A 72,089-nucleotide genomic window follows, 5' to 3' on the forward strand; every position below is an offset into this window, starting at 1 on the left:
CAACGCTACACTGCTCACTCATCCTAGGTTCCTTATTAAATTCCTGCAATTGGTACACAACTCTGCTGCTCGTTGGCTGTTGGTCTGCCCAAATTTGATCATGTCTCCCCTGCCTGTTGCAGCCAGAATATCATTCAAGATCATGTCTCCTACTCCACTACTCCTATGATGGCTCTGGTGCACAGTACCTACTTGAGAATCTTATCAAACACACTCCCTCTGGAATCTCTGCTCTGCTTACCTTCTTCTTTTGGGGGTCTCTCGTTGGTCAGAGGGCGTGCCTTCTTGGTGGCATCCCTGGGCTTGTGGAACTCCATCCCCCTGACAATGTGGGCCATTAGTGAACATCTGCCCTTTTGGAAAGCACTAGAAATCTGTCTTTTCTAGCCGATTGTTCCTTGTCTCTGCCTCCCAGCTGACTTTGGGTCTGATAGCGCCAAGATGCCTTTGGGTCTTAGCCGAGCTCTATAAATAAATAAATGATAAATACAGTGTAAAACACTTCTCAAACCATTGTTGACCACGTTCAAACACCTTCAAACCATCATGACAAGCAGTACTGCCTTTTTCACTTTTCTGAACCACTGTTGCTCCTCCCCAAATCAGTTTGCACCATGCCAGTTGAGCTTACAGCTTGATCCAGCATGAACAAAAAGCGTGCCGCTGTGGATGTCTTTGAACTGCCACGTCTCAAATTGCACCTCAATTGGTCAGCATCTTCGTCATTGACACAAGCTTGACCGTTAAACCGACCCTCAATCAACCCTCTCGCACAACAAGAAGGCTTGTTGGACACTGTTGAATCAATACAATAATTGAGAAAGATACTATTGGGAAGCCAAAGCCCCCTCTGTCCACTTTTGGCACCCTAGAAACCCTAGAAACTGCTTCAACCTTTTTCAACCAAGACATATCCTTTTGGTAACATTGTTGCTGATATGTTGCCTTTCACCCCTGCTACATTACCCATAGTGCTTGCATCATTTGCATGCATATTCTGTGTTCTCTCCACAGGGGTGGGGTTTTCCTTGTGATTTCCTGGTATACTTATATTGCCTATGCTTATTTATTTAAAGGATATCAATTGTCATAGAAACGTGATTGACTATTCCTTTATTTTGGACAGTTGTACTATCACCGTTTGGGTTTCTACTGTCATCACATGCTCACCCATCTTAAGAGTACAGCCTGCCACCTGCACCATAGAAAGTGTATCCCTTTACTGGCCTGTTCCATCTTTGTGATTTGGATCACTGTTGTTTTTGGAGAAATGTGAGTGCTGAATAGACGGCTTAGCCACTAGTCATCCTTGTCTTTTGTGGTGCATTAGTAATTTTGTTTCAAAAGTGTAACTTTTTTTCTGTGATTTTTCTTTTTCTTTCTCAAACTAATTGAAAATCCAATGGGAACCCCACTTCTCCTCTGGGCATCAAATCCCACATATATCAGTTTTGTATAATGAAACAATGAAACTCTTCCAAATTAAACGATGTCCTTACTTTACGTTGAATTAAAATAAATAGCTAAGGCTCTTTCATGAGATTCTAATGGTTCCATGTAATAATGTCGCCACAAAAATCTCGCCATGCAAAAATATCGCCGAAATATGCCCGTTTTTTGTGGCGACATTATTGCATGGAACACCCCCGCAACCCCCACACTTTTTGTTTTCATTTATTTATTTTTTTAATTCTTTTTTTTTTTGCCCCTGTCCCCCTATATATGGTCACCCAAATAATATCGCCACGACATCTTCCCGGCGATATTATTCACAGCGACCATATATATGGGGATATTATTGCCTGATACCATTCTAATAACCTTAAACCCATCTCTCCCAATAGTTGCCTCTGCAAACACTGATACCCTGGCTCTTTGGCATGGACGGTTTTATGAGGGAGGAGAGAATGTTTCAGCAAATATTCTTCCATTCACATTGCTTCAATCATCAGGCTACGACAATTATGTTCTTTAGGGCCATTCGCCTTGAAATGTCTGGAGAGAGAGCAGGGGCAGCTACCTTAGGTTGGTCCACCAATGGCAGGTTTGGGAAGGCAGCATCATTCTTCAGGAGGGTCGCATAATTAGGGTCCTGGAGCAGTATCGTGATAACAAGGTCAATCTCCAGGCACAGATGCCCGAACAGACACCATTACAAATTGTCTTCACCTATTTTTCTGATTCATTCGGTATAGTGGCCGCTGGTGCCAACTGCACTTGTAGTTTATCAGTATTGGGGGGCTCAAACATCTTGGAAACAAGATTGCGTCCTATAACAGACATCACAGACTCAGCGAATTCAACCACCTAACCTTTTGCTAATAAACACCCTGAGCCATCTTATTGTAACCACATAAAATGCAGAAATGCAGGTCATTCTTCACCCACTGCTAAAACCTCTGCAGGGACTGCTTTGTTGACCCTGCCTAACCCCTGGGATAAGAGCCTCCATTACACATATGTATTTCACATGTCTATCTGTGTTTCAGATTTCAATTTTTTGTTTCATAGGTTCAGACTATCTGGGAAGACATAGAATGCTGTACAATAAATGAATAGATAACTATAGGATAAGTCAGTAAATACCACATTTTGATTGTGAACATAGCCACATAGTCATTGTGAGAAGGATTTCACAATCAGGTTTAATGATCAGTTGTGGAGGGTGACTACCAGGCCCTAATCCTAAAAAAGATACGACACATCCTCTCTTTCTCCTCCACCACTATTTCCACCTGTCTCATTCCAGTCTTATTCTGTGTCTCAATTTCATCCTCAGCCTAAGATGCTTGCTAATTTAAAACAATGATGTGTTCCCCCTCATTTGATGTTAGGGATGCTGGGAGTATCTTAATTGCAACCTCAATCAAATTGTTTGTGCTTGAAATGGTGATGAGGACCAATTTATTTACCAGCCTTTCAAAATTAATTGCAAAAGACCTAAAAACAGGGCCACATTGTAGAACGGCACAAATACTGAACACAAATAAATCAAGGCACGTAAAGGAAAGTGACATCTCCAACGAACAGTCCTTTTAAAGGCAGGCATCCTAAATACAAGTTGACAGTCCTTGGAAATGTTTCCAGCAGGAATACTGGAGTCCTGGAGAGACCCTAAGCAGGGAGGGTTGGTATACAGAGGGGTCAGAACAGGACCCCTTACATCAGTGTCGGTGCTATGGGAAGTGTGAGCAGCATGGGGAGAGTTATATTTGAAATATTAGAATATTTAATGAGAAGTCCACTCATGCTTGAGGCATGAGGTCGACATGAGTAGACGGGAAGAGATTTGGTTGAGAAGGAAGGTTTGGAGTTAAAACAGGAGAAAGTATAACATGGAACGACGACAGGGAAATACAGCGCGGGAGAGAGAGGCGAGGGGTAGTACAAGAGACGAAGAGGAGAAGACAGTAAAAACGGAGAGAATATTACAGCAGTAACTGAAGTCAATATTGTGGATAGAAAGATGGAAGGATATGACAGTTTGAAGAGAGTTATTGCTGAAATATTAGAGACCAGATCTGGAGGGCTAAATACCTAAGAGATAGAGAGTATTGATGAGATAAGAGGTGAGGAGATCCTCTGAAGAAAAGAATGTGGAGACATTAGAAGAGTGTATGGTTGTTATGAGGAAAAGGCACGTAACAGCTTGGAGTGGGCGAGTGGAGGTACTGTGGAGGAAATGACAGATAAAGACACTGGAAGAGAGAGAGAGAGAGAGAGAGACAGGGAGAGAGAGAGATAGAGAGAGAGAGAAAGAGAGAGAGAGAGAGAGAGAGGGAGAAAGAGAGAGAGAGAGAGAGAGAGATAGAGATACCAGTGAGTAGTTACTGAAGACACTATAGTGGAACGTTTTATTGGAGCGAACGAGAGCCAAAGGATCAGAAGAAGAGGGAAGTGTTGCAAGATGGAAAGAGATGACAGGCGGCTGGCAAATAGTTTGGATTTGGAAAATGGGCAAGCTCTAGAGATACTTCAGAGGGTTAAAAGCCTGAAGAGGGTCAATCAATGTAGACCCTGAAAACACACTACAGATGATCAACGTGACACTCTTTTTATTATAACCCATCACTAGCCTGACAATCTTTGCATGTATTTGTACACTGGAAGTGTCAGGGATAGGTATTAAAACACTACTTTTGTGACTGAGCCTCCCCTTTGACAACAACCATGCTCGTACTATAGTTGGTTTACAACACTCACCCAACCAACCTAGAGTAGACAATTATCTTACTGTCTCATAGAACACACTACACAACCATTTCTAATGTCCTCCCAAATCATTCCTTTGTTAAATAAAATGAGTGAAGATAGATCCCACAGTCCTTTTCTATGACTTTCATTTTCATGAGGGCTTATATTGGTATTTTTAGTAAACTTGTTTATGTAGTTCAAACTTGAGGAGGCTTTAGAGTACACATTCAGCATCATTCTGATGGTAAAGAAATCATGGCCTTGTCCACGTCTTGTCCAGGGACGTCATTTCACAAAAAATGCCTGGGGTAGCGGAAGTGAAATCACATGACCCTTGACCTCTGATGACATCACAGGAAGTGAGGGCATTTGACCCCACCCCAAAGTGACATCACGGGAAGCGATGGAACACAACCTTTTACCCCTTGCCAAATAGGAAGTGCCATCAAATAGCATTGTTCCTAAGTACACTATGATAAATATGGTTACAATATCACTGTAACGTGACAAACATTTCATACAAGAATAGATCGCCATATGTATCTGCAGAAAAAAACATGCTATAACTGCAACTTTCGAAAGGCAAAATACATAGTCTGAAATGGATGCTTATTCTACTCGTAATGCTTTTTATAGAATTTTGCCAGCATTGTGAATTTGAGGTGTTTAAGAACATACTAAAGCATTGACTCACCCCTGAAGTGTCCCTAAAATAAACCTTTAATGAGTCTAGCAATTATTGTATAGAATTCCAGAAAGACAAATGATTTATTATTCCTATTCTTTCCTTTTAGGGTCACTGCTCAAAGTGCTACACTTTTTTAACCCCCTGTTTTATTTTAAGAAGCCTGAACAAGAAAGCAGTCACTCCAGAAACAAAGAGGTACATGGCAAAGGCCACATCCCGGAGCTTCAATTTGTGTAAAAAAAAAAAGTTTTTATTTTTTTGATTTGTTTATGGGTAGCAAGTGAGACCTTAGGAGTCTAGGGGTCACAGTGGTGACCCCTGGCAGCCCCTAAATGACGTCCCTGGTCTTGTCCATTCACCAAGTGCTTTACGTGCTCTCTGGATATCAGGAGAGTAAACTCTGAGCCAGAGTTTTCCCTCTGACTCTTACACATAATAAAGGAAATCCTGTCGCCCCACTAGGGGATCAGCATGCAGATGCCTGCAGAAAGGCTCCATCCCTTGTAGTTCCCATCAGCATTTTCTGACACTACTAAAGAGCAGTTTTAGTGGATATGGATCTTGGCAACCTCCCTTGTTGACCTGCACCACATGTGCAATTTTGTGCATGGAGGAGAGTCATTCAGAACTGCCTACAGCTTCAACAGACACAGGGCCCCGGGGTTCCAGAAGGTTCCCACGCCGGAGACCGCTTTGTGCATACACTGGCTACCCACACCATGTACAGCGCTCCACTGCTCTCGAGAAAGGACCACACTTTAAGACACTAAAATAATAATACATGTAATAATGGAGGGTATCATGAGAATATGCCAGAAGAAATAACAGGTCCAATGAGTATTTTAATGGCTACCATGCCCCACTCCTATATCCAGTTAAATGCTATGCTGGCGGAACCAGTTACGTGTGAGGATATTTATTTATTTATTTGTGTTTGTTTATTGATTGTTTATTAGGATTCTTAAAGCGTGCAGCAGCCCTGAGGCTAAATATAATATTGCTGGAAGGGTCCCACCAACTGAGTTTAACGCCTGGTCTCTGGCATCATACTCAGAAGATACTCAGAAGACTTGTATTTAAGAAGATGATGGTAGCGCGTGCATTTCTCTACTCCTGCTGCTATTTGTTCTGCTGGCCTGTTCTGCCCACGCCACATCCACATGATGTTGTATTGCTGAAAGGCTGCCTCCATCACTGAGAGTTCAGCAACATGTCGGGAGGAGTCACACGCGGCAGCCGCTGATACATTCAGAGTGTTCACCGTATTTTGGGTCTTGGTTGTAATGTTCTTTTTGCCACTATCATTCAGCCGAACGGCAGCAGTGACACAAATCCAAGATCTCCCTAACCCCATTTTCTGAAATTTCACAGATACAATGTTTACTAATAAAGTAATGTTTCCTTTTAAAAAGCTTTGTAGTTAAATATAATTGTTTAAAAAAACAGCACTGGAAGGAACTGGGTACTGGACTGTACATTTGTCAGCACAAAGTGCACAACCATTAAACCACAAGTGTTTATTGATTACTGTCAGTGATCGAAGTGAGCGGGAACTGTCGGGAGCGGTGTGCCACTACTTGTATTTGTATTTGAGGACCATATTCCCCATTCTGTACAAAGGATTTCCTCATTCATGTCCTTGTGCAAGTCTAAAGTTGTAGTAGGTGCCTTAGTTACTAGTCACTTTGACTATTGCAATACCCCGGCCGCAGCACCTTGTTACATGGTCCGCTATGCTTCTGCCTACCCTCCCCCCTGCCGAGGCCACAGTTCCACTGCTTCGTTTGGCACACTTCTACTACTGGTTACTGTCTGTTAGACGTGCATATGCAGTAATATTGATTGTGTGGAGTTTCTCTGAAGCCGGACTGCACATCGGGGTCAAAGCATCAAAATCCGTTCTCCAATGAAATGCCCTCTCGTTTTACCACCAGCATCCCCCATTTCCACTGGCGGAGCCAGGTTTTGAAGGGGGGGGTGGGGGTGAAGTGCTCCTCATGTGGCACCTGCACCACACCGGTCGGGTCACTACCATGTCCTTACTTACAGGTATTCCTATGTACTGTTGATAGTGAGGAATATTTTTCTGTGCATGTGTGTACACTTCCGATGTTTGTGAAGCTCTTGGAGTGTACGGGTTGTAGTCGGGTAGGAAGATGTAGTGTAGGGGGGGCGCTAGGAAAAAAGGGATACTTAATGCTACCAACGTATCAATTGGACAGCATATAACAAAACACAGCTACCAACTGAGCCCATGCCAGAGAGTCCTGTTCACTCATCCCTGGCTACTTAGGCAGCAGCACTTTGCAAGCTTGGACTTGCAAGCCCGTACTGGAAAAATGGAATTCCAAGTCTCCATATGCTTAGTGTATTTGGTTAAAAATCCAGGACATCAAAATATAATCCGTGTTACATTTGGGCCAGCTGGCAATACCTCAAAATACAACTTGAAATGTAGGGCATAAGGCTCACAGAACACATTTCTACAATCTATGGCTTTGGGTGCAGGACCACAAGCCCACAGGCATTCATTCCTTGCTAATACATGTCGCGACCCACAGTTAATGCCTTTGGTGCATACCATTACCAGTGTGAGTCACCTTGGCAGTGACTAAAGTAAGCCTTCTGTTTTATATCTTCAGAGCTGCAGACAAGGACATAGAGGGCAATGGAGTCTGCCCAGCTGACCAATCTATGCACAGCCCATGTTGGAGAATGTTATGTTATGAAAATGTATAAAGCGCACAGTCACCCAAGTGTATCATGGCGCGGGAGAGGAAGGTATATGATCAACATGCCCATCTAAAACTAAAAGTCATCTAAAACAAATAGGTTTTTAAAGCCTTTCTAAACGCCAAATGATTTGACAGGTTTTTCAATGCCAATGGGAGGTCCTTCCATAGTTGAGCTGCAGCCACCGAAAAAGCCCGGCCTCCAATACGAGAGCGGCAGAAGGATGGTACATACAGCAGACCCGCTGAAGCTGATCGCAATGACCGATTAGGGAGATAACGGGTGAATTTAGCCCATAGATATTCTGCCCCTTGATTGTGCAATGCCTGATGAACAAGGCACAGCACCTCAAACCCAATGTGCTGAGCACAGGCAGCCAATGCAAGGAGCGCAAAACTGATGAGATATGAGCCCCATAAGGGGATCCCTTTGCCACCTGAGCAGCCACATTTTTCAGGCGCTGCAGCCACTGGACTATGCCCTTAGGCTGGCCCAGGTATAATGCGTTACAATAATCCAAGCGACTGAAAACCATGGCCGCTACCACGGGCGGCCGCATGTTCAAAGGGAAAAAGAGAAGCACCTGTCCAAGTATTTTGAGATGAAAATGGCCGGCTGGACAAACCGCCAATACTTTGGCATCCATAGAAAGAATAGCAGAAATTACCACTCCTAAATTCATTACTTTAGCGACTGCGACAGGAAGAGGGCCAGGAGAAGATGGCCAAAAAGATGACACCCAAAGTGAAGCATCAGGGGGAGAACCCACCACCAGCACCTCCGTCTTGTCTCCATTTAGCTTCAGCCAATTGTGGCTCATCCAGCCTCCGACGGCAGGCAGGAACTGATGCAAGCACAATGAAATCTCAAGATCGAAACGGATCAGAATCTGAGTGTCATCGGCATATGAATAGCACCTGATGCCGAAGGAGCGGATGAGACACACTAATATCCAAATATAGATGTGAAAAATAATGGGAGACAAGGCGGAGCCCTGCCGCACCCCACAACCAAGAGGGCAAGAACTAGAGAGGAAAGGAGGGAGTGAAAGGATTTGAGTTCTGTCTGCCAGGAAAGAAGTAAACCAGGTTAACACTGGACCTGAAATTACAGACTGAGACAGGCAGGCCAACATGGAAGGATGGTCCACGGTATCAAAAGCCCCCGAGAGGTCAAGTAAAAGCAGGACGCCAACCCTCCTGCATCGACCAGCCTGGCCATATTGTTCTGGACCGAAACCAAAACACTTTCTGTACCCCGGCAGGGACTAAACCTGACTGAACTGGGTTAAAAAGTTCAGAGGACGCCATAAAAAGAGGACACGAGTGAAGAAATCAAAGACTCCAAGTGCTTCATGAACAAGAGTAAGACTGAAATGGGGCAGAAATTAGAAGGAAGTGTAGGATCCAACGATGGCTTTTTTAAAAGGGGTATCACAGTTGCAACCATAAGCACTGGCGGAATGCAACCAGTCTGGCAGGAGGCATTAATAGCCGGTGTGATCTCCCTCAGTAACTCAGATGAGATATCCTCCATTACTACTAATGGGACCACATCAGATGGAGTCCCTGACTTAATTTGTTGGATGGCTGTGGATATCATGGACTCAGTAAATAGAGGACAAAAGAGACCAACCTCCAGATGCAGTCAAGCCACTCGGAGCTAATGGTCCAATCACAGGAGCAGATGGCATCGCTGCCACTGAGATACTGGCTCGAATGGTCTCAATTTTGGTGGTAAAAAACGGTGACAGTGAGTCAGGCAGTTCCTGGGATGGGCTCACTGTAGGCATAAGTTTAGCCGAAGATGACAATGATTTCACCACCGCAAAAAGAGCTGTAGGCTGACAAAGAGATAACTCAGGTACATTTTCTTCACAGCCACAATGGCCGTGGAGTAAACTGCTGAGTAAAAGTCCTGCCAATTTGAGCTATTCCGAGCATCACGGTTCAGACGGGAGCATCTGTGGGTGGATTAGCCGTAAGGGGGCCACCTTATCCGCTGCTTCTTGCAGTGAACGGGGAAAGCACTGAGTGGACGGCTGCTGAGGCTGCACTACATTTCACTCTAACTGGAGAAACAAGACCCTGAAGGTCAGCCGAGCGCCAGCAACGCTGCAACACTCTAGGAGGGACAGTCTTAGGCTGCGCCTGAGCTACTTTAAGAAGACAGGTCACCAGATAATGATCTGACCATAAGACAGGCTCAACTGAACGAATGGTTAATAATGCTTCATTAGCCAAAACCAAGTCAAGCGTATTCCCCACCTTATAGGTGGGTCCAAAAACAAACGGTTGAAGGCCCAAGTCGGCCATACTGTAAAAAAATAGATCAATCGCTGGGGCCCGAGGGCAATTAAATTTCAGATTAAAATCTCCCAGCACAATAAAATGTGCACATTTTGTTTGAAGGTTGGCAACAAGATCTAATAGGGGTTCAAGAAACCCCACATCAGAGTCAAATCAAACGTGTCCATCGGGCAAGTTTAACTTTAACAACTCCCCCGGCTCTTACACTTGTTTTTCTACTTCTAACTCAGATCTGACATCCAGCCTCCCGCGCCCCTGATTTTCAGTTAAAAATTAAGAGCTCACAAAAAATATCTAAACATAATGTTGAAACTATACGTGTGCATATTACATTATGCAATTACATGTGCAACGTTGTCATTTGCTGCACCTTTTATTCCATGTAATGGTTGTACACTGGACATTTGGCAACAAAAATCAATGCAATGCATACATTCTTTAGGCTTGAGAAATGCAGCCAACAACAATCGGTATTGAGAGGTGCGAGTCCACTTGATGGGCAAACAGTCAGCCTATCGAGTTGCTAGACGCAACAAGAGTAGCCCTGCTCTGGGCCTGGCCGTTTGATATGGCAGCTTGCTTCATTCGTACTGTCTGGTAGTAGAACTCACAACTCAACCCCAGAAAATGGGGGACAAAATGGGTCTCATAAATTGGAGTCCATACATCGAGATCAGGAAAGACAGAGCACGCCTCCAAGTCATAAGAATCAGGACTCGGCCCATAGGCCCCACACCTGTGGTAAGGAAAGCGTAAGCTGAGGTGAATAGAGTAAAAAGGTGCCGGCAGCACAGAGCAGCAGCAGCACACGCCCTACCAAAACACAACTACTTACTTTCTAAGTTTACTCCCAGGCAGTCAGTCCCACTCTGATTCCGATGCTGGGGCAGCAGAGCAGACAGCAGGCACAAGACGATTCACAAAGGCATGATGGTCCAGGGCAGGTAGGCAGGCCAGCAGCAGTCAGTCAATCACTATGTCTGAGCAAAGCACACCGGGCCACAGTCAGGAGGGGAGGAGCTTGACTGGCTAACTGAAGTGCGCGTGCGGGATTGTGGTCTACTAAGGCACGGCACGCCACTTGTTCCTGGCTGGGGCACGCGGATTTGCTACATTTATAGCAAATATTCCCTGACATGCGTTGGTCTCACGGCTCCAGATTGAGCAAATCAAAACTTCTTGAGCCGATCAACAGGCTGACAGCAGGCTACTTTGTCCACATTCTGTAATGGTTCCCTTTCCCCCACCCTCATCACCCTCCTCTTTCCTCTCCCCCAGGGAAGGTAAGGCTCTGATTGCTCATTCAGACTCAGTTATGGACTGTTAGGAGGTTTTTTTCCAGTACTGATTCGGCTCTCAGTCAGTGGTGCTGGAGCATTTTCAGCAGTGGGCGGGCTGGTCAGGCTGCTCAGATCACAAAGATAAGGAACACCAAGAACATGTGAGGTCATTCTTTCCTTCAGAAATGTCTGTTGGATTCTATTTTAAAAACATGGAAATGGGGCCTGGTTGTCCATTTGAAAACATATTGCTTTAGTTGTATGGAGAACCACATGCAATGTTAGTATATCGTTATTCACAGAATATTCTCTATATCAAATTGCCTTTCAGTGCTGACGAGGAATTGGAAATTACAACTAATGCTGACTGACAGTGTTTTTTTAGTACTGCTGACCCATGGGCCAATACTTTCAGCATCCACCACAATAGAAAACAAGATTAAAATTAATATAGACTGCCATGAATACATTGGAAAACATCAACAGACTTGTGAATATGTTTTAAGAGATCAGGTCTTTATTTGAAATTCACAGTAACTGGAGATGGGGATTGGACGAAAAAGAAGTTGGTTATTTTACAGGCAGTAGGGTAAGCAAACTAGAACAACTTGAGGGATATGTCTCCCTGTCGATTCTTCCATTCCTCAATAGATGGCTTTATAGGCCATGCCCTTTTAATAAATAAGTAAATATCCATTCAGAATTGTGTCTTATAAAATTCCCTCTTGGTAGCTACTTCCTGGATATTCTGCATCACACTTGTCAAGTTCTCGAAAGGTTTCTTAATGGCCTGTGTAAACCTTCCCTCCGGCTGTAGGATTCCTCTAGTCTTCTCTTTTAACCTTGATGATCGCCTGTTGTATAAGAGTGTATCCAAAGGTGAGCCAAATTCCTAAATAATTGTATCACTTTTTCCACCAAGTAATGTCTATGGTACAAATAATATCTGACTTAGCCCCCTTTTACCCGCTGGTTTCATTTAGGGTTTGTTATGGAACTTCTCCAATGAGTGAAGCCTGGTGGTGAGTGGCCTCTCTGGTTGGGTGGTTCAGTGTGGTATATTACAAAGGTTTCTCCTTGATATGAGCTCGGTCAAGAGAGTGTCTCAGTTCTGGGTGGGGTCCTGCTCTCCTCCCTGTATCAGTGTCCTGAGGATACTACCAAAACCCATACTAGATCCCTCCTCACCCTGAGTGAGGAGACATCTAAGTTTCCCTGGGATGCTCACTTGTACCTCTGGTCCTGGCAATTCACTACTAAAAATAGTGGATGCATATTATTACATATGTGTTTGCTTTGCCGCAAATGGCTCATGGTCTCCAGAACCTAAAAAGGCTATTGCTACTTTGATGGTCAACGTAAGATCAATTTCAAAATGTAGGAATGAACTAAGAGGCCACACAGCAAGCCCTTTCCTCAACTAAACAGTGCCTGCAGCAACATAAAAAGGCAGTGCTTTGGGGTTCAGCCAATATACCCAGCCCCCTTCCCAGAAAGAGCTGAAAATAAATTGTTAAAATCACTTCTTTCTCTCCCACTATCCAGATCCACAGGCCCACTTCATATGGAATTGGACTTCTACAACATTGATAAGCACGTGTCCTTTATGCTGATTAGGGTTTGCATTAAATCCTAGGAAATATTACAGAGCAATCTTAAGGAGCAATTGGAGCAGAGAGCGTGTATCGCCTACACATATAACAAGGCTAATTTTCCAGTTTGTGCTCCAAAATCTCTGTCTCTTTCCAGAAACACTTTCTAATGAAAGCCAAAAACAAGGTAAAGACTCTGCACTGGGACTCATGTAATAGTTTCTCAATGGATGTAATTGTAACTTTGTCTAGAAGGATATTTCTAGACAAGTCCGATCTATGAAAGTCTTGTCGAAGCAGGTTCTCCCCTGCTCATCCAGACCCACCAAGGACCACATAGACAACCTTGCTCCAGCCTTGCCGATTTCTGCAATCACTCCTTTATCACTGCAACTTTCCCCTCCCCCCTCAAAACACTCTCTTGTGCACCCCCTTATAAAGAAGCCCTCTGCAGATCCTTCCTCTCCGACTAACTACCGCCCGATCTCCATCACTCCTTTCCTGGGTAAACTCCCAGCGTAATCTAAATACTGAATCTGCTGGTTGTCCATGACGACCTGTCTGGGTTAAGAGCTGCCAGAAGCATGGAAACTGCTCTCCTGAACATCTGTGAGACTTGCTCTTCAATTTTGACTCTAATCTCACTTCTGTCCTCATTCTCCTCGATCTATCCTCTGCTTTTGACACAGTCAATCATGCCATCCTGCTTAATCGCCTCTGCGACAACCTTGATACTACTGATCCGGCCCTGCCCTGGTTGACCTCCTTTCTCACCGACCGACCCTCTCAGGTCCAGTTGGGGTCTTTCCTCTCTTTTATCTCTCTCGCTACTTGAAGTGTTCCCCAGGAGTCTACGCTCTCTCCCTGGCTCTTCAATCACTACCTGGCACCTCTTGCCACCGCATCACTTTCTGCTACAATTTTAACTGTTTTGCGGATGATACACAGCTCTCTTTCAGGCTCCCCTCAGTCACCTCTGCTTCTTCTCTCATGCCAGAATATCTGTCCGCAATTCAGGAATGATGTGCCGCCAATGATCTCTGCCTTAACGCCAGTAAGAATGAGATCCTCCTTATTGGGACATCCACTCCCTCCTTCACCCTTTCTCTCTGGCCACCCACTCTGGGCCCTCTTCCTGCTCCTTTATGTGAGGCTAGGAACCTTGGTATCATTTTCGATTCTACCCTCTTCTTCTCTCCTCATATCTCTGACATCTCTAAGAAGTCACTGTCAGCTGCACCTCCCCAGAGGTATTCTTCCTTTTCTCATTTTCCCTCTGAAGCTCACTGTCTCCATCGCTCTGGTCCTCTCTAGGCTGGATTATAGCAACAGCCTCACTCACAAGGCCTAGTAAGATCGTTATTTTGCCCTCTCTTTGTTTCCCCCACCCTTGTCTTGTCACAGCTAGAAACACTTGTGTACCGGTGCATTATGCCACTTCATATCGTATCATATCACAACCACACGTCTCTGTCCATGTTACTTAATCATTAACATTATACCCGGCCACAAGCTGTATGTTGACATTTTTAACTATACCCACCGCACAAGACCTATTTTTTACATTTTGCTTACCGATGCTTCCTCTCAACAGTTGTAGGCATTTTGGGAAAAAGGGAGAGCCATACACTGCTTTGCTCCTGTGCTTTAGGACAGACACATCGAGATGCCCCTCAAATCCATGTTCATTTGGCTGTATTATTTCCACTTTAGAAGTCAGTATATCTTTCCTCTTCTTTGCAAACAAGGTATTAGTCAGTTGCTTCAAACTTATCACTTTTGGAAATGTGCTGTCACCGACTCCAAGGTGAATGCATTCAGTCTATATATGTGGACAGCATGGACATTCCAAAGCAATATTAGCAAAAAATAGTCCCTATAACGATCAGTCTATATTGGGATTTTTAAATTACTATGATTAACCAAATGTATTTTTCTTGTCCCTAATTGTCACTGTATTTATAAGTATTATGAATGCATTGGAATTTTAAATGTATTCCAAGTTGGGCTTTTATAAGTGGTCTAATGTATTGCTATTATGCCCAGCATGACTCAAACTAAGGCAGTAACATGTATGGAAATCATGACCTAACGATGGAGGAATTGCAGGTTTTTACAATTAATGTATATAATGTGTATATGTGTGTGCATGTGTGTCTCCATGTTAAGTTTTTTATGTATTCTGTTGCACTTTCCCCCTGTTTTGGAAAGCAATTTGCATCCAAATGTACTTCCTACCTCCAACCTATGTCTCTTTGCAGCTTGCTGCTCTGCTTTTTCAAGTCCACCACTAACTTTTCACCTCAACAAGCTCATCTACTGATCTCTTCCATACCTGGGGCCAGGTGTTAACTGTAAGAAGTAGGACAGGGGAAGCATAATTGGTTCCCTCTGGCGGTTGGTGTTTTGTTGAATGGAGACCGAATACGGGTGTGTAGGATTGTCTTTTTCAGTTTGGCCAGCCCCATGGATCGAGACTGTAAGTAGTTGGTCTGCCATCTTGACTTGCAGGTTCCAGCATACATGCACACAGCAGAAGTAAGTGGCAGAAATAGTGGAGCTTTCCTTCGCCCTGCTCCGCCTATGATCCAAGGATGAGAGTGTATGCAGTGAGCATCTTTGGGATCACCATTTCTAGGATTGGATTTTCTAGTGTGTTAAATGATATTGCTGTGAATCCATATGAAAAGGGCACGTGGGATTAGAATGCATATTTCTATGGATCCCTGTTAAAAGTTCAAATTTGGTGATCCCTGCCACCTCATTCCCATGCTAGTGGGTGGAACAGCAGATTCTCCTTTTTCTAAGGAAAATGGTCAAGATCAAAGTTTTGATGGAGTGAAAGGTGATGCTTTTGAAGATGGTTAAGAGGTGGGGTCGCTGTAGAGGTAATAGATTTTTTTTTCTGTCTCTTTCTCTCCTTAGGGTCATAGAGAATTACCCATATATAGGGCCTCTGACACCAACCTTGTTCTGAATTTTTCAACACATTGGATTGGACAATTGTTTTCCTCTTCCTCCCACAGTCTGGCCTCTGCCACCCAATAGGGCAAGGGGTTTAGGAGCACTGGATTATGGATAATGAGGGGAGGAGAGAAATACTACTTTTTAAAATGACGTTTAAAGTTGCATGTTTGTCTCTCGGAAGGTCATTACATGGCAACGTCCTTCAATTTACGGATAACCACCATAATATAAATAAATAAATATATATATATATATATATATTAAATATATATATATATATTGACATTCAGCGATTTATGCTGCATTTGAGGATGCTAGTTTGATCAAAGCATAACCTTTTTAGGGCGAGATATCATTTTTGGCAGTTTATTAATTAACCCAAATAGTTCTGAATATGAAACTAAACAGAACACACAATAATTATCCTACCATTTCAGATTTCTCTGTTTTATGAGAAGGCCAAAATCACAATGTTCTGATTAACTCAAATTGTACACATCACATTTGTTCGGGAGAATTCTCCAAAATGGCTAAGTTCCCTTACCTACTGAGTCCCTCAGCAGCTTTGCTGGATTTCTAGGATTTATTTTTTTCACCTGGTAAGAGTGTGAGCCTTTTGTCCCACTCTTACATGTGTTTTGCTGTGTGTGTTTAACATTTTTGTTTTCATAGAGTGTGGAGCCTCACCTATTCCATAGGCATCATCTTTTTAATGTGTGTTACACAGCACCATTAGTGCAGTGAACCAGGGTTGTCTATTTTTCAGACTTTCCACTTTAAACTCCATTTTGTGGGACTGACTACTGTCTCCCAGAACATGTAAAGTTGCCATTGACTTTCTTAGTCTTTTTAAAACCACAGACCCAGTACAAATTATCTTACATAGAGTTCTGGAAAGGGTTAATAGTTATCCCTTTTTGTCTGTTTCTCATGGAACATTAGTTTGTTCCCATTTAATTAAGATTTGGCTGGTGGCAGTTGTATCTACCCTATTTTTCCTACCGCTGTGATTGTAAATAGCCTTGGTATTGTTTTAGGCTATCTTAGCAGCCTCAAACTTAAACCTGCTGGACCATATTTACTTTTATTTGGTTCTGGCTGGGTTTATTCACCATTTCTTTTTGTAAAAGTCTTTCTCATGTTTTACTGCGTGCCAAACCAATTTTGGTTCCTTTGTTCGCCGACCTTTGGCGGTCTTCTGCACAGAAGACCTCCTTAGGCGCCTGAATGTGTGAGAGGGACAGGACGTGAGGGAGGGGTTTGAGACTTCCTGCACAGGGTCTCCTTGGAGACCCATGTCGCACTCTTTGTGATTGGCTGTGGTGACTGTCCCGCTGGGACAGTCACCCTGCTGTGTGATTGACAGACAGGATGTGTGAATGGGGTAAAACTGCATAAAAAGCCGGTCTCTGGAACTCAGAAGGCAGAGTATCCACTAGATCGAGAGAAGCGAAGAGAAGCTGACAGAAGAGGACCTCTGCCACGACTGAACCTCCCGGTGAAGTCGTGCTGCAGGTCCGAATCTTCAAACTTCGATGACAGGGAAGATCTGCAAGGAATCTTCGCCCCTTGAGCTGGTGGGAACAACTAGTTCGCCAAACTGTAAACCAGGCCTCCCTTCTCTGGTCGAATTTGATGTGCACAGCTACAGTGAACCGGATAGCCATGAGGATCGGACCCTGCTTGGGTTTTAAGGAGAGTACCTTTAATTTGTTGTTTTGTTCTGCTGCTGGTTTCTTCCCTGTGCAGTGCAAGACCCTCCAGTCTTCCTACTTCAGGAATCATGAGCCTGCTGGACCTGCCAGGAATGTCTGCCTCAGCTACAGCCTTCTTCTCCATTTAAGGTACTGTTCAAATCCGGTCGTTCGTTCCATCCGACCACGGTAAAAGTGTTTGAAATCTTTTGCCAATCCGAGGGCTTGTCCTTCTTTATTCTTTAAAGTAACTTTTTTGTCAAACCAACTTCGTTCTGAACTCTTGGCAAAGACTTAACCGCAAACTACTCTGAACTGTGTGATCCTCTGCAAAGACTTTGGTCCATTGACTTTGGCCCTGGCCTCTTGATTTGATTTCCTCACTGTAGTTATTTTTTCTAGATTGCCCTGCTCAATTGCTTGTTGGTATTGCTCAACTTTTGTCTAACTTTGTCTTTGCCTCCCTTTTAAATCACTGGAGTGCCATTTTGTTCACACTTCATTTTGAGCTTAACTTGTCCAGCATCTATTGGGTGTGGTGTACTGTATTAAGATTGTGATTTGTCGACTGGTTGAAAATAGTGAAATGTTTTAAAACTGATAAATGTATATTCTTTTCCTCAAAACCTTGAGTCAGTGTTTGTTTGAACCATAGTAATTGCTGTCCTTTGTCTAACTATTGGTACTGCTCACTTTACTGCTGAGGTAAGTCTGGCTGCTCAGCCATCACTACCACTTTACTATGTAGTATAGGCGTGTACCAAAGGTGAATTTGTACTGTCACTTGTGTGTGGTGTTCCCAAACGGTACTGCATATGATTCTGCCTAACAACATTCAACTGCATAGAATTTTGTGGGATGTTTTACCCATGCAACCGAGCCCTACCACAAAAACTGTGCATTACTGTGCACCAGAAAATGCACAGGGAAAACATGAAGAATAGGCTGCCACCCATTTTTGCCTATGTTGTGAGCACAGGAGGGCACTGCCTAAAACCACCATTGGGCTACACACACAGTAGCCTGAAACCATTGGGAATTGAGAGGTTGATTGCCAAAAGCAACCCAGAGCTGTTGGGAATTCATTTTCTTGATGTCAAAAAGTTGCTAAAATCATGGGGGTGCAGTACCAGCTTTGTCCACAAACCGGCGCTAGCGGTCTAAACTCTGATAGGAGAACTGCTACTTCAGAAGCTAATCAGCCTCCTGAGACAGCTGGAAACTTCAAAGCCTTTTTGGTTAATTAAAAAAATGTTAAACACCTGCTGTTCCATGAAGACAGGCTGATTCAATTAACATTGCAAGAGGCTGGGAAACCTTTTCACCTCAGAACTACACACAAGAAGCCAGGAGATCACATGGACATGCTAACCAAATGCAGAGTGGCCCCCTGGCCTGCTGACCTCAGCCGACACAATAGACCCTTGCAATTGAATGGGATATGTTGATTTTCAGTGTGGACTGTAAACAGAGCCCTGCCTGGAAGGAGAGACATGTGTTTCCTGACTTACCTAGTTTCTGGGGGTGGGCTCAGACACTTTTGTGGAATCATATTGCAGCAAATATATGTTTAAGTTAAATTCTTCTAAAATATTGTATTAAGCTTACAAAAAATTGCAATTTGGAGATCCTTAATCTAAGAAATGTACCCACAATTCAAGACTTGATTCAACTCGGTACCATGTTCTAGGACCAAACCTCGCTAATTATTAATACTGCAGACACTGTGCTTATGCTAGAGACCTGGTAAATTACTGGAATATGGGTAGAAAGGCGGTGTACATGTGTGCCATTTTTGTTAAATTTCCAATATTGGTAAATCAACTAAAAATGAAAATAAGTTGCCATTTGTGAATGCAAGCCCTCAGGAAGATCAGAGTTGGGCCAGATTGTACCTTAAGTAATCTGTAATATGTACATGTAATGTCAAACAACTGTGTATCTGGGAAATATATGTAGTTTTGAAAAATGATTTCTAAGGTAAAAGCAAAGGGGCGTTTCTTCAATAGATCGTAAATGGCTGACCTCACTCTTACACACTATCCTTTCTCAAATCAGGGACCAAAGAATCCTTTGGCCTATCAAATCTTGAGAGGGTTGGGAATGCAGAATTAGCCGACCCACCCACTTTCTAAACACATAAAAAGAGCCACTGGAAGCCAGATAGGACTTTCTTTTTCACTTTCTGCGGAGCATTTTGACAGACAACTTCACATCCAGACTTCAGATTTCACACCCAGAGATCCAGACTTCAAATCCATCAATCTCCAGAGACCAGAAGTGAACTCCAGAATTTGTAGCAGAGAGGCCTGAATCCACAAGCTGAATCCTTTTTCAGCAGGCCTCCAAATCATTTGCAAACTATTCAACAGCCGGGCGAGCTGTTTGAATTTTTGCCAAGAACTTTTGCCAGAACCAGAGACCCAGAAGGCAGAATTATCCGGAGAGACCAGACCCAGACCAGATCGCTGTGCAGTGCTGAGAGCTGACCCAGATCGCTGTGCGTAGAACCAGTACCAGAGAACCGCAGTCCAATCCTGACCAGATCCACGGCGAAGTCGCATTCCTGTCCAAAATATAGTGTGAGTACCGCCAGAACTGTGCGAAACCCAATCTCTTAGTTTAAAATAATCTAATTCAAACTATTTTAACCTATTGAGAACTGCATCCTAGAATCGTGTCATTCTGTCATCTTTAAACCTGGAAACTGTCATCTGTCATTCTGAGCTTTAAAATTTCAAATCCGAAAAACTACCTTTACTAAATTGGCCGTATCTCCGGAACCTTTTGTGCTAGGAGCGAGTTTTAACTGTTATCTTAAGGCTAAGATTCTAAGCTTTCCAACAAGACTAAAACCGACTCCTTATACTGCCTCCCAAATCGCGCCCGACGCACTCAGAAAATTTGCCGCGATTTGACATTTTGCTTCATTTTAGCCACGTGTAAAATATTTGTCTTTTCTTTCATCCCTGAAATCCGTTTCCAACCTAATAATCCCTCATTAATCATGATAGGGCTGGCCTGAACTTATTCAAAGTATCTATCACCTACCCTGAACCTCCTATAAGGAATTCAAAGCATTTTTCGCATATTTTTCACTTAATTGCAACCACATCAAAGTATATATTGCCTGTGTTTAAAACTCCTACCTGTTTTTCTCTAAGCTTGCTAGGGGGGAACTGAATTATATTTGATTGCATTCCTGAGAACTGTGTGCTTTTCTTCCATCTCTTTACCTTGCATAGAGGGGGTGGGGGGTGATTTGTCAAAGAAAAGTGATTACATTGGGCCTCATCACAAGGTTGGCGCTCCGGTAAGAACGGCACCGGTAAGGCAATACCGGCATCCATTACCGGGCCGGTGTATCATGACCCTAGATGCCGTTGCTACAGGCATCGCCAAGGACCCGCTGTGGCCGTGCACCACCGTACCGGCACGTGGGCACGCGCGCATATGGGGAGGCCTTAATACCGGCATGCCACTAAGAAGGGGAGACCACGAGTCACATGTACAAGTACATACCGGCATCGAGATGCCTGTAAGAAGGGCCACCATGATGCCGGCAATAGCGGCATCGCGGACCACCCGTAAACAGCAAACTGCTGTGTAACCAAGTGGCACAGGTGCACTCAATCAGCACAGGTGGAGGCAATGGAGTCAGGGTCAGCACAAAAGGAGAACACCCACACACCACACCCCCCTCCAAGGCAAAATGCTACCACTTGTACTTGCCATACTGGGCCTGGAGGACATGCCTGCACTGCTACTCCTTGAGCAGGCAGTACAACAGGAAACACAGAGGAGATGCCGGAGGAGAAGGAGGGTGAGACATGCCCAGCAAATACCACCAGTGCAGGCAGTCGCTCCCCGCAGACAGCCAACAATCCAAAGTATAAGGTCCAATCCATTTGACTTAACCCCAGCACAGATCCACACCCTGTACCGCCTGGACAGAGACACCATCACCAACATAGTGGAATTAATACAGGACGACTTGGTCAGCCTGATCAACATCCGCACAGCCATCCCCCCTTTGCTGAAGGTGGCATCTGTGCTCCACTTCCTGGCCACAGGCACTTATCAACACACAGTCGGCCAAATGCATGGCATGTCCCAATCATGCTTCTCTGTTGTGTTAAATCAAGTGCTGGATGCACTACTGAAGCACGCAAATGCCTACATATCCTTACCAAGGACACCACAGGAGGCAAATGCCACCAAAATAGCATTCCATGCACTGGCAGGCATGCCCAGTGTAATTGGTGCCCTCGACTGTACCCATGCCGTGGAGGCGGTCTACCGCAATCGGAAGCTATACCATTCCATCAATGTGCAGATGGTGTGTGATGCCAGCCAGATAATAACACACTGCTGTGCCAGATACCCAGGATCCACGCATGATGCCATGGTGCTGCGGAACTCCTCACTATCCCGCTACATGGAAGGAGACGTTGTACGAAGTGGCTGGCTGTTGGGTGAGTCAGCCCTCTGGGCCATAGGGGCAGATGGATTGCGGGGGAGGTACATGCATATGCTAGGGGAATGCCCTCTGGGCCATGGGGGCAGATGGATTGGGGGAATGGTAGTTTCTTAAGTCGTCCGCAGACACACAGCCCTCACATATGCATGCAAAATGCCCCTAGCCAAGACATACATTCCCTGGTGCTTTAAAATCCTAGGACCCTAGGTCATGTATGTCATACAAGGCTCCCTCTATGGATTGGCATGCACTGTAGAGGGCTGACAGTCATGTGGATGTGGCTGCCAATGACGAGATAGTGCATATGACCTTGAATGATGCACAGGCTGATCACACCTGTCAACTGAGCCTCATCCTCACACATACCTCCTTCTGCTCCCATGTAGGTGATGCTGGATATCCCCTGAAGCCGTGGCTACTCACCCCTGTCAGGAACCCGCAGAACGGCCACGGGGAGGACTTCAATCATGCACATACATGTACACGTGTGGTCATTGAGCAGATGTTTGGCCTTTTGAAGGCACGGTTTCGCTGCATCAGCAGGTCGGGGGGGGGCACTCATATACGGACCTGAGAAGGTGGGAAAGATTATCACTGCATGTGTAATGCTACATAACATGTGCATCCGGCGGAACATACCCCTGCCACCTGACGTGGAGCTGCCACCACCTGGTGAAGTAGAAGGAGAGGAAGGAGTAGAAGTAGGACATAGGCCAGGACGTGAAACTCGTGAGGGTCGCGCAGTGCGCCAAATGGTCATAGACCAATCAATCTGATGTACTTTGATGCAGAGGGTGCCTTGTGTTGTGAACTGTGGGCACTGGGTGTGTGGGCACATGTGCGCGAATCACCATGAAGCAATAAATTGACATACAATAAATCAGCAATGTCCACTCATGTGATGTTTGTTACACAACTGGTGTATTCGTGAGGAATTAAGTACAACATGATAAAACAATCCACGCCCCACCACCCCTCCACCCACCCCAACCTACTCCCATTCCCCCAAACACCCCAGTACTACACACTACACCCACCACCACCCCTCCACCCACCCCCAATCTACTCCCATTCCCCCAAACACCCCAGTACTACACACTACACCCACCACCACCCCTCCACCCACCCCCTAACACCCAAAGTCAACTATGGCACGACATGTGTCTGCATGTATGCCCAAAGGGATTATGCAGGGTGGCCCTGCTACTGTTGAGCCCCCTTGGGAGTTTGGGGTTGGATCTCTGTGCGGCGCGAACTCCTCAGGGACATGCGCACAGGGCTGGTCTGCCTCGAGCCCGATGGCGTGGATGATGCGGATGACCCGGATGGTTGTGATCCAAGGGGCCGGGTTTGCCATTGGTCCATGCGGTCAGCAATCCTGGTGAGGATCTGAGCCAAGGCACTGAAGCCATCACGCACTTGCTGTGCATTTGAGTTAATGGCCTGGATAACGGACGCAGTGCTGTCCTGGATAATACGGCGTGTTGTCTCCCCTTCAGCAAGGTACTGCTGCACATAGCCTTGCATCACCTCCTGCCGGGCCTCCATCCTGGAGAGACGTCCCTCAAGGTCCCGTATGGCAGTGTGGGTTGTGGTTGGTGGGTGATGTGGTGGCACAGCATGGATCATGGGGCTGTGCATGGCCGGAGACCACTGTCCATGGCTGCCCTGGTCAGATGTGTCCCACTGAGGTGTGTCCTGTGGGGTGGCCTGCGGGCTTGGTGTGTGCACTACAGGCTCTGAGTGGACAAGTTCTGCATCGCCCTCATTGTCCGGCCCAGCTACCTCATCAACACTATGATCAGCCGATGCAGCCATCTCCCCAATTGTGCTGGCAGCAGCAGAATGTGTGCCATCCTCCATGCCTGCTGTGTCCTCAGCCAGTGTGGACGGTGTGACCACGGATGCAGGTGCAGGTGTCAGCTCTTCCTGTGTACTTGTCTGTGGTGCTTTTTTTGCACCGGTTCTTGGCCCGCTTCCTGCATGGCCCATCCTTGGTCCACTTGAGGTTGATGGACCTGTGCCATCAGATTGCCTCCTAGGCATTTTGGCTGGTGTTGTGCATTGTGCACTTCCTTGCGCTTCATCACTGTCAGCATCCGTACCTGTGGGGGACAGAGAGTGGCAGGATATGAGTGATTGTTCCGCTTGCATTGTGCATGCATTAGTCATTGGACATGTGGCGCCATCTGATCAGTTGCATTCGTGCATTTGTAGGGGACTGTGTACATGCAATGTTGAAGAGTGGATTCTGATAGCGTAGTCGTGTCCACATGTACACATTGTTGGGTGCAGTTGCACATTGTGATGTGTTTTGCGAGGGCCGTCCTGGGTGGCACATGCCCATGATATGTGTCTTGTGGGTATATTTGTGTATGACCGCAACATGCATTGGGATGGGATGGTGGTAGAGCCAGAATGCGTACATGGATATGTGTAGGTTGCATGATGGCCCATTTGTTGGCTGGTGTAGCAGCCACAATTGGGGGAGGGTGATTATGATTATTTTTACTGTTTCAGTAGGGACACTCACCTTCATCTGCCGATGTTGGCACGCCAAACTCTGCTTCACCGACTCCTTCGATGGACTCCACGTCTATGATGGAGCTGCAGGTCTCCTCCCATCTGGCTAATTTCAGGACATGGTCTTTGTGTATTTCTTTCAAGCGGCCCATAAATTCCAGCTGCATGCCAGCAACATCAAAAGCAAATGGGCTTTAAAACACGAATGGAAGGTGAATTTTCTTTCAACATAGATGAAGTGACTCATTACTCTTGCAATCACACAAAAGTAAACCTGAGAGTGAGCGTCCGAACATCCAGGCAGTTACCGTCACCAGTCAAAATGTATGATCTCAGAGCTTGAAAGAACATGTTAAATGCTCCTATGCATCAGATATCTCCAAACTTGCAGAGCTCGTCTACACCCTCTTATGTATTCACAGAAACGAATGGCATTGTGCATACCTTTGGCGTTCAACCCGTTTACGGTATGCACATTTCAGGCAATTCTCACGCACTGCCATGAAACGTAAGTAGAGACATCAAGCCCATCTGGCTAATTTCAGTGGGGAGTGTGGTCCTCCTCCTGTTGCCAGCCCATTCTCCGATTAGTTGACAATATGTGCCGGACTCTCAGCCTGAGGTCGTCCCAACGTTTTTTGCAATCACGCACTGTGCGTGCGGTGGTGCCGACTGCACTTACTTTCTGGGCAACTTCTTCCCAGATGGCCTTTTTCCTGAGCTGGTCTGGACGCCTGAGGTCATTGCGGAACACCACTTCTGCATTTGCCACAAGGGTATCGGCCAGCATGTTCAGCTCATCGTCTGTAAAACGTGGTTTGCGCAGGCGGGCCATGCCTCTCCGGGTGGTCTTCGACATGTTGTCAGTGGTGGCCTGGGAGTTGGGGTGTAGAGGGTCCTGTAGGTGGAGGATGGCAATGGATTGTGTTTTTAAAGATGGCCGCCATGGCATTTCCCGTTCTGGCGTGATGACGTTACTTCCGGGTCCGGTATTGACGCACTCGTTATTTGCACTATGTTAATAACAGTAACAGTATTTAGGGGTTGCCAAGGGCGGAGCCGTTCTGTGCGTATTGGTCAATGCCACTGTGTGGGGGTTTGGGGGTCGTTATCGGCATGCCGGTACGGCCGTAACCGGCATGCTGGGATGCGTGCAACCCGCGCACTCTTAATCGTCCGCTATGTGCAGGTTGGTGCCAAGCCGGACATGTTATTACCGCCATGCCGGTTTGGCAAGATTTTTAGCGCCAACCTTCTGATGAGGCCCATTGTCTTTTGTTGAAGTCATATCAAGTTTATTTTCTGTACTGCATTTTCATTCATCATTGCATTGTCCTTGAAGCCATACAAGCATTCTCAGCTACTTTATCTTCTATATATCACTTCTAAGCCATCAAAAAGAGTGTACCACTGTAACATTATCCATTGTTGATCACTATCATCTTCCCAAGTGTGCTATCAAATATTAATTTATTATAAAAATGTGCTATATATATATTGTTTAATTTTCAAATAAACCTTATAAATTTGCAAAACAAACCTACTTCTTGGCTCAGCTGGTTCGGGGGGAATTCTGAGAGAGGGGTGTATTATAAGGGTTGTCATCCAGAGTAAACAAACTGGAGATAAAAATATATTAATAAGGGTTTCCCTCAGCATCCCAGACAAGGCATTGACTTAGCTGTAGTGTTGAATTGAATCCGCTTACAATTTTTATGTTAAGTCATTTAAGTTCCATTAAGAATTCTCTGTTTGAAGCTGAGAGACTGTTTATTGGGCTATAACAGTGCGAGGTCAGGTCTGTATTTCCTTATCTGACCTCTCTGATGGATTTGATCTCGCAAATGTTGTATTTCTTTGCATTTAACTGAAAACAGAACGCATTCCTTCTATGCAATGGGCTAAGGTCTCCGTGGTCATAAACAGATAACTCAGTCCCTCTTACTGTCCAGTGGGGAAGCTGCAAATCCACATGTATAATTCTAAGAGAAATGGCTTTTAAATCACAAGCAATGTATTGTACATGCAGAGCTTAGCATTGCATTATTTTGTTCATATGCAACTCCAGTTCTTAGGCCTATTATTTAATATTTATTTTTCACAACCATAATGAAAATCAGGTCTGTTCTTTCTGAGTGATGCACATCAAGGCATCTCCATTTATCCAGTAAAGCCAGTGTTCACTTTAAAGCAAAGAAGGCCTTTCCATTTCACATAATGCCACTTCGCATGGTGGAAAGTAACTGTTTTTTTTATCCCAAATGAAATATGTCGCTTGGTTTGCTTTTGATATCAGGCACAATTTCACCAGATGCACAGCCTTATATCGCATAGAGTTCAATGTAACATGCTGCTGTTTCATTTTTCTCAATCAGAATGTGCCTTATCCCATTATACATGAAAGCAGCCTTTGCGTAAACACATGTCCTTTGAAATCGAGTGGGCACATTCAGCAGTATTAAAGTTGTAAGGCACACGTTCCTTCAGCTGGTTCCCTTTCCATTTTGGCAATGTTCAGTGAGGCCCGCTTTTCGCATTCCCTACGCCTCAGCTATGTATTAGGGGTGTATGCTAAACGGGTCTCTTTCATTGGCCAGCTTAAATCTTGCATGTGAGGCCGAGTTTGGCCTTTTAGTTTGTCCTTTTGGGGCTGAAAATATACTCCACAGCAAGAGATGAGAGTTATGTTGCGGGATGGGGTGAAGAACAAGAAATGGGTCCCAGATGGAACAAGAGGGTGCGGGTGACTCTGATGAAGTTAAATGATGATGTGATTGGGTGAGTGTAGTACACATCAGGTTTAATGCCACTGTGACAGCTGGTGTGTCACTGCCCTGTGTTTACCCGACTGCATATAGGTTCAGTTCTCCCAGTGCAGTTTAACGTTGCCTAGCCCTGCTAGCATTCCATGTTTATGCTAGCAGTTCATGTCTATCTTGTTCATGTTGTTTGGAGGGGGATGTGTGGAATATAGAAGGCTGTAATGTGGGGGATTCGGTGGCACGAGGGTAGAGGGATGAGGGGACGGTTGAGGGGGATGAGAATGTGGGCTTGTGCAGGGGGTGCCATATGAATAATCCATCACTTACCTGATGGTGTGGCATTCTTCTCCCCTTGCGACACACATTGTTGATTATTTATTATTTATTGTTTATGTTCTTATAAAGACATCACCACAGATGTGCATTTTAGGCAGGGGAGAGGGGATAAAAGTTGCTGGATTGAGAGCTTTTAAAGTAACCAACAGCAAGGAAAGTGCCTTCCAACGGCACGAGTGTGCAAAGGAGGTAGAACAAGGAATTCAAACATTATACTCCTTTGGGCTCTTGGCTGAGACTGTCAACCAGGGCCTGTAGCATGCCCCCGAGTATCTATTACAGCTCTCTCGAGAGGAGTATATTCTTTTCATCGAGAATAGCAGTCCTGCTGAGACATGTTGGTGCAGTGCAACTATTTCCTTTTGGGAAGTTATGCAACAGCCCCAATTACTGAAAGGCAGTTCTGCTTACACAGGCACATGCATTGCCTAACATTAATAACAGCTCTTCTCTGAAGTGCAAGTTCTGTGACATGCTCTGAATATTTCAGTACTACTTAGGAATGAGGGTAAGGTACAGATAAAGGTCTATTCGTCCTGCTGAGAAGGTATGGTAAGATCTCACAAGGCCCCTGAGTGTACGTTAGACTTTCTCTAGGAGGGAACCCCGCAGCTCGCTCTTTATGCCCAGTCAATACATGGGCCCACTACTGTTCCTATTAACAATGGTATGCATTTCATTATGCAAACAAAGAACGTAGTCTTTGAAAAACGAAACCTGCGTGGGCTAGGAACTATTAGACATAGCCTGCTCCTGTCACCTTTTTTCGAGACCACATACAATGAGACTAAGCTCAATGCTGCAACCCTGCAGCTAAAATAAATGAATGTTCACCTGGATGATAAAAGAATGAGCAACGATGTATTGATCTAATTACTGCTTAATCAAAATCGACGACCAAGTCATTGAGCACAGAAATATTACAAGATAAAAATATTCAAAAGGCATCACATTCGCGTATTCAAATTTTTCTCATGAATATTAATGAGGGATATCCTGAAAACCCATCAGGTTTGTGGCCCTGGAGGCCTGGTGTTGGACAAATATTAGAATTGGAGGTGTTGCTGCAGTGCTCCCAACACCCCTATTTCCAGCGCCACTGCTCACAGTCCTGACCTGGCTCCCTAAATCTACAAAATCATGTCCCACAGCCAGGAACAGATCACAAGTCTCTGGCAGTTTAGACACTACACAACATCTCCTCATGGATGCACAACATGGGGCCACTTGGGAGCGAGGCGCCCATTCAGTTCCACACAACATTTAACAACGTGAATTTTACAATTGTATTTCCGTCAACCTTGCCGTCTTTCTTTTCAAAACCCTAGTTCCCTTTCCATTATCTCAGAAAAGCCGGGGGGCTTCGTTCAGGACATGGTCTTTGTGTATTTCTTTCAAGCTGCCCATAAATTCCAGCTGCATGCCAGCAACATCAAAAGCAAATGGGCTTTAAAACACGAATGGAAGGTGAATTTTCTTTCAACATAGATGAAGTGACTCATTACTCTTGCAATCACACAAAAGTAAACCTGAGAGTGAGCGTCCGAACATCCAGGCAGTTACCGTCACCAGTCAAAATGTATGATCTCAGAGCTTGAAAGAACATGTTAAATGCTCCTATGTATCAGATATCTCCAAACTTGCAGAGCTCGTCTACACCCTCTTATGTATTCACAGAAACGAATGGCATTGTGCATACCTTTGGCGTTCAACCCGTTTACGGTATGCACATTTCAGGCAATTCTCACGCACTGCCATGAAACGTAAGTAGAGACATCAAGCACTTGTGACGTTCTTAGGACACCTCTAAATCAGGTAGCATGTGACTCAACGATGCTCCATGCCACTGACCTGGCAGCCATTTTAGGAGAAACTGCCCCCTACTAAAGGTTAAATGTTAAAGGTATTTGTACCGCGCACGGTCACCAACAGAGTTGGTCCCCATGCACTAACCAAAATTAACAGGACCCCTTCAACAGTACTGTATATAAGTAGGTATCGTATGTGCTTGGAATAAGTGCTTCCCATTTTCATCACAAACCCAGTGCCAAAACGAATCGATAGGGGTAACATTCAACTGTGTAACGCCTGCTTTGCGCCTTGTAACAGCATTTGCTGTAGAGGCGCATTATAGATACCCAATAAATAAACAAATAACAAAACATAAATAATTCAGGAAACTAGAAATCTGCCAGTCTCTTGCACCACACGTTTTCCTTCCGATTACTTGTTCTCAGGCACTTAAGTGTGTCATTCTGTCTTCTTCCATAACTCCTTCCCGAATCCTACCATCAGTTCCATTCAATAATGATAATATTCATAGCAACAATTATGCATTTTTCTATTTTGGCTTTATAATCAATAGTCCCATATCTGAAATGCTGATCATAACAATAATACTCTTCTGGAGGCTCACACTTTGCAATGAAGAGCACCTCAAAGGAAATGTCCCTCAACCCAGCCATGCTATCAAGTATCATCAAGTTACATGGGACAATTTCGCTTTCTTGGACATGTGGATATACTTTGCTCATAAGTAAGGGCCCACGTGCGCAGTGCTTGATTAAAGGTCAAGGCTTTTGGAATGTTGTGCACATGCCACAAGCACCTTTACCACGTGCACAATCACACAATATTCTCAGTGCCACAAAGTATCTCCTCTATACAGTGTACACCTCTTGGGTCACTAATCTCCTCCTTTGGGTTCTCAAGCCAGCACTTTGAGGACAACTGTTAGGGAGAATACTCATTATGTGCTGATTCCCTTCTACCTTGGAGACTCCCAGCTCTTTTGCTGAACTTTTCATTTCTTATCCTGGAGTCAGTGAGACCTTTTTTCTCAATCTCTCATTTATTTTTTTTTTTCTGAGTTGGACTCTGTGTTTCTTTTGGTTTTAGAGTCTGACAAACTCCATAGGGATCACCTTTTTGTATTGTGACACACAGCACCCTCAGTGCAGTGTCACAGAGAAGTCCTTTGGATTTTTCTTAAGGTTTAAATACCTTCCTTTGGGTAAGTATTGTGCCCAAGAGTAGTAAAGTGAAATTGACTTTACTTACCAGTTTTTCCTATGTAGGTCCAGTGCAAACCATCTTTTGTGGAAGTACTGGGGGGTTACTTAGTAGCCCCTTTTCCTATGTTCTCATGTAACATTTTGATGTTACCCACAATACAATTAATAGCTGATGGCAGTGGTTTAATTTTCCTACCATTGTGCATTTTTACCGCAGACAGAATCCTCAGCTGCAGAATTGCACCCGTAGATGCCCATTTTGTCAAATTGGCCCATGTCTTCTTTTATTCGCCATGTCTTGCTTGTGAGGTCTTTCTTGGGTGTCACTCTGTGCGCCAAACCAGGTTTGGTCCCTTTGTTTGTTTTGTCTTTGGCGGGCTTCAGTGCTGCATCCTGCCTCTGGCTCCAGTGTGTCTGGCAGGGCAGGAAGCAAGGGAGGTTCCCGAAACTTCCTGTGCTTAGTCTCATTGGTTACAGGGATGCCCCCAAAGGTGATTGGCTGGCTGTTCTTGTGTGAGTGACAGCTAGGCTGCAAATGACTGGGAGAAACCTGCATAAAAGGAGAGGTCTTTTGGAAGGAAGGCAGAGTCTATCAATGTACGAAGGAACCGAAGAAGACACTGGAAGAAAAGCTTGCTGCACCCTCCTGGACCATTGGTTTGCCTGGTAAAGTCCTGCTGCAGTGCTGAAGCTCCAATTTTTGTATTGACTAGAGAAGCCCCGAACAGGTGTCTACTTCCCTTGGGTTGGTGGGACCAACTGACCCCTAGATGAACTTGACCGGAACCCCTCTCCCTGCTGATTTTACTTCTTCATCATTACTGGAAATGAGTGCCAGGTGACAGGAACAAGTGCATCGTCTTTAAGCTGGACCGAGATCCAGGAAGATCCTGGGGATTCTCCCCAACGCTGGGTGTCCCAAGCCTGAGCCACCTCAACAGAGGGCTGGACCTCAGAAGCAAGGGGAGCCCACAAGGTGTCCAAGAACCGTGGTGGTGCTATTTGACAGTATCTGAAACCACAAAGTGCTGCTAATCTGGAGTAAGCCCATTGCTGCTGCCGACCTTCAAACTGCAGTGCAGGAGTCCTACAGATGTCCTCCCTCTTGTCCCCACGACTGAGGCCCAGGAACACAGGAACTGCAGGACTGCAACCAGAACAGAAGCCAGCTGGATCATTTTTCTTCAGGCCAATTATTTTTTTTTAAAATTATTTCAAATGTATTTGTTACACGCCCAAACCCAGAGGTATCATGGCGTACGTTACAGTTTGCTTACTCATCTGATTACAGTGTAGGGTAAATACATAGTTTAGGTAAAGCTTACAATTCTGGTTCCAGAGCATTGGATACAGTTGTGGGAACGTACAGTCATTCATTCAGTATGCTTGCTTGAAAGGTTACAGCGTGGTTTTGATGCAATAATTGCATTATGCTTATATTTCTATTTAATGTGCGTAAGTAAAGTAGATCTTTATGAGCAGTCATTCATTCAGTTTGAAAAGCCAGGTTTTTAAAATTTTCTTGAATTTCTGTAGGACGGGTTCACTTCTGATGTTGAGGGGAAGTGTATTCCATAATCTTGGGGCAAGTACTGCAAAACTGTTTCCACCTGCTCTGACTCTTTGGTAGCGGGGGGCATAGAGCAGTGAGTTGTTGTTTGATCTGAGGATTCTAGTGCTCATTTTGTGGAATATGGCATTATTCAGGTAAATGGATGCTGTGTTGTAGAAACACTTGTTTGTGATACAGAGTGTCCTAAAGGAGATTCTGGCGTTAATGGGAAGCCAATGAACATCCCTTGTGATCTTAGTGATGTAAGCGATATTCAATCAACACTACAGCTAAGTCAATGCCTAGTCTGGGATGCTGAGGAAAACCCTTATTGATGTATTTTTATATTCGATTCAGTACTCTGGATGACAACCCTTGTATAACACCCCCCTCTTAGAATCCCCCTGACCCCACTGAGCCAAGACGTAGGTTTGTTTTGCAACTTAAAAGGTTTATTTGAGAATTTAAACAATATATTTATATCACACTTTATAATAAATTAATATCTGATAGTACACTTAGACATATGATGTTGATCAACAATGGGTAATCTGGCACTAGCACACTTCTTTACAATCAATGAGGAGTTAGTATAGGATGGATAAAGTAGCAAAAATACTTTTACGATTTCAAGGGAAAAGCAATGAGGAATAAAATGCAGTACAGAAATACTTGATATGATATTAGCAAAAGATAAGATAGTCACTTTTTCTCTGGCAATTTACCCCCCTCCCCTACGCAATGTAAGAAATGGAAGGAGATGGAAAGAGGAGCACACAGTTCTCAGGAATGCAATCAAATACAATACGAAATTCAGTCCCCCCCCAGCAAGCTTAGAGGAAACAGGTAGGAGTTTGAAACACAGGCCCAAGTGCTTTGAATGTGGTGGCAGTGAAGTCAGAAATATGCTGAAAATGCTTTTAATTCCCTTTAGGAGGTTCAGGTGAGTGAGAGATATTTGGAATGAGCTCAGGCTCACTTTAGCAATGATTCAGGGATGGTTATTAAGAGACAAACACATTTTTAACAAAGGAAAGAATAGAGTTGCTGTTTTGACAAGTGGAGAAATTGAGCCAAAATCGCAAATAGCGGTAAATTCGCGAGTGCGTGAATCGTGATTGCGGCAAAAGTATAAGGAAAGTTACATCTCGTTCCTAGCCCAAACGGTTCCAGAGATACGGACGGTTAGATAAAGGTAGTTTTTCGGATTTAAAGTAAAACTCAAAATGACAGGTGACAGCTTGCAGCTTCAGAATTGACAGGTGACAGTTGTGCAGCTTTACAAATGACAGATGACACGATTTCTAGGAGGCTGTTCTACTTAGGTTAAAATAGTTTGGATTAGATTATTTTAACTAAGAGATTGGTTCTGCACAGTTCTGCTAGGTACTCACAATATAAATTTGAACTAGGCCTCGTCACGGATCTGGTCAACACGTCCGGCTGCATTTCTGTCTGCTCGGCGGGTCCATCAGGCACCGGTTCTGCTCACAGCGATCTGGGTCAGCTCTGCTCTGCTGGTCTAGCCTCTCTGGATTCAGCGGCCTCTGGTTCTGGATACTGCTCTGCTTTCCGGTCCGGATCAAGTGGATTCTGGATGTAACACTGCTTTCTGGGTACTGGCAAGAGTTCTTGGCAAAAGAATTCACACAGCTCGCCCGGCTGTGGAATAGTTTGCAAATGATTTTGAGGCCTGCTGACAAATACTTTTGCTTGCAGTGGGCCTTCTTGGTTCAAAGTTCTGTAGTCTCTGTTTAGCTTGGAAGTCTAAGTGTTGGATCTCTGGATGTGAAGTCGTCGGTCAGCATGCTCCGCAGCAAATGGAATTGAATGTCTCTACCTGTCCCAGCAGTCTCTTTTTATGTGTTTTAAACATGGGTGTGTGCGTGGCCTAGCTAAGCCTGCCCCTCTCTACTTGTCATTTGCCCAATTCTCCCCTCTCACACGATTGGGGGAAGGAAATGGATTGTCAACATGATGAGGTCTGTTTATGGGTCAGAGGATCCTCCCCTGGTCAGTTTGCCCACAAATCTATATTTGATTCAAATACATCTTTCCCAGATATACAATTTGTTGAAATTACATGTACACATTATATATTCTTTATGGTCCATGCTTGTCCGCCTCTGATCTTCCTGGGGGCTTGCATTCAAAAATGACAACATTTTGCGCTTTTTAACTGGTTTTGCAATATCGGACATTTACCCAAAATTACACACATGTGCGCAAGGAGTATGGACATTAATTGATGAAGTGTCAGATTTTTAACATGCAGACATTTGGAGTAAGACCCTATTTTCCACTAGCAACCCCCCAGAATACACCACAGGGTCCTAACGCCTCTCAAAATGTTCACAGAAAAATCACAAAAATAATGATATTACTTATATAATTCTGACAAGTCCGCACTATGAGTTATCTATCTTTTTAAAATTATGCCCTGGACAAAATGGGGGGTGGCTTCCCACATCACAGGGTGGAATAACTGGTTAATCCACTTCCCACAAGCCAGCTTGTTCACAGAGGCACAGCCGCCCCCCAGTTTCTCCCAAGAGGAAGCTATTTTACGATGCCCCCAATATAACATTTGCCTGAGTCCAGGACAGGCCTTTGTTCAACTCCCTGCAGTCCCCAGCTGCTCTACCCCTAATCTAATCAGAGAGGTGTTAACTCCTTTTGGCCAGGGGCAGAGTGGCTGAGCATCCAGTTTCAACTCCTGTCGGGGGTAGTTGTCAGGCAGAATTCAGTTTCATTAAGCCAGGTTTCTGCTAAATGTCACTTTTTGTTCCCAGTTTTCTACATTCAAATCAAACTGACAATTTTTACCTATACATTAAATAATTACTTCCTTCAAGTCATTTCAGAATATAGTTTTACATTGTGTCCACCTCTTAGCAAGTCTTTCCTTGGTCTGGTTTTGTTTCATTTGTTCAGTTTTACACAAAAGTCTGGTGGTTTTAAAATGCCGGCTTTCTGATAGTGGTGAGTACTGGTAATGCAACCATTTTTGGGATTAAGAAAATGAATTCCCCACAGTTCTGAGTTGCTTTTTTTTTTGGCAATCAGCATTGCCATTCCCAATGGTTTCAGGCTACTGGGTGTGTAGCCCAATGGTGGTTTTAGGCAGTGCCCTCCTGTGCTCACAACATAGGCAAAAATGGGTGACAGCCTATTCTTCATGTTTTCCCTGTGTGCTCTCTGGGGAGTTCTGGCCATCATGATTTTTTCCATGCCAGTACTGCACAGTTTTATGGTAGGGCTTGGATGCATGGGTAAAAACATCCCACAAGCCCCCCCCTCTTGCGATGGCCATTCTGTCCCTTCGCTGATGGAACTCGCAAGATCTGGGATGTTCGCCTCCTCTTCTTCCAATTCCATGGATGGCACAGTTCAGCATCTTTCCCTCCCTCCAGTCAATCAATCAGTTCTCCTTGCTGGTCCTGATGGGAGGATTGGGCGGTACCCCGGGCCCCTCGGGTCTCTGCTCCCGGTCCCCGGTCGTCCTCCTTGGCCAGTCTCCAGGTTTTCTTTCTCCTAGGACGACAAAGGAAAGCGGCAATACCTATTCGTAGACATTTCTTCACCACTATTAATGGTGTGGCAGACATATACATTTTATACTTTAACATACCTAACATTTTACTTTTGAGATACAAGTTATCATTCAAAGACAGTGGCTTACAAGAGTATAATATTTTAGAGACTATATGTGGGATATTTTAGGGTTGGAACCGAATTAATCTGGAGCGGTCCCCTCTTGTATTGCAGAGGACTCCTCCAGTTGCTGCAAAGTTTGCCTGGGATGGCAACACTTTAGCTGGTTAATATGGACCCACTTGTCTTCCCCTTCCACCAGACTGCCTTTGGGGATGCAGATCTTATAGGAAACAGGGGAGATCTTGTCTATAATTTCAAACGGTCCCTTCCATGTAGGCAAGAATTTTCGCTGTTTGGCCTGGTTCCTTTGGAAATTGTATAGATAGACCCGATCACCCACCTTATATTCCTTTCAGGTAGTTTTTAAATCATAGTGGGTCTTCATGCTCTCGGCTGATCTTTCTAGATTCCGCTGAGCATAGGCAAAAGCATGCTGAAGGTGTTTCTTTAAATTCTCCACATACTCATGGGTTGTGGAGGCATTTATCAGTGTCTGCTCTTGAGTCCTGTAGAGCAAATGCTGGGGAAGCACCATCTTGCGTCCAGTCATCAACTCAAATGGTGACATTTTGGTTGCAGATGAAGGGGTAGATCTGATGGCCATTAGGACCAGAGGTAATCGGATATCCCAACTTGGCCCAGAATCTGCCACAAACTTTTTTAAGATGCTCACAATGGTTCGGTTGTATCTCTCTACTGCCCCAGAAGAAGCTGGCCGGTAAGCAATATGTAGCTTTCTTTTGACCCCCAGTATCTCCCACATCTTTGTCATTACTTCTCTGGCGAAGTGGCTACCTCTGTCTGACTCAATCCTTTGAGGTAGACCAAAACGGGAAAAGATGTTGTTAATCATCAGGGCAGCTGCTGTTTCTGCCTTGCAGTTTGGTGCCGGGAGACATTCCACCCACTTGGTAAACAAGCATGTAATGGTCAACATGTACTTGTTTCCTCTAGACGAGCGGATTACAGGGCCTACAAAGTCGATTTGCAAATCTGACCATGGCAGTGTCATCCCCCTCTTTTGGAGAGGCGCACGGTGTGTGAGGGATGATGGCTGAAATTGTGCACACACAAGACACCCCTTCAAGTATTGGTCGAGGTCCTGCCCCATGTGTGGCCAGTATGCAACCTCTCTTAAGATTTCCAGTGTTGTGTTAAACCCCCTATGACCGGCGGTGGCCGCATCATGGGCGTGACTTAATATCAGGCTTCGGAATGAGGTAGCAACCACCCACTGATCGTGGCCAGCTTTGGATTTCCTTACCAGCAAACCGTCTTGGATTCAGCACATTTTTGGACATTTCATCAACACTCTTAGGTCCTCTTTCCCAATGTAATCGGTATCCGTCAGGGGAAAGTTCTCAGGGTCCTCAAGGTGTTGGTAAAACTTACCAATAATTGGACCCCCTTCTGAGCTGTAATTAAATCAACATCAGGGGTCTCCTTACTCCATTGTGCAGTTGAAAGGTCATTGTGAGCATTTGACTGGGACCTAGTGATGGCAGTGACCTGGATTTCCCCCAATAGGAACTCTATTTCTATTAGATCCCCTTGGATGGCCCCGGTTTTGGCCAGCTGATCAGCTAAGTCATTTCCAGTTTTGTCTGGTCCCTCTACTTTTGAATGACCCTTGATCTTTTTCCAATAGATGGTCATCCCATTCGAGGTGACCAGATCATCAATGTTTTGAATTAACTTCCCATGTTTCAAGGGTTTGTTATTAGCACATAACATGCCTCTAGTTTTCCAGTTAACCAGGTGCTCCACGAACCCGTTCCGTACATAATCCGAATCTGTGATTAAGACCAGCTCGTGGAGTTGAGGTTGGACAGCAGTGAGGATGGCCTGATGCACAGCCATCAATTCTGCCACCTGACTACTTCGGGGACCAATTTTGTATCTAGCGGAGGGTTCTGGGAACTCCTTCACCCATGCATTCCCTACGCCAGCCACCAGTTCATTCTCCCCGTCGTTGTCAACATGGTAAGAGCATCCATCCACATAGACAGTGGGCATTCCCTCACACTTGTCTTCTTCAAAGACTTTGTGTGGGAAATTAAGGTATGCCTCCATGTTGTCCTTGATTTTTAGACTTTCGTCCTCGAGACAGTTTTCTCTGGCACAATCATGCAACTCAGCGAGACCTTGCGCGAGGGGACTCTTCTTGTTTTGGCCATATCTGACCTCCACAGGAAAGCCTTGCATTGACAGAATCCAGGAAGTAATTTGGGAATTACTCACATTTCCGGCCCGGATTCTGTCACTTTGGAGATATTGGAGAGGCTGGTGTGGAGTCTCCACTATGATGTGTTCCCCCTGAATAAACGGGCGCTAATTCTTCAATGCCCACACCGTTGCCAGGAGTACCTTCTCACAATCGTTGAATTTTTCCTCCACAGAGGATAAAGTTTTGCTCGCATAGGAGATTACTTTATTGACCTTGTCATGCTTTTGGTATAATACTGCCATCAAGCACGTATTAGAGAACCCCGTCTCCAGGAAGAACTCCTTGTTTCTGACAGGGTAAGCTAGGCAAGGCGCTTGTGAGAGGCTTCTTTTGAGTTGTCTTACTGCCTCGGATTGTTCTGGACCCCATTCCCACTTGACCCCCCCTTCAAGAGATGAATCAGGGGTCTAGTGATCTCTGCGTAGCCTTCAATGAACTTTCTGCTGTAATTAGTCAGTCCAAGGAGGCTCCTTAGTTCCCGCAGAGTTGTGGGGTCTTTCAGTTTCTGTAGTGCTTCCACTTTCTTTTCTTGGGGACAGAGACCCTGAGGAGTAATCTCATGCCCCAAGAAATTAACACGGGTTCTACACAACTGTGCTTTCTGAAAGGAAAGTTTTGCTCTGGCGGCCCTCAACTGTGTCAGAACATAACGGATCTCCGCTATGTGTTCCTCCACAGATGAACATTTGATGAGGACATCATCTACATAAGCCAGGTTACCCCTCGCACCCAGGCCGGGCATGGCCTTATGTAGGAAAATGTTTAATTCATTGCCGGAGTTGAGGTATCCGAAGGGAGTCCGGGTCCATGTGTACTGCTGGCCCCCAAAGGTAAAAGCCAGTTTGTATTGGTCCTCCCTACTGACAGGTACGGTCCAGTATCCATTGGTCAGGTCTATTGCTGTGAATACCTGTGACCCCTGAATCTGGGCCAGCCCTTGGTCAATGTAGGGCAGAGGCCATCGGGAAGTATGGACCCGTTTGTTGAGCTCCCTAAGGTCGGCGCAGAGTCTCCACTGGCCGTTTGGCTTCAATATTCACAGCACCGGATTATTGAAGATGCTGTGTACTGGACGTATTATTCCCGAGACTCAAGGTTCTTAATTATTTCAGTAAGGGACTCCATGGATGCGAGAGGCAAACGATATTGCTTCACAAACACTGGAGTCATTCCAGGGTCCGTGGGAATTGTTGTGGTGTGGATGTCGGTGCAACCACAGTCATATGAGTCTACCGCAAAGAGATCTTGGAAATCCAAGAAAACTTGTTTCAACTTTTGCTTCTGCTCCAGAGTCACACAGGCATCAGCTAGGTTGACTCTCTCTTCCACCATCTGCCTGAAACCTGGAAAGACTTCTGGATGGCTATCTCAGCAGCCTCCTCCAGCTGGGTGGAGAAGTCCCTGGTCAGAGTGCTGATTTGAACTGGAGGCTTCAGGTGGGAAAGGCAGCCCTCATGGACCTTTAAAATCACCTCATCCCTCCTGAAGTCACAAATCACATCTTCCTTACCATAAGGGCAAGAAGTGTACACCAGGAAGTTCCCCCCATGCCGGGTGAAAATCCTGCCTGGTGTTGTATTGTCCTCACTGTCACTGTCAAAACAGTCCTTGGGGATTGGTCCCAACAGTTAATTTCCTAAATCAATGGAGAAATGTCGGTCATCAACCGCCATTCCAATAGTGGTGCCTGCGGCTAGAGTAATACTCTGTAAGTCGCTGTTATTCACCTCTATTGGAATGGTGTCATGTTCTATGTTGACTAATGGTGTTTGGTTTACCCATAACCCTTGCTGTTGGAGAGAAGCATTTAGATGAATATAAGCATCAGGGTTTTGCAATTTTTGTCCTCTTTTAACTTTCACTTCCAGGGAGAATTGTCGGGTCCTTTCTGGGATGGTGACTTCCTCTTTGATCTGAATTTCAACTGCATAAGGTAGCAATTGAGATGACCTAAATGCTTTTTTTGAATCATCAAAGCCCATGGGATTATCCGCTAATCGGGACCAAGCTTTGAATTTTATTAGGTCCAAACTAATGGCGAAGCAATTGAGAATGTCACTGCCTAAGTAAAAGGCGGCAGTGACGTCTCGCAGGACCCAACAATTATGGACTATGCTCTTGTTGCCAATGGAGATTTTGAGCATACACCTGCTTGGCAGGAGATGTTTGGAATTAGGTGCTTCCAGGTCCATTTCCCATTTGTCTATCAGTTTGAATGTGGGAATGGCTGGATCTTTTGGGAGTTGGCGGAAATGGCTTTGCTGATGAAGTTCTTACCGTTGTTCACACACACTCGAGCGAGAACAGAGTCCTTCCCATCATTTAACTGAACAGGGATGAACAACTGCTCTCCAATTTTCTGAATATCAGCCAGGCTCTGAGCTGATTTCACATCTTTCTGGACTATAGGAGTGGGAGTATCTGATTGTGGATTAGTAAAGAATTTCAGGGTGTTTCCTTCCAGTGTGGAATACCACCTTCAACTGGAACGAAGGTTGATTTTCAGAAATAGAGAGGACCCCCACCACCAGTCTGTTGTCCTACTGCTATTACTGTCACGTCTGGAATCTGGTTGTTCTGGAAGTGAAATTCTACTTGGTCAGATTTTTGTTTAACCATGTGGCAGGTGCTGTTTAAACTAACATGGTTGACACACTGTTTTAATTTTATTGGTCGGCTAGTCTGGGTCCAGAGGACCTTGTTTACACAATCTATTAGGGGTGACAACCTTCTCAGGAGTTAATTCCCTAGTAAACAAGGGGTGCCCTCTGGAGCCACTACTATGACCGGGTGTTTCACCTTGTGTCGCCCAATTTTAATGTCCAAGTCTGCAGTCCCCTCAACGGGAATTTCCTTCCCGTCAAAGTTCTGCAGTTGTCCAGGAAGAGAGGTGAGAGGAATTCGGTAATTCTCCCCCCTTCCTGCATTTAGTTCCTCAAAGGCCCTTTTGGACAGAAGGTTAGCTTGGGATCCAGTGTCCACTTGTGCCAAAATTGTACCCTGCCCCTGTACTTGTACCGGGGCATAGTATCTTCCCTCCTTCTCCTCAAGGGGGCACAGATAATGCACATTTTTGGACAACTGGTGGGCTAACTTTCTGGTTTTGGACATTACTAGCGAGGAGATGTGGGCAGAATTATGTGGAGAGCCTTGGGAATCTGAAAGAAAAAGTTGGCAACTGGAGATCAGAGCCATTGTGGGTTCCCCAGGTTCCGGTTCTGGGCCGCCCCACCCTTTTTGGAGGAAGTCATCAGGATGGGTTTGACCCTTGGGATTTTGGCATTGTCGGTTCTGGGATGAGATGATGGGCGGCGGTCGCTCAGTCTCCACATCTCCCCAGTCTGGATTGGAATCCCTTGGGACCCATTTTTCCTTGAGAGGAGTTCCCCATCTCTGAAGGAGAAGATCCTTTTCCCAGGGTCTTCTGAGGATCCCTCTCCCTCAAATTGGAAGACCTGTACCTCCTCCACAAATGGGTCTTTTTGGGTCCTTTGTTTCTCCTACCCCCCCTCTGCTCCTTGGGAGGCAGGCTTTCAGGGGCAGGAGATTTTGTTTCCGGTTCCTGGTTTTCCAGGGGCTGTTTACAAGTTGGGAAGGAAGCTTCCTCCAAGGCTTTACACCCCCCTTGCCCTTGTGCCTCCTCCCTGGGAACCGGTGGGTTTTTACGGTGCTGCCCCGTCATTGTTCTGGAGCACCAGGTCCAGAGTTTGGGGCATTCTGTGGTGGCATGCTCATCTGAGGGTTCTGTTGAGCCCTCAGTATGTGACCCAGATCTCGTGCCATATTTTGGACCTGGCGCTCAAGTTGTGAAACCCGCTCAGGCTGATACGGGGCTCTATTTTCTCCCCTGGGCTGATCCCGAAAAGGGTAGCTATCCCTTCTCTGGTAGTACCCCTGGTTTGGAAGATTTTGGTACCCCTCCACCCTTGGCCTCCCCTCTCCCGGATTAGGTTGTCTGGGCTCAGGGAATTGGGGAAAGAAGGATGGATGGTTTTGGGGTTGGAAATTGGGTGGATACCTGGGACAAAAGTTCTGGCCAGGATTTGGTGAATTTCTGCCCTCATGGGGGAAGTTAGGAGGGAAGTTCCCCGGGTTAAGCGCTTGGCTGGATCTCCCCCTTGGGCTGGAGGAGTCCACACATAACCCAGGATGGGTCGGTTTCCCTTGTAGCGGGGACTTACATAGTCAGGGGAGCGGGGGACCCCATTTGTGGGACTACCTCCTCGACTCCCTGTCTGTGACTGGCCCGAGGGCCTTCTGGGCTGTGAATTATTTGGTGCAGGCAGGTTTTTAGGCCCCCCATCTCCAAATCTAAAACGGGGGCACCCTTTACCTCTGCCACCTTGGAAGCAGCAGGTGTGCTGTTGGTTTTGGGGTTTTTCGGCACATTATTTTTATTTTCGATGGGCTTCTGCACCTCATAGATCCGGGTAGCCTGTTCAATGACCCAGTCTAAAGATCTTTTCTCATGAAAATCTCTCACGAGCTGGGTCATTATGTATTTGGGTAAGGCATGGAAAAACTTATTGATAAATTCTCTGCTATCCGTGCGCACCCTTCTGGTGGTCTGCGCAAAAGCATGCTTTAATTCTTGCACAAACTCTTGTGGGGCCTGATCCTCCCCACATTGCAAATTGTAGGCTGTCTTGTGAGCCTCTTGAGGATTTCTATGCACAGAAAAATGTTTCAAGATGGCCGTCCTGTATGTGGACCACCTTGAATGGTTTTGATCCTCCAGCCCCGCAAAGAAACTGGAGTATTCTGGTGAGCTTTGGCTGTCCTTCAAATGGAAAGTCTCCATCATTTGCTCATAGAGCTCCAAGTGTTCCCAAACAGAATACTTGGCGTTCTTATGATAAGGCGTGATGACACTCCTTATTGCCTTTATTTGTTTCAATGGGTCCTTAAGCAAGGCCCTTTTTGCCTTATTGGCCTTTTTGGTTCGGGTAACCCTGGTCCATTCATCCTCCGACTCAGAAGCGCTGCACCCAGAGGTGCCCGTCTGATCTTCCAGGTTTTCCCGGATTCTGCGGGCCTGGGAATGGCTGGCAGAATGTGGGGACCTGGTCTCCTGTGTCCTGTGACACTCAGAGGAGTCTTCAGATCCCTCCTTGCTACCAGGATTGATTTGCTGGGTATCCCCCCCAGTGACCTAACTGGGCAGAGGTTTTCAGGATGCCCTTAATGGGCCTACTCTCCTGGGGTTCCCCACTAAATTGCACTGTGCTTGGGTGCCCATACCCGGATACCCGCCCATCCATTCCTGGGAGGTACTGGCCTATGAGCCCCATACTTCTAGCTGGATAGTAATCTGCCATCCTTGTGGCCTTGGGCTCATGTGCGCGAGGGGACATGGGGGTGGCAGAGTCCAGGGACTGGGAGAGATGAAGGCCTCTGGTACTAGGGCTCCTGAGGTTATGCTCAGGAGTTTCTCTTTCCCAGCGAACCTCATCACTATCCGCCCCTGCTTCCTGTTGCAATGCAAGAGTCTGCGCTTTAAGTTCCTCAGTTTAGGCCTTACTAGACTCTATCAGTCTCTCCTGCATCGCTACCTGTTGCTGGAGCCTATCATTGTGCTGACAGAGAGCCTCATTTTCTCTCTGTGCCTCCTGATTGGTCCTGGAGTACTGGGCCAGTCTCTGCTGCAGGAGGGTTACCTCCTGAGCTGTGTCCCTATTGGCCTGCTCCTTTCTTGCCAGAGCATCCTCCACCGTCCTGGTGTGCTCTAACAAGTTCTGGTGTTCTTTTTGGAGGTCACCCAGTCCATGGAGGGCCAGGTGATTTTCTTCCATTTTCCTTTTTAAGTGGCAGACCTCCTGGCCTAAGGTATCCCTTTCCTGACTAAGAGTCTGCATCTGTGCCGCCAGGTCATCCCTTTGCCTTTGGAAGGCACCAGCTTTCTGGCGCTCCTGATCAAACTCTGCCTGGGTATCCAGGTCTTTCAGAATCAATTTATTGCTTTCCTCTTTCTCTCTGTCTAATCGAATTTGCAGGGTGGCTACCTGCTCTGTGCATGCCCTGTTGAAGTCCAGTTGTTGCTCCAGCTTTTTCTGGCTCTGCAGAAGAGAGTCCAAACCTTCTTGGTACTCCTTCTGCAAGGCCAGAAATCTGGTATCCTGGTCAGCCTTCTCCTGTTGCAGTCTATCCATGTCCTCTTTCATTTTAATGATATACTGCCTACTATCATTTTCTGACTCCTGGCTCCTCTGCAGCCTCTGCTCAGAAGAGATCAGGTCAGATTGGGCCTTTTCTAACGCCAGCTGTTGCCTACTTGCCAGATCTTGGCCTTCAGCACATTTGTCCTGCATGGCTCCCATATATAGATACAAACATGCCGCTATCCTAACCATCTTGTTGTGTTCATCTTTAACTTTAGGAGCCATGTATAATTCACTCAGGGCCACATGTAATGGACCCTGATCTCTCCATTTATCTGACCCTGTTTCAGTGACCTGTTGCGCGATTGCCTGCAGCCAGACCGTTTGGTCCTGATGAGTCCACTCACCTCTCACAAATAGCTTATGTAAGAAGTGCTCTCTGGCTATTTTCATATCTACCAAGGTCGTCATTCTGGAATTTGAGTTCCTTCCTGACTTACAGAAGTTTGTATTTTATTTTGCAAAACAGACCGTTTTCTTAGAGCGTTCCTTTGAGGGGTGCTTTCACAGTGTAAAACAGCGTGGTGATCTAACCGGATATGTGTATCTGGTCAGTTGGCACACTGTATTAATCTGCACAAATGGTAAATCTAACTCAGAATATCCCGGCTCGAGCCCCCACTTCTGTAAGCGATATTCAATCAACACTACAGCTAAGTCAATGCCTAGTCTGGGATGCTGAGGCAAACCCTTATTGATGTATTTTTATATTCGATTCAGTACTCTGGATGACAACCCTTGTATAACACCCCCTCTTAGAATCCCCCTGACCCCACTGAGCCAAGACGTAGGTTTGTTTTGCAACTTAAAAGGGTTATTTGAGAATTTAAACAATATATATATATCACACTTTATAATAAATTAATATCTGATAGTACACTTAGACATATGATGTTGATCAACAATGGGTAATCTGGCACTAGCACACTTCTTTACAATCAATGAGGAGTTAGTATAGGATGGATAAAGTAGCAAAAATACTTTTACGATTTCAAGGGAAAAGCAATGAGGAATAAAATGCAGTACAGAAATACTTGATATGATTTTAGCAAAAGATAAGATAGTCACTTTTTCTCTGGCAATTTACCCCCCTCCCCTACGCAATGTAAGAAATGGAAGGAGATGGAAAGAGGAGCACACAGTTCTCAGGAATGCAATCAAATACAATACGAAATTCAGTCCCCCCCCCAGCAAGCTTAGAGGAAACAGGTAGGAGTTTGAAACACAGGCCCAAGTGCTTTGAATGTGGTGGCAGTGAAGTCAGAAATATGCTGAAAATGCTTTTAATTCCCTTTAGGAGGTTCAGGTGAGTGAGAGATATTTGGAATGAGCTCAGGGTCACTTTAGCAATGATTCAGGGATGGTTATTAAGAGACAAACAAATGTTTAACAAAGGAAAGAATAGAGCTGCTATTTTGACAAGTGGAGAAATTGAGCCAAAATCGCAAATCGCGGTAAATTCGCGAGTGCGTGAATCGTGATTGCAGCAAAAGTATAATGTTCTAGGCTTGTTGGAAAGCTTAGATCCTAAGCTTTCAGAGGAAAGTTAAATCTCAGTCCTAGCACAAACGGTTCCAGAGATACGGACGGTTAAATAAAGGTAGTTTTTCGGATTTAAAGTAAAACTCAAAATGACAGGTGACAGCTTGCAGCTTCAGAAGTGACAGGTGACAGTTGTGCAGCTTTACAAATGACAGATGACACGATTTCTAGGAGGCTGTTCTACTTAGGTTAAAATAGTTTGGATTAGATTATTTTAAGCAAGAGATTGGTTCTGCACAGTTCTGCTAGGTACTCACAATATACATTTGAACTAGGCCTCATCACGGATCTGGTCAACACGTCCGGCTGCGGTTCTGTCTGCTCGGCGGGTCAATCAGGCACCGGTTCTGCTCACAGCGATCTGGGTCAGCTCTGCTCTGCTGGTCTAGCCTCTCTGGATTCAGCGGCCTCTGGTTCTGGATACTGCTCTGCTTTCCGGTCCGGATCAAGTGGATTCTGGATGTAACACTGCTTTCTGGGTACTGGCAAGAGTTCTTGGCAAAAGAATTCAGACAGCTCGCCCGGCTGTGGAATAGTTTGCAAATGATTGTGAGGCCTGCTGACAAATACTTTTGCTTGCAGTGGGCCGTCTTGGTTCAAAGTTCTGTAGTCTCTGTCTAGGTTGGAAGTCTAAATGTTGGATCTCTGGATGTGAAGTCGTCGGTCAACATGCTCCGCAGCAAATGGAATTGAATGTCTCTACCTGTCCCAGCAGTCTCTTTTTATGTGTTTTAAAAATGGGTGTGTGCCTGGGCCTAGCTAAGCCTGCCCCTCTCTACTTGTCATTGGCCCAATTCTCCCCTCTCCCATGATTGGGGGAAGGAAATGGATTGTCATCATGATGAGGTCTGTTTATGGGTCAGAGGATCCTCCCCTGGTCAGTTTGCCCACAAATCTATATTTGATTCAAATACATCTTTCCCAGATATACAATTTGTTGAAATTACATGTACACATTATATATTCCTTATGGTCCATGCTTGTCCGCCTCTGATCTTGCTGGGGGCTTGCATTCAAAAATGACAACATTTTGCGCTTTTTAACTGGTTTTGCAATATCGGACATTTACCCAAAATTACACACATGTGCGCAAGGAGTATGGACATTAATTGATGAAGTGTCAGATTTATAACATGCAGACATTTGGAGTAAGACGCTACTTTCCGCTAGCAACCCCCCAGAATACACCACAGGGTCCTAACGCCTCTCAAAATGTTCACAGAAAAATCACAAAAATAATGATATTACTTATATAATTCTGACAAGTCCGCACTATGAGTTATCTATCTTTTTAAAATTATGCCCTGGTCAAAAAGGGGTGTGGCTTCCCACATCACAGGGTGGAATAACTGGTTTATCCACTTCCCCCAAGCCAGCTTGTTCACAGAGGCACAGCTGCCCCCCAGTTTCTCCCAAGAGGAAGCTATTTTACGACGCCCCCAATATAACATTTGCCTGAGTCCAGGACAGGACTTTGTTCAACTCCCTGTAGTCCCCAGGTGCTCCACCCCTAATCTAATCAGAGAGGTGTTAACTCCTTTTGGTCAGGGGCAGAGTGGCTGAGCATCCAGTTTCAACTCCTGTCGGGGGTAGTTGTCAGGCAGAATTCAGTTTCATTAAGCCAGGTTTCAGCTAAATGTCACTTTTTGTTCCCAGTTTTCTACATTCAAATCAAACTGACAATTTTTACCTATACATTAAATAATTACTTCCTTCAAGTCATTTCAGAATATAGTTTTACATTGTATGCACCTCTTAGCAAGTCTTTCCCTGGTCTGGTTTTGTTTCATTTGTTCAGTTTTACACAAAAGTCTGGTGGTTTTAAAATGCCGGCTTTCTGATAGTGGTCAGTACTGGTAATGCAACCATTTTTGGGATTAAGAAAATTAATTCCCCACAGTTCTGAGTTGCTTTTTTTTTGGCAATCAGCATTGCCATTCCCAATGGTTTCAGGCTACTGGGTGTGTAGCCCAATGGTGGTTTTAGGCAGTGCCCTCCTGTGCTCACAACATAGGCAAAAATGGGTGGCAGCCTATTCTTCATGTTTTCCCTGTGTGCTCTCTGGGGAGTTCTGGCCATCATGATGTTTTCCATGCCAGTACTGCACAGTTTTATGGTAGGGCTTGGATGCATGGGTAAAAACATCCTACAGTGATGTGGTCCAATTCTTTTATTCGTTGCGCTGCTCGCAGAGCCTTATTTTGCTGGAGTTGGAGTTTAGAGGTACCTAGCATTAATATGTTGCAGTATTCTAGCTTGGTTAAGATGAGAGCCTGGCCAGAGTAATGCAGTTTTGTGGGGTCAGGAATTTTCGACTTAATGAGATGAGCTTTGAAGTGTAGAAGTTGGCTGAGGAAACAGCATTGACGTGTTTGGTCAGTGTGAGATTGGTATCAATGTATAACCCTAGTGTTTTGGCATGGTGAAGAATGGTGATCTCTGTTCCATCGACAGTTATGGATTTGTAGTCTTTGTGGAGGGTTTCATTTTGGCTGGTGATCCCACGATAAGGATCTCTGTCTTTTCGTCTTTAAGGCATATGTGGTTGTTGGCCACCCGGAGTTGGATTATAGCATAGATTTCATTGACTGTGATGGTGTCTTGCTCATGGAAGCCCGTAATTGGAATTAGAATTTGTGTGTTGTCTGCAAAATTTGTATAAATCACGGCCATGGCATCTAGTGCTGCGGAAAGTAGCTTAGTGTAGGCATTGTAGAGCATTGGTGGAAGACGTGAGCCTTGTGGCACGCCTATTGGGACAAATCTAGGGTCTGCTGCCTCTTTCCCAATGCTGACTCTTGAGGTGCGATCAGAAATGATTTGACCAAGTGAGTTGCTTCTTGGGAGAAATTAAAGTTGGTACGCAGTGAGTTACAAAGTTTGTTATGATACACCAGATAGAATGTGGCGTAAAGGTCTAATAATAGTAGAATGCTGAGGTTACTGGTGTCCCTGATCAAATCCATTTGAATGTATAGCTCTAGAAGAGTCATTTCGGTGCTGTGATTAGGCCGGAAGCCTGATTGTCTGGCTCCTAAGAGATGATTGACCTCCAAGTAATTTTGAATTTGGGAGTAGGCTATCTTGTCAATTATTTTGAGAAGGAATGGGACTGTCACTATGGGGCGATCGTTTGTGGGAATTGCTGGGTTCAGGGATGTTTTTTTAAGCTGAGGGGTGACCCAGGCTTCTTTGATGGAGGCTGGGACTTCCATGGACACAAATAAGGCATTGACAAATTTAGTGATGATGGGTGCTAGGGTGGGAGCGCAAAGTTTAACGAGTTTGGCTTGGAAGCAATCTCCTTTGCATGTGGAGGCTTTGAGTTTGGCCATAGGAGCGAGGACTTACTTTTGGCTAACTTGCACGAATTTGAATGCTGTGGAGGAGTCACTAGGTTGAAGTTCCTGCAGTGAAAGGTAGGAATCTTTATGGCCTAATAAGGTTTTTTTGGCTGTGATTTTGTTTTGGAGTGTGTCGATTTTAGATGATAGTGCATTTTGAATTGTGGTGCACCATGTTTTGCTGGAATTTGTATGGGTTCGGTGGTTAGGGGAATTTCTAGTTCTTTTAGGATGGCGAATAACTCTTTGGTGTTGGATGCTGCATTATTTATGCCTGTGTTGAGGGTGTTGGCTTTTTATTTTGTTTTCTTAGGGTGGTTATGTAGATTTGGTTTGCTTTGGCACATGCCAAAGCAGAGTCTGGGGATTTGGTTTTAGAGTGTATATGCTCTAGAGCCCTTTTGTTGCATCTTAGCCCTATTAACTCCTCGTTGAACAAGAAGTTGGAGCGATTGGCTGGTCGAGGTACTTTAGTTTTGATAGGTTCTAGGGAATTGATGGTGGTCGTGAGACAGGTGTGGTAGAATTCTGTGAAGCTGTTAGGGTCTGTGTCTATGCAGGATTTAAATAGGGTTGAGTGGTGTCTTGTCCCTCGGTGCTATTCCTTGTGTGAGGAATTGGAAGCAGATGAGATGGTGGTCAGACCAGTTGATGGCAGAGATGGAATCGATGGTTAGGTTGATGTTGAGGGTCAGTATTTAGTCTAGTGTTCATCCTTTCACATGAGTGGGTGTGTCCACTCGTTGTGTGAAGTTCATGTTGGATAGGAAAGAATGTAGGTCTCTTGCTTTGTGGTCAGAGGGGTTGTTGAATCCTAGATTCTGGTCACCGAGTAGCATGAATTGGTTTATAGTGATGGCATCGAATGACAGAGCATTGAACGCTAAAGCATCTAAGACGAAAGCAACGAATAAAAAGCATCTAATGCATTTTTTTTTCATTTTTTGTTTAATGGGGGGGTCCCCAACCCCTGTATTTTTACCCCTTAAAACCTATTACAATTAAAATTAAACCTTTACCTTTAAAAAAAATGCATTTGATGCATTTTCTTATGCATTTTATTCGATGCTTTTGTCATTCATTACTTTGTATTCGAGGCATTAACTGGAAAACAGTGAATTTAGTGTTGGGTTTGATGTAGAGCATAATGAGCAGTGGGATATCTGGTTCCGGGTGGTCAAGGTGGTTTGGTGCTCTGTATGACATGAGGAAGTTCAGGGGGGTATATGGGGTTGGTGTTAGGTTTGATAAATAGTAGTTTGTGACCTTCCAGGTTGTCGCAGGGGCAGTATCTGAATTGGAGATTGTTTTTGGCTATGACTGAATTAATGCGGTTGGATCTAAATATGGTGAAGTCTGGAGGAAAGGCCAAAGTATTTGTATTTGTATTTGTATTTATTTCATTTTATATAGCGCTTTAAACCAAAACGCTTTACATCAAAACAACAAGAACACATTCAAAGTAATAAGTACAAGACATAAGTAAAATAATCAAGAACAGTATGCAGAACAATTTGCCGAGGTAAGTAGATTTAAAACCAGGATATGGGAAAAGCAAGGGGGTAATAGCTGTCAGGAGGGGGGGTGAAGAAGGTGGGATTTTAAGGAGGAGCAGAAAGAAGAGTAAGAGGAGATGGAGCGGATGGGTAGAGGTAGAGAGTTCCAATGTTGAGCGGAAAAGAGCTGGAAGGATCAAAAGCGGGAAGGGGCACAAGGTGAGGGTGGAACACTGAGAAGGAAGTGGTCAGCAGAATGGAGGGGGCAGGAGGGAGAGTAGAAAGAGAGGAGGGAGGAAAAGTAGGGAGGGGCAAGATCATGAAGACATTTAAAAACAAGACAGAGGAAGTTGAATTTAAGTTGAGAGTGAAAGGGAATCCAACCAAGAGAGGAAAGCAAAAAGGAGATGGAGTCACGAGGAGAGAGGGAGCTGAGAGTGCAGATTGCAGAATGGTAGAGGGATTTGAGGGGGGCAAGATGAGAAGCAGGGAGGCCGAAAAGGAGAGCTGAACAGTAGAATAGATGAGAAAAGATAAGAGAGAAAATTAAGAGTTTGGTGGTGTGGAAGGTGACAGAGTATCGGATTTGCAAACGTTGTAGAGATGGTAGCGACAAGCACGGGAGGTAAGAGAGATATGGTGAGGAAAGTAAGGTTGGAGTCGAAGTGGAGGCCTAGATTGCGGGCAGAGGCAGAAATGGGGAGATGAGCACGGTGAAAGAGGATAAAAGGAGGGGAAGAGCGAGAAGCAAGGGCGTTGCCAGGAAGGAATATGACTTCATTTTTGTCAGTGTTTAGGGTGAGAAAGTGGGAGGACATCCAGTTCTTGATAGCAGTGAGACAGGAAGAGGGTTTGAGGTGGATGTCAGGAGTGAACAAAGAGAAGGAGAGAAAGAGCTGGATGTTATCAGCGTAGACATGGGGAGAGAAAAAAAATGGCGAAATGATTGGGCGAGAAAGGAGGTGCAAAGTGAGAAGAGGAAGGGGCCAAGCACAGAGCCTTGGAGAACACCAATGTCAAGGGAGTGGGTTGGGGAGGAGCGGCTGCCCCAAGAGATGGCAAAGGAGCAGTTGGAAAGGTAGCAGGAGAACCATTTGAGGACTGAGCCTTTGAGACCAAATGTGGAAAGTGTGTCGAGGAGTAAGGGTGATCAATGGTGTCAAATGTGGCAGAGAGGTCAAGGAGAATGAGAACCGAAGATTGCTTGGAGTAGCAAGCAGAAAGGAGGGAGTTGAGAATAGAGGTGAGAGCAGTTTCAGTGGAGTGTTTGGGATGAAATCCAGATTGAGTAGGGGGGAGGGAGAGGTTGGAGACAAATGCTGAGAGTTGGAAGTAGACTAGGTGTTCCAGGAGCTTAGAGAGGAATAGTAGAAGAGAGATGGGACGAAAGTTGGAAGCCAGGAGGGGGTTAGCAGAGGGTTTTCTTCAGGGTGGGGATGATAGTAGCATGTATGAAAGCTGATGGGAAGGTAGAGGTAGTGAGACATATGTTGAAGAAAGAGTTGAGGTAAGTTATGAGGAGAGGGTATATTTGGGGAATCATAGGGTTGGGGAGTGGATCAGAGGGGGCAGCAGTAGGGTGAGTTTTAGACAGGAGTAGGGAAACATCAGAGTGAGTGACAAGGGAGAAATTAGACAAGTAGGAGGATGGGGTGGTATGAGATGGGGAGGAGGAGAGTAAGAGGGGAAGCACAGACTGTTTTGGCATAGAGTTAGAATCTTAGAAGAGAATTCAGCGAATTCAGAGGGAGAAAAATGAGAGGTAGTAGAATGGTCAGGAGTGAGAAGGGAGAGAAGACGAGTTAGGGTTTGGAAGATTCGATGGGGGTGAGAAGATTGAGAGTGGAGAAGGTTAGAGAAGTAGGAACGTTTGGCTGAGCTAAGCCAGGAGTCATAGAGATAGTGGTAAGAGAAGTAGGAGGCTTGATTTGCAGGTGAGCAGTGTTTAAGCCAATGTCTTTCAAGGCGTCGGAGAAAGTGGAGCATTGACAGAAGGTGAGGGGAAATCCAGGGTTGAGGGATTTGTGGGGGGGGCAGAAGGGGGAGAGAGGGTGTAGTTGATTAAGACTAGAGGAGACGAAGGAGGATATAGAGTGGATAAGGCTTCATTAGCCAAGAGAGAATAAAAGTGAGTGTGAGGGGGAAGAGAGGAGGTACAGATGCCATAGAAGTGAGAAGGGTTAAAGCTGCAGTGGTCCCGTTGAGAGGAAGAAGGGGAGGGGGCGGAGAGACAATGAGAGTAAGGGAGAATGAGAGTAAAGCATGGTTGAAAGATAATTGGGGAGGGTTGAGATGGGATAGGGGGAGAAGGAAGAGACCAAGATAAGATCAAGAGTGGAGCCAGAAGAGTGTGTAGGAGAAGAAGGGTTTGGGGGTAAGAAGGTAGGAGTCAAGAATAAAAAAGAGAGGGGAGGATTGGTGGGAGGTGGAGAGGTGAAGGTAAAAGTCACCAAGTACAGTTAGGGGGTAGGGGATGGGAGAGATGAGGGAAAGGAGGTGGTCAAGGTCATCATAGAAATAGGCGAGGGGGCCAGGTGGTCAGTAAATAATTAGAAAGGATATAGCGTGGGGGGAGGTGAAGGATTTATACAAGTATTCAAAAGACGGGAAGACAGGGAGAGAAGTTGGACAGGGAGTAGGCTGGCATTTAAGGTGAAAGAGAAGACCAATACCGCCTCCACGGCCAGAAGAGTGGGAAACATGAGTAAAGGAGGAGGAGGAGGAGGAAGTAAGAGAAGTGAGTACAGTAGAATTGAAGAGGGGGATCCAGGTTTCAGTGATACATAGGAATTGAAGATTTAGTCATAGAACCAGGTCCGGAACAGCGGAAGTCTTGTTCCAGAGAGATCTTGCATTCCAGAGGGTCATGTTGATGATGATAGAGGGTTCAACAATGGGGCGGATAAATGAGGTTGGGACAGCGAATTAGGCTAGAAGGGTGTTGGGATGATCGGGGAAGGGTAGGGGAGGGAAGGTTGAGTGTGGAGATGGTCATAATGATGAGCCAGAGGGATTTGAGAAAGGGACAGGCAATGGAGTGGGGGGGACAGAGCAGAGGATGAGAAAGTGGAGGAAAGTCGTAGGTGGGGTCACGCAAGCCCGAGGGAGCAATAGGAACAGATAGAGACAGTGAGATTTAGGGTAGAGTGCCACAGGAGAGGGACTCAACATCGGCTGTGGTGGGCCCAACGTAGCCTGGGGTGAAAAACACTACACCACTACACACAGCAAGGGCCAGGGGCACAGTGCACAGGCTGAGGAGTCGCAGGAGGGAGGGTCAGCTGAAGGTGTGCCAGGCGATAGCTTTGGTCATCCCAGTCAGCTCAGAGGTAAACGCCTGACAGTGTGCACAAGTAGTGAGGAGGCTCAATTGTCATGGCAGTGCACAGTGCAGGCTCAGAGTAGCGGGGGCTAGCTGGGTGCCAACCACTGTGGCTCTCAGACGAAGGCCATGTTGTCATATCCTGTGCGGGTAGCCATTGGATGTGTGGAATGCAGGTGCACTTCACTAGTATAGATGTCAGGAACAGGGGGGCCCAGCGGCCCAGGCGAACGCAGGCACTGTACTGTCTAGTCCTGTGTGGGTATAGAGGTGAGCCATTGGAGGTGCGGAACGCAGGTGCACTTCACTGCGATAGATGTCAGGAGCAGGGCACTGCAGTGACACACTGACAGATCTTGAGCACGGTGCAGGCTCAGGGTGAAGGGGGCATGCTGGATGCTGGGTGCCAACAACTGTGGCTTTCAGAAGGACGCCAAGCTGTCAAGTCCAGTGCAGGCCTAGGGAAGAGCCGCTGGGGGAGTAGAACACAGATGAACTCACTGTAGTTAGGAGCAGGGGGCGCGGCACTTCACTGCAGGTAGAACTTCACTGCGATTGATGTCAGGAGCAGAGTGTCCCAGCGGACCAGGCCAGTGCACCGCAGTGACCCACTGACAGATCTTGAGCATGGTGCAGGCTCAGGGTGAGGACGGCCTGCTGGGTGCCAATCGCTGCGGCTCTCGAACGAATGCTGAGCTGGCAAGTCCAGTGCGTGGAGGAACTCACTGCATCAGGAGTTAGGAGTAGAGGGCCCAGCAGCCTGGACCAGTGCAGGACCCGCAGTCAGATCTTGTGCGGTTATGGTGTAAAGTTGCCGGAGCAGAGGAACGTGGAAGAGCGCCACCGCGTTAGAGTTTGAGTAGGCGGGAGGCCATGATGGTGGGAACACCGCTAAGACCCACGCGCTGCATTCAGGTGGAAACAGATAGCGGTTCTAGATGGAACATGAACTGGAGGTGCCTCGGGTGAATGTAAGCAGGAGCGTACAGTGGGAGCTCATGAAATTGTAGTAAATACTGAACTCAATAGGTTTGAATCAGCCTGAATTAAGGAGGCGCCGGATCAGGCTTTCGTGCTTCAGTGCCCCCTGCTGGTTAAAGTGATAAAGTGGAAAAGTGAGGGCTGGGCCAGATACTGGGTGCAACCAGGATTCGGTGATGACTAGGAAGTCAAGGTGGTGGTCTAATATGAGGTTGCGTATCTCAATAGAGTGGGCTCCTAGGGATTTCACATTGAGGAGGGCTCCTTTGAGTGGGGGAAAGGAGGCTGGAGTGGGGGAGGTGAGGTGGTGTGCATGGAGCTGGGTGGGATGGGTATTACTCTTGCTGCTGTCTGAGGTTGGGATGACTGTGTTTGGCATGACAGCTGTGGGTCGGATAACAGTGTAGTGCACTTTTGTTTCAAGTTTGGACAGTTGGGTATATATGTTATGTGGTGGGCTGCGGCAGGTGCAAGATGAGAGTCTCATATGTCTGGAACTACCTTTGCAAGTGTCCGTGGTAGCTGTAGATGCTGGGTGCAGTCTGGCCTTGAGGCGGTATGTCCTATGGGGTGTGATGCATGAATTGGTGTTTGTTCTGCTGGTGTGAGTGTGGTTGCAGGGGAGAATGACATCTTGGTTGAGGGGGAGAATAACATCTTGGTTTGGGTTGCTATCATTGCATTTGGCCTTGTAAACTGTGGGCAGTGTAGGTGATGGGTGCGAGAAGGGGGTGGTTTTAGGAAGGAGGGTGGTGGGCATGGAATGGGGTGGTGTTAGGGATAATTCTCTGTTTAGGCTGAATTTCCTAACCTAGTGAGTCCCCAAGCAGCTTTGCTGGATTTCTGGAGTTTGTTTTTTTTCCATCCTGCCAAGAGTGAGACTCTTTTCTCCCACTCTTGGACATGAATGTGGTTGATTCCTGTGAATGTCAATGTGTTCTATGTGCTATGGGGTCTTTTACTCCATAGGGTCTCATGTGTTTTACTATGTCTGTTACACCGCACCCTCCATGCCGTAACACTGGGGCGTCCTAGAGGACCCCCACCATAGACTCCATACCGTGGGACTGACTACTGTCTCCCAGGGCATGTAAAGTCACCATTGGCTTTACTAGACCTAAATTTTACTAACAGAACTAGTACAGACTATCCTATTGTGGACGTACTAGTAGGGGTAATTCGATTACCCCTGGCTCTGTTATTCGAGAGGGCACTGTCCCATCCCCCGTCGTCGAGTTTTGGCTGGTGGCAGTGGAAGCTACTTGTTATATACGACCCTGAATATAACTCTATGGGATTCTTCCCATTGTTGGAGGCTAATACTTTTTTCCGTTAGTCTCTAACATACCGCCGGTTTATTTGTCTTAAATAAATCTACCAGTCGGTATTTTCTGCCAGAACTCGGTTTTTAAAATGGCGTCTGCGTTCACCTCTGTAACTCAGAACCAAAGGTTGAGCCCTTTGTTCCACTTTTGGCGGGCTTCTACACAGAAGCCCTCCAGCGTGGTGCCATTCTGTCTGGGTACAACAGGGGTTGTGGGAGGGGGTTTAGGTACCCTGGACTGAGTTGCCTTGCCAACTCAAGTCGCACTCTGGTGTGATTGGCCCAAGTGGTGAGCCACCCCGCACACCACTTAGAGTGTTTTGATTGACAGCTAGGCTGAATGAATGGGGGTTTGCTGCATAAAAGCAGGGCTTTTGGGACTGGATCTTGAGAAGTCGCCACAGGACCTAAGAATCCGACGAGGGTAAAGCTGAGCCGACCTGCAACGACAACACCTCCGGTGGAGCCCTGCTGAACCGACTCACCACTTCCCAACGACAGAGGAGATCTCCCCGCTGGAGAGTCTTCTCCCCCTGACTGGTGGGAACAACCAGTCCCTTCGCTTTTTCTTCGCTTCCAGGGCGTAGTGGTCGAATTGCCCATGCTGAGCACCCCGGCAACCGGATAGCCACTAGCCCATACCGCAACCAAAAGGTGGTGCCTTGTGACAGAGCACTCCGCGGCTGGTCTCTTCCCTGGTGGTGCAACGATTTTCAACTTTCCTTCGACGACGAGATCATCTCATCTCTTGGCAAAGCCCCGACTTGCATCCACCACCAGGAACAACTGCCCCCGCCGGAGCTGTCTCTGCACTTACAAGGTACCATGTCCACCTGGCTTCCCTTGTGACGGTTAGCGTGAGGTGTCTTAAATCCTTACCTTTCCGTTGGGTCACCTCCAGACCTTCTTAACTTTTTGTACTAAACTGGTCCAACCTTTGTGTGAAAATTTGCTACAAAGACTCGAAGTGCGTTTCCACTGTGATACTTGTTGGGACATCTCGCCTTGCCACTCTCCAAGTGGGCACGGCCTCTGAGCTTTGTAATCCACAGTAGACCCTGCCTTGCATGCCTTGCATTTGCTTCATAAAAGTGTTGGTACCGAGTTGGTTTCATACCCTGCCTTTTCTCTCCCGTTCTAACGAATATTAGAGTGCCACCTAGGTTAAAGCATTCACCTCTTTCTGCAAATAAGTGGTGCCGTTGAACCTAGACTTGTCGAAATATTGTTAGGGGATTGATGTACTTATAGTAATTGTAATTGAAGTTGTTTGCCGTATTAGTGCCAGAGTGTTTTCATAGATGTGTCCTTAAAATAAATAATTATATATCTTTACACCCAAGCTCTGTTCCATGTCTGCTTCTTCTACTGTGTAAATTGCCCTATCGTGTATACTCCACATACTGCCTAACTCTTCTTTAGGGAAGTCTGACTGCTCAGCCACAGCTACCAGGTGAACCTGTGTGGTACAGACTGCTACCAAGTGGGTTTACTGCCAAACACCTGTAAGCCTAAATCTTTTGCAGTGGTCCCAGAAGGAACTGCACAGGTTCCGCTTAACACTGGTGTACAGAGGTGGGATTTGTATCGAGTATACAGTTTAGAGTGCTTTTTCAACAGTTTAGGATAACTAACCACAAATTATAGCACTAAAAAGCAACTTTCAAAAACATGTCTACTATGGAAGTTTACAGTCAAGAGTCCTTGTCAGGTGAAAATACTGAGAGTTTGAGAGCTCTCTGTAGACAAGAAAATCTTTCTGTAAGAGGCAAGAAAGTAGAACTGATAGCGAGACTGCTGGAAAACCAAAGTCTGGGTACTGGTTCAGAGGAACCAACTTCTCCAGCGAATGTAGAAAACAGTGATGGTATTGATCTGAATGAATTTCTTGATAATGAGTCAGAAGAGGAAAGTGAACCTAATGAAGTTAGCCACTCTGAGCCTCTGTCTGCCTTACCTACTGTACCTACGGGGCCCATACCAGGTCCCACATGTAACCCTGCTTATTTTGAACTTGAAAAAATGAAGCTTGAATTAGAGTACAAGCGTTTTTTAGCCCAATCTGAAAGAAACCAAGAGCTAGAGTTCAGACGAATGAATGCCCAAACTGAGCAGAAGCAAGGTGAGTTAAGACTCAGAGAAATATAACTTAATCATGAGTTAAAAAGTTAAAGTTGTCTGTGGAAAATGCTTCTCTCTCCTCTGGTTCCTCTAGAAGTTCCAGTCCCAAAAGACCCCGGATGACTAAGTAATTACTGGGTATGTATGAACCGAGATTGGATGTGTTGGATTGGCTGAAAATGTTTGAATATAATCATGGGCTCCTGGACATCACAGGGAATGAGCTACTTCCCTGGTTGTTCTCTAGGCTTCCCCCTGTTGCAACTGATGTGGTAATGGAGTTGGGGGAGGTGGATAAGAAGGATTACGAAAGTGTGAAACTAGCTTTGATAGCTAGATTCTGGAAGACCCCTTCCCAGTATCTTAAGAGGTTTAGAACCCTCAAAAAGCATGATGGTACCCCTTGGGCTACCTGGGTGAGTGAAGGGTTGAAAAACTTAGAGGGATGGATTAAGGGTTACAAGGTGAACACTTATGAGGGTATGAAGAATCTTTTTATGTGGCAGTCTATTTATGATGCCTGTTCTCCTGAGCTCAGACAGCACTTGGCTGATTCGAAGGAATTGGATTCCAGGAAGCTAGCTAAGGTTGCTGACTTGTGGGTTGCCAACAGGGCTACTCATAAGGATTCTGGGGCAACTCAGAAGAAGGATGAGGGAGAACAGCCTAAAAAAGACTCAAAAGAGAATTCTAATAACTCAAATTCCAAAGAGGCCCCCAAACAAAACCATAAGGGTAAGCCACAAGGAAAACCACAGCAGAATAGTGTACCTTCTGGTGCCAAACCGGAGGGAGGCCAGAACAAGCCACCATTCCAGAAAGCATTTGGTAAATGCTTTGTTTGTGGCTCGACTGACCATGTGAAAGGAGATCCGAGATGCAAGGGTAAACCTTCAGTGGTCCAGCTTGTCTCCTTAGCCTTCGCTCCAGAGGAGGAAGTCCAAATGGCAAGTGAAACTTTCTACTACTGGCTGATGAACCCACTGGAGTCTCAGCCAGTGTTTCTTTAGTATCTCTGGGTTTCTGGGAACAACAGAATTTAGATGTCTATAATTCTATCCCAGATAATACTAAAGAGTATTATAAGGACAGTGTCAAGGTGAATGGTCAGGAGACTCCTGCCATTAGGGACACTGGGGCCAGCATAACTGTGGTGGATAAATCTTTTTTTCAGGCGGAGGATGTTGTTAAGGCACCCAAACGCCTCACCAAGTTAGCTGGAGGGCCTTTGCAGATGCTTCCCTAATTACCAGTTCTCATCCAGTGTAACGACATGACTGTAAAGATACCTGTCAGCATACAGAGTGAGGTACCAGGACGAGTTCTGTTGGGTAACGATTTAAAAACTCTCGGAGTTGTGTCTCATACCTCCAGACCTCCTAGTAAACGGTTACAGGAGCTAACCAGACCTGCAAGGGAGAGAACCATGAGAGGTACTCCCCAGGAGATGATGAAGAAAGATATAACTCATACTCCACTGGAATTGTCAGCTGCTGTCTCAAAGAAATCAGAAGCGAAAGGGAAACCTAAGACTTCTATACCAAAACCAGCAGCCAGCATTCCAGTGCAGCCAACAAGGACTTCCCCACGGTTGTCCAAAGTTACACCCGTAACTCCCCCTCCAGCTGAGGCTGAGAGGGTGGTACAACTCTGTGTGGTAGAATTAGACTCTGAGGAAGAGCTAATGGAAGGCCAGGAACTCATTGGAGATCTGGATCCTGTTGACCATCCTGAGCTGCAGTCTTTACTGGCAGAAGGTGGACTCAGCAGGGCGGACTTCAGTAAGGGACAGAGGGAATGTCCAACTCTGGAAGGTCTTCGCCACCAGGCATAAGCTCAGGCTGAAGGGCAAGAGCCTGGGAAATACCGGTTGCACTGGGAAGATGGCCTTTTCTACAGTGAACCGACTGTGTCTGCACCTGGAGACTACAAACGACTTGTAGTACCCCAAGGGAACAGACCACAGTTCTTGCAGTTAGCCCACGATATTCCTTTGGCTGGTCACTTGAGTTTCAAGAAGACTAAGGAAAGGCTCTCTCTCTACTTTTATTGGCCGAAGATGGGGGCCGAAGTAGAAAAACACTGCAGGAGCTGCCACACCTGCCAGACCTCTGGTAAGGTGGGCTCCAAGAATGTGGCACCTTTAGTGCCTCTCCCCGTTGTGGAAGTCCCATTTGAGAGAGTAGGGATTGACATCCTTGGTCCCCTTGATCCTCCAACCTCCTCAGGCAACAGGTTTATACTTGTTGTAGGAGACCATGCTACTAGGTATCCTGAGGCAATTCCTATGAGGACTGTTACAGCTCTGGCTGTGGGTAAGTCCCTCCTTGGTATTTTTACCAGGGTGGGGTTTCCTAAGGAAGTAATCTCTGACAGGGGGTCAAACTTTATGTCCCACTACATGAAAGCCATGTGGAAAACCTGTAGAGTTACTTACAAGTTCTCAACAGCTTATCACCCACAAACCAATGGGTTGGTAGAAAGGTTCAACCGAACCATGAAGAGCATGATAGGTGTTTTAGAAGAACCCCTTAAACAAAAGTGGGACCTTCTACTGCCATGCCTTCTCTTTGCTTATAGAGAAGTCCCTCAGGAGGGAGTAGGTTATTCTCCCTTTGAGCTTCTCTATGGTCATCCCGTCAGAGGTCCATTGGCCCTGATTAAGGAGGGGTTGGAGAGTGCTCCTTCCCCCAAGCCAGTCAGAGTGACTGACTACGTAATAGGTCTCTGAGGAGAATGTCGCACATGATGACGGAAGCAAGTAATAACTTGAAAGCTGGACAAGCGTTGGTCAAGCACTGGCATGATCAAAAGGCTAACATGGTTGAGTTCACTCAAGACCAGCTAGTTCTCGTTATGATCCCAACAAGGCAGAGGGCCTTCCAAGACAAATGGATGGGACCCTTCAGAGTTGTGGGTAAACTTGGAGAGGTGAACTATCTGGTGAACTTGGGCAATCCCAATGAGGCTCCGACAGTCTTCCACACCAACCGACTCAAAGCGTATGTCTCGAGACCTGATGTAGGAGCATTGCTTCTAGCATCGTCAGAGGAAGAAGAAGAGACTGAAGCTCTTCCGGACCTCCTCAGAGGCTTGCCTTTAGACGAAAAAATTGAAGGGGTGAATCTCTCTTCAAATCTGACACCTGAGCAACAAGAATAGTGCAAATCTATGTTGAATCAGTTTGCCTCTCTGTTCTCACTTTCACCAGGCTTGACCCCTTGGGGCCAGCATGACATACTCACTGGTGACTGTCTGCCCGTCAAAAGCAGAGGATACCGAATGTCAGAAAACGTACAAACCCACATCAAAGGTGAGGTCAGAAAGATGCTTGATCTCGTGGTAAAAGAGCCCTCTACTAGTCCATGGTCTAGCCCAGTTGTGTTAGTACCAAAGGCAGGATCTAAAGAACTTAGATTCTGCGTGGATTATAGGGCTCTTAATGCAGTCACCAAGACTGATGCCCACCCTTTGCCAGGAACAGATGAGTTGGTGGATAAACTTGGTTCAGCCAAGTTCCTCAGCACATTTGACTTGATGTCAGGCTATTGGCAAATATTCCTGACAGACCATGCCAAGGAGAAAACTGCATTTTCTACCCCCGTCGGCTTGTACCAGTTTAAGGTGATGCCTTTCGGATTGAAAAATGCACCTGCTACATTTCAACGGATGGTAAACCAGGTTCTGAATGGGATGGAGGACTTCTGCATGGCATACTTGGATGACATAGCAGTGTTCAGCAATTCCTGGGAAGAACATGTAACCCACCTAAGATATGTTTTGCAGGCTCTTGGACGAGCCTATCTGACCATCAAGGCGAGTAAATGCCAAATTGGACAGAGTAAGGTAGTCTATCTTGGACATGAGGTAGGAGGTGGAGAAATAAGGCCTTTGCTGAGTAAGATTTAAGCTGTGCAAAATTGGACAACACCTACTTCTCAGACCCAAATGAGAGCCTTCCTAGGTCTCACTCGGTATTACCGGAATTTCATTGAGAACTATGGGACCATAGCTTCTCCTCTGAATGTCATCTCCTCTCCAAAATTTCCAAAAAAGTTTATATAGAACAAGGAGTGCAATCAGGCTTTTGAAAACCTGAAAAAGGCTCTTTGCCAAACCCCAGTACTCAGAGATCCTTATTACCATCAAACTTTCATTGTGCAGACAGATGCTTCTAGGTGCCGTACTCAGTCAACTGGATGGGAAAGGTAGGGAGCACCCCGTTTTCTTCATCAGCCGCAAGCTGAAGGATCCTGAAACAAGGTGGGCAACAATCGAAAGAGAATGCTTTGCTATCGTGTGGGCTCTGAAGAAGTTTAGGCCATACTTGTATGGTTCTACTTTTGTCATTCAGACTGACCACTAACCCTTGAGATGGTTAATGCAAATGAAAGGGGAAAACCCAAAACTACTGAGATGGTCAATCTGCCGCAAAGGGTTTGATTTCACCATTGAGCACAGGTCAGGGTGTCACCACCAAAATGCTGATGGTCTCTCTAGGATGTATGTCATCGACTAGAGGTATGAGATTCATCCAGGAGTGGATTAAATCCTCCTGTCCCTTAGTCTGGGGGGGGCGAGTGTTAGGGAGAATTCTCTGTTTAGGTTGAATTTCCTAACCTAGTGAATCCCCCAGCAGCTTTGCTGGATTTCTGGAGTTTGTTTTTTTCCATCCTGCCAAGAGTGAGACTATTTTCTCCCACTCTTGGACATGAATGTGGTTGATTCCTGTGAATGTCAATGTGTTCTATGAGCTATGGGGTCTTTTACTCCATAGGGTCTCATGTGTTTTACTATGTGTGTTACACCGCACTCTCCGTGCCGTAACACTGGGGCGTCCTAAAGGACCCCCACCATAGGCTCCATACCCTGGGACTGACTACTGTCTCCCAGGGCATGTAAAGTCACCATTGGCTTTACTAGACCTAAATTTACTAACAGATCTAGTACAAACCATCCTATTGTGGACGTACTAGTAGGGGTAATCCGATTACCCTTGGGTCTGTTATTCGAGGGGGCACTGTCCCGTCCCCCCTCATCGAGTTTTGGCTGGTGGCAGTGGAAACTACTTGTTATATTCGACCCCAAATGTAACTCTATGGGATTCTTCCCATTGTTGGAGGCTAATACTTTTTTCCGTTAGTCTCTAACATACCGCCGGTTTATTTGTCTTAAATAAATCTACCGGTCGGTATTTTCTGCCAGAACTCGGCTTTTAAAATGGCTTCTGCGTTCACCTCTGTAACTCCGAACCAAAGGTTGAGCCCTTTGTTCCACATTTGGCGGGCTTCTACAGAGAAGCCCTCCAGAGTGGTGCCATTCTGTCTGGGTACCACAGGGGGTGTGGGAGGGGCTTTAGGCACCCTGGACTGAGTTGACTTGCCAACTCAAGTCGCACTCTGGTGTGATTGGCCCAAGTGGTGAGCCACCCCGCTCACCACTTAGTGTGTTTTGATTGACAGCTAGGCTGAATGAATGGGGGTTTGCTGCATAAAAGCAGGGATTTTGGAACTGGATCTTGAGAAGTCACCACAGGAACTAAGAATCCAACGAGGGTAAAGCTGAGCCGACCTGCAACGACGACACCTCCGGTGGAGCCCTGCTGAACCGACTCACCACTTCCCAACGACAGAGGAGATCTCCCCGTTGGAGAGTCTTCTCCCCCTAACTGGTGGGAACAACCAGTCCCTTCGCTTTTTCTTCACTTCCAGGGTGTAGTGGTCGAATTGCCCGTGCTGAGCACCCCGGCAACCGGATAGCCACTAGCCCATACCGCGACCAAAAGGTGGTGCCTTGTGACGGAGCACTCCGCGGCTGGTCTCTTCCCTGGTGGTGCAACGATCTTCAAATATCCTTCGACGACGAGATAATCTCATCTCTTGGCAAAGCCCCGACTTGCATCCACCACCAGGAACAACTGCCCCCGCCGGAGCTGTCTCTGCACTTACAAGGTACCGTGTCCACCTGGCTTCCTTTGTGACGGTTAGCGTGAAGTGTCTTAAATCCTTACCTTTCCATTGGGTCGCCTCCAGACCTTCTTAACTTTTTGTTCTAAACTGGTCCAACCTTTCTGTGACAATTTGCTACAAAGACTCGAAGTGTGTTTCCACTGTGATACTTGTTGGGACATATCGCCTTGCCTCTCTCCGAGTGGGCCCGGCCTCTGAACTTTGTAATCCACAGTAGACCCTGCCTTGCGGGCCTTGCATTTGCTTCGTAAAAGTGTTGGTACCGAGTTGGTTTCATTGCCTGCCTTTTCTCGCCCGTTCTAACGAATATTAGAGTGCCATCTAGGTTAAAGCATTCACCTCTGTCTGCAAATAAGTGGTGCCGCTGAACCTAGACTTGTCGAAATATTGTTAGGGGATTGAAATACTTATAGTAATTGTAATTGAAGTTGTTTGCCGTATTAGTGCCAGAGTATTTTCATAGATGTGTCCTTAAAATAAATAATTATATATCTTTACACCCAAGCTCTGTTCCGTGTCTGCTTGTTCTACTGTGTAAATTGCCCAATCTTGTATACTCCATATACTGCCTAACTCTTCTTGAGGGAAGTCTGACTGCTCAGCCACAGCTACAAGGTGAACCTGTGTGGTACAGACTGCTACCAAGTGGGTTTACTGCCAAACACCTGTAAGCCTAAATCTTTTGCAGTGGTCCCAGAGGGAACTGCACAGGTTTCCGCTTAACAGGTGGTGGCGAGGGCATCCTAGCTTGAAGAGACCTTTGCCTGAGTAAAAGAATGCTCCTCATGAACAGTGTGGTGAGTCAATTTTGAACAAGATGGTTGGTGACAAACACCAGCTTGGTGGTGATTGTGCAAATTGGAGTTTTAGCGTGGTGGCTTGCCTGAGTCCTATGCACAATAGGTAGTTGATCGTAATATATATGACTTGGGTCCAGCTGGCATTGCTGTGCGGATGACTACGTAACATACTGTGGGATAGGGGCTGGGTGCGCGTGAGCTTTGGTGTAAGAGGTTTCCGTGTCGGTCTCCTACTAGGCAGAGAAAGGTGGTTGTGTGCTTGACGGGTGGAAGGATACAGTGTAGGCGTGCAAATCCTAGGGTAATCCTAGTGTAAACTGCTAGCTAGTGGTCCTGTGTGCTGCTGGAGCAGATCTGGGTGTGTTAAGCATTTCTATCAGGCGACACACACCTTAGTCTCAGCCTGGTATGCAGCACACCATTGAAATGCTTATGTTTTTATGTTAGATTCAATATTGAGATGTTACACCACTCATATCACACCCCATTTTTAAATACCCCGGGTCACAATGGACCATGAACCACGCTGGTGGTAAAATACAATATTTATTTATTTATTTGAAAATTAAAAGACATCATACACTTTTTAATACGGGGCAGCAATCAGCAATGGGGTGATGATAACAATAGGAATGTAAGCAATGCACATAGTTTAACCGTCTATTGACACATCTACAAAACACCAGGGAATAGGAGCACTCTTTGATTTTGGGTAAGATAGCACTTGAGTTAGAATGTCCCCCTGCAATGTTCCCTCAACCCACAAATAATCAATTCTAAATGGATAAACAGAAGTAGCAGGTAATCAGGAATGACAAATAGGAAACAGAATTCTCCCCAAACAAGAGAGAACAACAGATTTTAAACCCTGGCAATGCTAAAATGACACTCGGAAATGGATGAATAAAATAATGAGTGTGTGCAAAAACCTTAAAACTAATGCAGTTCTTCACGAAAGCAACAATGTAAAGGTACTAACAATCACCAGCAATGGATTAGCAAGAGCATCCAGTTTGAAAAGTGAGTGGAAGATTTAAAACAGATTGCAGCAAATGACACGTGGGAAACTTTGCAACTTTCCAATTCCTGCCTGAAATTACCAACATATATATATTATTTGGGTGTAGCTATAGATCATAGGTACAATATGGAAGATAAATTAGGTCTGTAGCTGGTAAATTGAGTGAGTTATGCAAGATAGAGTGAGGTGCATTTTGAGTAAAATGGAGCAGTGAAAAAGCAAAGGAAATCAGTTTTGACAAGAACAGTTTTACACTAGACTAGAGTATACAGGCTAGGTCACCAAAGAGGGACAAAGTAAGCTCCAAGTTTGATTTGCGAGTTCAATCCCAGCTCCACAGCGCCCGCCCTGGTGGAACCAGTCCAATCACTCAAAATAGGATTAATAGTTTAGGATTTCATGAGACAAAATTACTAAAGAGATGGCACTAGCACTAGAAATCAATGGCAGAGTTGCAAGTATGAATGTGACAGTTTTACAAGTTAACAGGATAAGGATAGGGTAATTTAGAGAGTGGGATGAGGACAAAGACAAGATAGGCTATGGGTTGAGGTGGGGTGGCAATTGATAATCACAGTCCACTTTTTAGTTTTTGGATTTTTGACAGTCAGCATTCTGGTCACCACACGGATCTGGTCTAACAAAGGACGGCCGGACAAAATCAACGGGACAGGATCAGCTGGACAGTTCTGGTTACCAGGTAGCACTTCTGGACAGGCAATTCTGGTCACTGGACACTACAGGTTAGCTGAATAGGAGGATTGCAGCAAGCAGCCGGTTAGTGGGATCATGATGCTGCCAAAAAATACCACAACTGTTCCCTTTGGTTATTTGGGAATTTTAGTGGTTTTCATATTTGAGGCTTTACTGGGAATGGGACCAGCAATGCTTGGGTTTTGCACTGGACACTGGAGCAGGATCAGCAATGTTTGGCCTTGTAGTTGGAGTCAGGATCTGGAAGATGACGGGTACGCAGCGCAGGAAATCAGGAATAGTGTGTGTGTATCGATTCTTGTCAAGGACCCTTATTTATAATACCTAGTGAAATCATCAAAGTATAGGCTGGGCAGGGTTAACTAAGCATGCCCCGAAACTACTTGGATTGGGCAGGGGTGCTAGTCTCTGCCTTGCTCTCAACTGGTTGGATTTCCAAAGAATGATGTCAGGTTTATGAGGTGAGTTTTACAATGTCCAAAAACTCCCACATTTACTTTAATTAAAATCTGATTTTGCCAAAATTATATATTTACACCATTGCAATCTTTAGGCAAATTATACACACAGGTTACATATGATGTGCAGCACATATCAGTTCAATCCTCCACTCTGTGTGACCTTGTTTCACCCTTCTGATACATTTTGGTAATTGTTAGCATTAAAGATTCGGCCTAAAATTCCACAACTTTGTACATATGTGGGGTTGGTCATAAGGTAAGTATATAATTTTATATTTGGGACATGTATACTATTCTGGTAATCTGCAATATGTGGTTACTTCTGTTCCATATGCAGCAATGAAACCTATGACGTCTTAAAAGAAAGGGCATAAAATTACTTATAAACAGTGAAATATTTACATTTTTCCAGAGTCCTGCTGCAAAGATAAAGATAGAAGTCTTTAAAGATTATTCCTGAAATAGTCTTTGGGAACAAATGGTAGTCTCTTTGTTCCTGAATCCATTTTTCATGTCCTTCCACTGCTGCCAACTGTCATTTCCTTTAGAGCAGGGTGGGGCTTCTCACTTGACTGGAGTTATATAGCTCTCTTCACACCTCTGGCTTCCTTCCCTGGGAGCTTCATTGTTTGGGTCCCAGGAGAGACCAAAGTCTGTTTAACCCCGTAATTACTAGGAGGTTGTCAGTATCTACTGAGAGTTTTTATGATAGTCCGCTTCCCGTTGAGGGAAGTTTCAGCCTGCCATCTAGAATAATTTATTTTTTTTTCGCTTGCAAATTCAGCACAGTTGGTTCAACATCTTCATTTCCTGATTTTTGGGTTCTGAATTATACAAACCTGTGAAACAAAAAAACCCATGTATGTATTTTCACCAGCAACAAAGCCCCTTTACCTTGCTAAGTAAGCAGGCTTTCATTCAACAATTGATTTTTAAACAGGCCATTTTTTTTTCTTCAGTCAGCTAAGCCCATTTTTACACGTGTTGAAAACTGTTAGTGTTGAAACACTGGCCCTCATTCCGAGTATGGTGGTAGTCATGGCGCTATTTGCGCCATGACTGCCTCCTAATTCGGTACCAACTCTGGGTTGGTTCATTGGGGACTTAACGGTCCATTCCGACCTTGGAGGGACCGGTAAGTCCCATTTACCAAACCATTCCCCATTCCCATTTGAGTCCCCATAGGGCTCAATGGGAATGGGGAGGAGGCAAATAACGGACCGGCGTATGCCATGCCTGTTATTTGCACCCAGGTCCCTTAACGGGTCCCGTCCTTAACACCTGGTCAGACCAGGCGTTAAGGAAGGGACCCGCTAAGGGACCTCGTAGTAGGGCGGTAAGGGATTACCGGCACCGGTCTCCTTAACGGTGCCCGGCATACCTTACAGCCCTACTCGGAATGAGGGCCACTGTCTTTGCAGCTGATTTCTCTCACAGTTGGTTTGACTGGGCCTATCACTCAGGAATTATGCCTGGTTTTGGTGAAGCACAGTGACATATCTTGGGCATGACAGGGCCTTTTTAATCACAGTGGTTTCAGAATGAACAGATGGAATTAGCATCAACGCAGCCTTTTTAAAGGGTGAAAATGTTTCATTTTGAAGGGGAATTTTGGGTTTTCTGCCAAGCAGTGCTGCCTTGTCACTTGATTCCATTTATATGTCTCAGAACACACTGGCATACTTTTTCAGTGTGTCCCTTTGTCTGAAGCGTGCTAGGCAGGATGGTGTTGCTGCCAAAATGCAGTTTTGAGGTCCTGGTGCACACCGGATCCATGACACAGCCAAGTTGCTGTTTCTTGTGCAAATGCAGTTAGTGATGTGGGGTAATGCCGTCGAGTGGGTCAATATATCCCACACACACCCCTGTCTTCTCCTGGGCTTTTAAGCCGAGGGGGAGTCGGGCAAGTGGGATTTCTCCATGGGCCCCAACAGGGTCTGGCAACTATGAGTCTTTCTTCCATCAGAGAACAGTGCGTCCAGCTTCTGTTGTTGTCTCTGGCCAGAACGTGGAACGATACCCCCGCCCCGCATTCTCTTGGCTCTTCCTTTGATTGTGTGGAGCGACACTTCGAGATCTCCTTTGGTTTCTCCCTTCCAGGTTGCCGGTGAGTTCCTCCTTTGTCTATAGACAGGCGCAACCAGTATGAATCTATGAAAGAGAACACAAACCGGTTTCAACAATCTCCCACTAACTGCCCACCAATCGGGTTGACAGCAGTGGAATACACAGGTATTCAATAATAACAATTGATAACAAAGAAAATACTCCCTGTTACATAATCATATCTATAAATCCTTTCGGCTCCCTTCTGGCTCTTCTTTTCCTTATTCTCTTGTTTCCGATGTCTACTCGGTTTGATTCTCTCTGGGCTCCTCAATTTGTTGCAAAGTGTGCCTAGGGTGAAAACTATTTAGCTGATTAATATGGAGCCATTTCTCTTCTGTAAATTTGCCTTTGGGGATGGGGATTCTGTAGGCGACAGGTGAGATTTTATCTACAATTTCAAAAGGTCCTCACCAGTTAGGCAAAAATTGCTCTCTTTGGTCTGGTTCCTTTGGAAATTGTACAAGTAGACCCTGTCTCCTTCTTGGTATTCCTTTTTGGTTGTTATTAGATTATACTGAGTCTTCATCCACTCTGCCGATCTTTCTAGATTCCGCTGCGCGTACGGAAAAACATGTTGAAGGTGTTTTCTTAGGTTCTCAACATACTCATGAGTTGTGGAGGCATTAATCAGTATCTGCTCCTGTGTTCTATAGAGCAGATGCTGAGGTAGCACCATCCTTCGTCCAGTCATCAGCTCAAATGGAGAGGTCTTAGTTGCAGGAGAAGGTGTAGATCTGATGACCATCAAGACAAGCAGTAATCGGATGTCCCAACTTGGCCCAGAATCTGCCACAAACTTGTTTTAAATGCTCACAAATTTTTTAATGTACCTCTGAACTCCATCACTAGAGGAACGCCGGTATGCAATGTAAAGTTTGCTTTTTACCCCAAGTATCTCCCACATTTTTGTCATCACTTCGCTGATGAAGTGACTACCTCGGTCTGACTCAATCCTTTGGGGTAGGCCAAAACGCAAGAAGATGTGATTGAACATCAGGGCAGCTGCTGTTTCTTCCTTGCAAATTGGGGCTGGGAGACATTCCACCCATTTGTTAAACAAGCATGTTACGGTTAACATGTACTTGATCCCCCTAGAGGAGCGAATCACGGGCCCGATGAAATCTACTTGAAAATCTGACCAAGGCAGTGTCATCCCTCTCTTCTGGAGGGGAGCTCAATATGTGAGTGACGTTGGCTGAAATTGTGCACACACAAGACACCCCTCAAGTATTGGTCAAGGTCCTGCCCCATGTGTGGCCAGTATGCAACCTCTCGCAAGATTTCTAAAGTAGTGTGAAACCCCTGATGACCGGTTGTGGACGCATCATGGATGTAACTTAGCATCAGGCTACGGAATGAGGTAGGGACCACCTACTGGTCACAGCCAGATATGGATCTCCTTACCAACAAACTGTCTTGGATTCAGAACATTTTTGGACATTTCATCAACACCCTGATGTCCTCTTTCCCAATGTAATCGGTATCTTTCAGGAAAAAGTTCTCAGGGTCCTCAATGTGTTGATAAAACTTGAACAAAAATCAGATCCCCTTTTTGTGCCGTCATTAAATCAGTATCTGGGGTCTCCTTACTCCATTGGGCAGTTGAGAGTTCATTGTGAGCATTTGTCTGGGAACTAGTGATAGCAGTGACATGGATTTCCCCCAACAGGGACTCGATCTCGAGGAGATCCCCCTGGATGGCTCTGGTTTAGGCCATCTGATCGGCTAGGTTGTTTCCAGTTCTGTCTGGCCCCTCTATTCTGGAATGACCCTTGATCCCCTTCCAATAGATGGTCATCCCACTAGAGGTGACCAGATCATCAATAATTTGAATGAGCTTGCCATGTTTGAGCGTTTTATTATTCGCAAATAGCATGCCTCGGCTTTTCCAATTAACCAGGTGCTCAACATACCCTTTCCGGACATAATCTGAATCAGTGATTATGACCAGTTCGTGGAGTTGGTGTTGGGTGCCAGTGAGGATGGCCTGATGAATTGCCATCAACTCCGCCACCTGACTACTGCAGGGACCGATTTTGTTCCCAACGACGGCCACCAGTTCCTTTTCCCAGTTGTTGTCAACATGGTAGGAGCACACGTCCACATAAACTGTGGGCATTCCCTCGCACATGGCTTCTTCATTGACTTTGTGCGGGGAATTCAGGTACAGCTCCATGTTGTCCTGGGTTTTAAGTCTTTCGTCTTTGAGACAGTTTTCTCTGGCACAATCATTTAAGTCAGCCAGAAAAGCCTTCCATTGACAGAATCCAGGAAGTAATTCTGGAATTACTCACATTTCCGGCCCGGATTCTGTCACTTTGGAGGTATTGCAAAGGCTGGTGTGGAGTCTCCACGATGATGTGTTCCCACTGGATGAACGGGCAGTAATTCTTCAATGACCACACCGTTGCCAGGAGTGCCTTCTCGCAATCTTTGAATTTTTCCTCCACAGAGGATAACATCTTACTTGCATAGGAGGTAACTTTATTGACCTTGTCATGCTTTTGATATAATACTGTTATCAAGCATGTATTCGAGAACACTGTCTCAAAGAAGAACTCCTTGTTTTTGACAGATTAAGCTAGACAAGGCTTTTGTGAGAGGCTTATTTTGAGTTGTTTTACTGCCTCGGCTTGTTCCGGACCCCTCTCCCACTTGACCCCCCCACCTTCAACAGATGGATCAGGGGTTTTGTGATCTCTGCGTAATCCTCAATGAA

This window comes from Ambystoma mexicanum, chromosome 4q (assembly GCF_040938575.1).
Source record: "Ambystoma mexicanum isolate Mex_15411 chromosome 4q, UKY_AmexF1_1, whole genome shotgun sequence".
In the NCBI taxonomy this organism is placed as follows: Eukaryota; Metazoa; Chordata; class Amphibia; order Caudata; family Ambystomatidae; genus Ambystoma; species Ambystoma mexicanum.